Raw genomic sequence first — 72,089 nt, forward strand, 5'->3', positions numbered from 1 at the left:
TCTGAGACGCTTCGGCCATAAATTGCATGGTCCATGACAGGCCACAGGGTCCTAGCTTCTGTTCTATATTGTATTACAGCACATCCATTAGCACTGGGTTTTATCAGCAAAACTGTTAAGCCTACAAGATGAGACAGAACATCTGACCACTGGTACTACGGAAGAGAGAAAATGGGATCCGGTGTGGTTTCAGCAGACTATCTTACAAAAAGCAGACTCAGGGCTGTGCACATCAAATGCAGGCATTCAGACAGTAAATAATTAAGTATAACACATTGATTCAAACACAGAAGAAGGGAGAACCTAAGGACACGACAAATGTTTAACTCACATATCTCACGCACAGGCTTCTCAGTGCAGGCAAGGGGAGTTGTGAAGGCACGCAGCCTCCAAGTCCACTCATTGCTGCACAGAGCACATGTCTTGGGCACAAACTACAAGGACAGGCTCCTAGCTCACAGCCTCACCACCCTCACCTCTCCTCATCTATACGTTAGCCATGTCAAGGCCAGTCTCTATACATACAAGGCAGATTTACAGTACTGTTTAACCCTTCCTCTTCTCCTTTTTGTCCACAGATAAAATGCAAAATCCATCTCTGCTTCTCTTTTAGTGTAAGGAAAGGACTGCGCTTGACTATCTTTGACATATCACAACGACATGGAACTTTCATTAAAGATTTATAGCAACATCAAACATTCTGTTTTACTTTCAATTTTGTCACATAATTCCAATAAAACGGTGATTTAGCCATATCTGTTAAAGTTATTTGTCACTGCTGAGTCCTTCCTGTATCATTAATGACACGTACACGTAAGCCAAAGAATGAAGTCAGTCTCCACGGGGTCTGGCTCTTTTGGGAGAATTTTAAATGTTTTCTTCTGCAGAAATCCATAGCTGCCAGTCATTCTGTGTTGTATATTATTTAGGCTTTCCAGTAAAGGAATAAAAAGAACTTCTAAGTAATGCATTAGTGTGTTATTCTTATCTAGCGAAGGCTTGTGGGACTGAGTGAAAAGATAAAGGAAATAACAGGGACATGTGGCAGTGCTAATGTTAATATTTGATTAGAAATATTCCAAACGATGTCAAGACAAATTCAGTTCTTGTTATCCAAACACACCCCAGCTTGGTGAGGCTGAAGTTGTACATTCAGGAGTGCCATTTAGAAGACAAATAATCTGAAAATAGTTTGTGTTCATAAAATTAAGATACAAGTCTCAAACCGAACAAATAAACAAAACAACACCCTAAAACTTCTAATGCAATGTTTAGAATTAATTACCAAAACAAGAACTATTGGAATCAGCTTTGTACCTGTTCCTCCTTTATTACTTGAAGTTGTTTAATTTAGAATAACACTGCACAACACCTAACCACTTAGCTTAGCCTACCTAAAGTCTTAAATTAAATAATGAAAGTGTCTAAAGTCCTCATAGTTAACACATTTTCAATTTTTGTTTTTTTGTTTTTTACCTTAGTTGCTACAGGCATAATCTCCTTAAATTTAAAAGTGGTACAACAGCACTGTTTTCTTCTACATCATGTCAGCAGACTCACAGCTTTCAGATAGTTTTCTGTGTTTGTTAGTTGTAATTGTTTCTCTACAGGACTTGTCTGTTGCAGCACAGAAGAAAACAGAATCACCGAGAAAAAAACCTGCCTCAGGTTGCAAGTCACAGTGATGGTGTCAATATTGTCATTGTCGACAATGACATGCAAGGAGAAGATGGAGAAAGAAAGGCATACAATTAAGTTTAAGCTGATGGCATAATACCCAGGAGCAATTGTCAGAGAGAGAAACAAGAAGATGGGATTGGATGGAGACCAGTCAGAAGCAGAGGAACAGAACTGCATTTCAGCTATATAAAGACAGCAGGTAAAATTATATGACTGGACAAGACCATCCAGAGAGAAAGCAGACAAAATAAAATAGTGGCAAAATAATTCAAAAATAAGTGTGGGAAGGGGGAACTAAAGGAGGAATGTGTTGCTGAGTGCAGTCAGGAGCAGTCACTAACAATGAACGCTAAGTGCCAAGGAAAGCTGGGATGTTAAGACTGAAGAATGATGTGGAAAGATCAGGCAGGCTGGATGTGGAAGTCTGGACAGTTAAGATCTTGGTAAAAGCCCATCAGAACTCAGCCCTGAGCCTGGGTGCAATTGCAGATGAGAAATTTGCAACAAGAGTTCCTGGCTCTCTCGTGGCCTTATCAAAAGACACCTTGGTGGGAATTAGGTTACTGGGTACATCTGCCTTTTCCCTCTGCGTGAAACTCCCCAGTGATGCAGTTTAAATAATTCTTCACTGCATGGTAATTTTAGAAATTAGGGTTGGAAGCAGTCAGTAATGGAGCCATATAAAAACATACAACAAGCACAAGCAGTTCAAGAAAAGAAAATGGTAAAGGATGTCTTTCTTAACAATGAGTAAAGAAGTCAGCAGCAGCCAGAAATCAGAAAAACTGAAGGCAAGCCCAAGGCAGTAGGGCTAGAGAAAATTGCTAAGGGGCATATGGCATGGATAAGCAGTGTTCCTAGTTTAAGCAAGCCATGTTACCACGCACCTGTTAGGATCCCTTACCCTTTGAATACAGATTTCCTCTTCTCTTTGAGGTATCTCCATAAAAATTATTTTTACCATCATTTCAGGTGTCTGTCCTTATTTTAAGATGTCTGCATGTCAGCTTTAACTCATTCATCAAATGTGTTTCACAGAAGGTTCTTAAGGCAAAAGAAAGGAATCAGAAGAAGGAATCAAAATCCAACACTTAATTAGATAGTATCCAATTATTTTATGATCCATGAGGTTGCCTATAATAATTTGGTCGGTGAAACAAATACATGTTGGATGATTTCTTTCCATGATAAAGCAATTCTTTCATAATGTTTAAATAGCTTTCTGACACAACACTAATAAATGAATGCAACATTTTCAAAGACAGTTGTGAAATAATCCATAATGTAAACCACAGAAGAATTTGTGATACATTTGCTTCTGCTTACCTCCAAGCGGGACTAGCCTAAAATAAAAAAAGAAAATAAGACATAGCAAAAAAACTGATCTTGGTTTTGTTGAGGGAAATCACTGATAAGATTTGGTGAGAAAAAATACAGGCTGGTGAAAAACAAATCCTTTTTATGTTAAGAAATGTCAAGTTAACATCAGGAATAGTTTTAGACTTTGCAACAATATTCTTCTCAGGCATTTGTTAAACTTAACAGGCTGAAATAAAGAGGGAGGGGCTCGTTGTAAGCAAGATGATGATTTTTCCATGCTGAGAAACAGTGATAAGCCAGTAGTTTTAAATTTGAGTATTATTGAAAGATACTTGCAAATCATTCATCAGCTCTGGCAGTGCCAGGCATTATGCATTTCAGCACTTCCGTGGTTGTAACACCAGCATAAGTTTGTAGAATCTAGACTAATTCCTCATCAAACGTATCACAGATTTATTGAGAGAAGGACATTCATCCCTTCCATCACCCGATTAGCGAAGAAGAGACCATGGTAGCAGCTCTCTGAAATATTTCTGGCACAATGACAGGTTTTTTTGCAGTAATACTGCATCCTAATAAGCAAGACTCTAGCCCTCTGGAAGGGCTGTTTCTCTCTCTCACCAAGCAAGATTTTGTGCACGTATATGTGACTCTTCTGAGAATAAATTGTGAACGCTGCATTTCCATGTATAAATACTGTGTTTTTGAGGCACTGTGTCTTCTTCCTAAGGCAGCAGGCTACTGGTTGTCACATTGTGTTTCAATCTTAGATGACAGCATATTTTCAAGTGCCCCTGCTTTTACCTTAAAGTTTCCTCTCTTGACAAAACTGTTCCTAAACAAGCATGAAAGCGTCAGCTTCTTTCAAAAGCCCTCAACAGATTCTTGCTCTCTCCCCCCTCCTTCCTTTTTTTTTTTCTTCTTACTTTTCCTCCTTTTTTTTCCTTTTTCTGGGTAGAGAGGAAGCTCTTCCCAGCTTGCATTTCTTCACACTTCCTTTAATAAAGGAACAGAACTCCAACCCTACCAATCCCATTTATATTTGAACAATGAAAACTCAGAAGAAAAGGGACAGAAAACAAACTGAATAGAAGATGCTCTTATTGTGCCCTTAAACAAAATGGATTAAATCTCTTGTAAAGAGACCAAGAACATGACTTCAAAGCAGAAGCCCTCAAGTAACAAATCCTGCTTGATTCATGATGGCTTCATCTCACAGACCAACTGGTTGATCTTTACTATTACATAAGGAAAATGAGAGGCAACTACAAGATCCTTAAACACAGGCCTAGCCAGTAATTACAGTTGCATCCAGATACAAAACAGAATTATTACATTTTCAGATGTATAACAGCATTTTACATATTTCTAAAACAAAACACCTCATATGATTCAGCTGCAACTCTCTCCAGCTCAGTGCCTGTTTACTTTTAATTCGACTGCAGTCTTTGTGAGCTATCAGAGGTGTTAGTTATCTGAGGACTATGTTTCCAGTGTGGTTTTAAATAAGAAACAGGGTGCCTTTACTGCAAATATCAACCCAAACTAGTTGAAAGACCAGAAAAGGGAAGGCTGTCTTCAACATAATTTCCTGAAGTCTCCTATTTGGGAAAAGAGCTCAGGAGAAAAAGTACAAATGACATCTTCTGGGCTTACAGTTCATGTCTTTCTTCAAACTTGGGTAAACTTGCTAGCTTTCCAAAATTAAAGCCTTGAGTTTAGCCAACCAAAATATTTTAGAGTGTAGCTATCATAGTTTTGCCACATTATGTTTTCTTTATTTTTCCTCCAGCCGTATTAAATACTTGGATTATTTCTTTCTTATTGATAACCAATACAGATTACCATGTAACAGAAGAGGTGTAGGCATCATTTCTATATGGTAGCCTTAAAAATGATCTTTTAATATTGCTAGCAATACTCCTTATGGATACTGATACCTGAAAAAATATTGAAATGTGAAATAGAAAAGGAAATAGAAAAGGAATGTGAAAACTGTTTCATAAAATGTCATGCTGCTTGCCAATATCAACATTCAGAAAGCATTTAAGTTTTGTTTTTTTTTTTTTTATGCATCTATTTTGGTAGAATTACAACTACAATGTGAAGAAGCAGAAATATTTCTCATTCAGCTTTAAGTGCTGCAGTGAAGTCTGAGGACTCACTTATCTTAGCTGCAATGTATTCCATAAACATGATTGTGTCCTAATGATACCACTGTCCTTTAGCAAAGCCCTGGGGCCACGCAAAGTATTCAATGCCATGGACAGAAGCTAATGTTTTGCACACTGCCTAAGGCCTAAATAGGCCTTTCATATACAGGCCAGATGTTCACTCTTTCTTAGGCCAGCTTAAGGCTAGAACAAACCTTTTCAACCAGGGTTTATCAGAGTTTCTAAATTACATACTGGGAAGAAATTTAATTGGTTTAATTAAGAAAGTTTATTTCATGGTAATTCAGTTTTGTTATGCTGCAAGACTTAATGTGTCCTCTGGTAGGGGTGATTTGTTATAAATATTTGCAGCAACCCTCTTGCCACCCAAACTGAAAATAAAAAATATTTGAGTCTAAAGCTTCAAATAAAAAAAAAATGTCTTTAAATGATTAGAATATAACTGACCAAATCTTCGCACAGTAGCATCCATGATTACTGAAGTCATGATAATCATTGTCTCTGCATAGTTCACATAGTGCTCACACAGCGCTCACCAATTTAACTCTATTTCACTCTATTTTACACAGATAAGTTAAAAGCAACAATGTGAGCACTTGAGTATTTTCTCCACAAACTTTTAGCCATGAGTTTTCTCAGCCATGCTCAGATTGCTGAGTTTCTCTCTTTTTTTCCCCAAAAGTACTGTTAGAAACCAATCAATTTATTTATTGCAATTCACAATAAATATTTTAAAAACTGATTTAATGTGCTTGGAAGTGGTCCATGCTTAAGACACCAGCACCACATTTCTGTACCACACCTCCAAGGTTAAAAAAGCACTATAAAAGAGAGACCATTCTACCTGTTAAGGTCATGATTTAATCCTTCACACTCAACAGACACTGTGACTTAGCAAAAAATCCAAGTTCAGAGGCATCAATCACCACCGTAATAGACCTGTGCGTCAGGGGAGACAACAGGAAGAAAACTAATGTTGATTCAGTTAGATTCTTCTGAGACACGGACATCCTTCACACTGTTCTTTTTTTGCCCCTCATCGCTAATCATTACCAAAGTGAGGAAAGCGCAAGGAAAGTTCATACGCTGAACGTATAGCTCTCCAGTTGCAGCACAGATCCATATGGATCAATAGTGGGTTCATTCTTTTAGCAGCAAATTTAGCGCAGGCAAATGGTGCTCGCTGACAGCACTGATGGCCTCTGCTCATAACAGCACTGTGTAGCAGGACTGGAGCCATCGCTGTCTACGTGGTCTTGTCACTGTATCCCCAGTTCCAAAATGGAGGCATGAGGCAGACTTGACCTTATAAATCAAAATCAGGGGAGAAGTCTCTCAATCTTTGTTGTCAGTGTTTGTGCTAGTCTACCCCATATGTTCCTCGCTTTAACTCCAGTTTTGCTTGCTGCTGTTCAAGCACGGATGGAAATAGCATTTTCCAAAAGATCAGGTTCTAATGTTCTAAAAAGAATATAAGAAAGAGCAAAGAACAATCAGGCATGCTAGGATGTTGCACACAAAAGTGACTGTCACGTTACAGGGCAACTATTTTCAATCAGAGCAACTCAGAGTTCTCTGGGTTTATGTTTATTATGTTTAACTCCATTTAGCAACTTTTTCATAAAAAACAACTCAAGGCTTTCCAAAACCCTGTGCTAGACACAGCATGACTCTAAAAGTCATTTATTCCGTGTGTCTCAGTTTGGACTTGAGATAGAGGGATTTTAAAACTTATTGCTCAAATTTGCATGATTTCCTTAAGGCTTTTAAAAACTGCAGCTCTCAGATATGAGCAAACATACCGGCATTCTTTTCCAAATACTTTTAAATTTCTAGGAAGTTATAGAACGCAAATATATCAGGATTATTTATAAGGGTCTGCAGTGGCAACTGAGGTCAGGAGCTACACTGAACAAAAACAGTGAATACTTTGCTCTCAAAGTCTGTTTTCACTCGTATGATTTGCAGCAGCCCAAGCACAGCTCTTGATTCTATACCTGAGATGGGTGCTGCTGCAGACAACAGCAACAAAAGACATTTCCACTGTATTTTTTATTATCTTAATTACTTTTTCATGTTAAAAAAAAAAAAAAAAAAAAAAAAAAAACACACCTTTAGGAATTACAGAACCAGTATCTAGATAAGGGTTGGTTTTACATCAGTTAATTACATCAGCTTTACAGGAATGGACCTGGGATGGCTTCACTCATATATATGGCCAAAAGAGACTCAAAATGAAAGGTAGGAACAATTGTGTTTTAAAGGATGTGTGCTTTCCTTTTCTTTTCTCCTTTGCTATATTTATTACTATACTGTGCAGAACATTTCATCAGCCAGTCCCTAGAAAAGCTGCAGTGCTTTCTGGAATTCATGCCAAAAGGAAAAAAACACTTTTTAGCAGACAGGTCAACTTTTTCTTAGCTGTTTAAATTAGGAAAGTGATGAGTTGTCCCTAAGTTACTAAAATCCATAAATCAGATACCTTGACAACACCTCCACCATATCACAGGAAGAAAAACAAATCCACTTACAAAAACATTGGATTGATTCAAGCTTTCTTTTCACTTCCCATGGCTGTGTGGGTATTTTAAGCAACAAGATGGAATTAATAAACTTTAACATTGCTATGGACATATTTCAGAATAAGTAGTAGTATCCATCTATTCATTTTATATCAAAACAAAAGAGGATAAAATACAACAAAGCTGAGTCTTACTGCCAGAGTGTAGGAGGAATCCAGAATATGTAGCTGACACTACTGCTAGAAAGGAAACAATCTACCTTCATAGCTGGCCTATCAGCATTTTGAGGTTAGAGAGGTGCAGTGAAGGTTAGAGAAGTGTAGTTTTATTCCACAAAAAAAATGTGCCAGCCTGTCAGAGCACTGCAGACAATAGATGGTTGTGTGACTACTTACTCTCTACCAGTTCATGATGACAGCTCTCTCTCTCAAGTTTACCATATCTACATTCCCATAATGGCTTGTGACAATGCAGTAATCCATGACTACCTGCACAGATGCACATTTATTCCTTCTGTTGACAGAAATTGAATTCATTTTTCAGAATCACCAATATAGCTCCCTACAACCTGAGCTAGTGAAGAACTGTCACACAGCAGTGAACTGAGTAGTTCTGAGGACAAACCACTGGGAGCAGACATTATGTAACCAAAGCATTCCAATTTCAAACATCTTCTTTTCAAGGAAACAAATCTTGACTCAAAGGGTCAAGTTTTGTCTGACAAAAAGGTACCAAATACATGCTGTGCTCCAGAAATCCCATAGTTACTTTGTACATCTGAGTGTAGTTTAATCATTTGTTTACGTTTGCAAGATAGAAATGTAAGGAGAACCAATTGCTAGAAATCTCCTGTTTTTTGATGAGATGACTGATCTGCTGAAAGGAATGTAATAAGGAATGCGTGGGGTTGGAAAAGAGAAAAAAAAATGGACAAAGATATCAGATCTTCATATGAATTTTTAAGTGTTGTAACAGAGAGGCAGAGCTGGTAGAGGGTAACAGGAGAAATAAGGGGAATTAACTTCAGTACTGGGTGCAAAAGAAAAAAAGTCCATGAGGAGCAAAGCACTTCAGATGATGGAGGAGATCATTTCTGCCATGAATTTTGGAAAACATCAGAGAAACGAGCTACATGCACTGAGAACCAGAAGGAAACTTACAGGAGTCCAGCTAGAGGCACCTGTACACATCACCAGGAGCAACAGCTGGACTGCAAAAATCTTGTGGGTTTTCATCTTGGTTCAATTTCAGACAAACTTTGCTGTACTTAAATAATACCCATTTGGCACCTACCGTTTAATTTGCTTAATTCACCCTCTCCCAGCATGCATTAAGTCACTGTATTAAAAATTTACTGTTAATACTCCCTATTCTAGTGTGCGTAACTTGGTTATGAATCACCGCAAGCATTCTATACATTATCTCTAATTCACCTGCAGATTTGTCTGGGAATAAAAAGAGGTCCTTTTAACATTTTCCTACACTTCTACTACTGCTTTCAGTGGAATTTGGTATAATATATAGCTTTGGCTACGCATTCTGTCACTCCGAGTACAGACACACCATTCAACCACAAATTAACTCTGCTTCTCATTACTAATATTCATTCACTGCATGCATTCTGTGCAGGAACTACACCTTAAAGCAACATCAGCTCTCTGTGAAATTAGAAACTGAAGACTGTTTCATTAGCCACTTTTTTATTTGATGCAGACAGCGCATGGATTTTAGACTTAAGTTCATAACCTGTTCATAAGCAGTATTTTTTCAGTTCACTTGTTACTGTGGAAAAGAACCAAACCAATTAAGAATGCTAAAATTGCCATTTCATTTTCACTGAGGAAAGAGAGAGGTTCTGCTAATCTGCAATAAAGAAAAAATATCTCGCTACGAGAATTATCCAATTTGACTAGATAGGTCATTTCATTAACTAAAAAGTAACAACATCTCTAATCAGACTTTCTCACCTATAAATTACCATTTTTATCTTTTCAAATCTTCTTTAATTCACTGTTGCTTTTCTTCCTATTTGCTATCAACTACTGCCTTTGAAATACTACCATCAACCACACTAAAGGCAATTTTTAAATGGTAGAGCAGGTCATTTCAGAACGTGCTGCTCTTGGACCATTTTCTCACTACTGCTATATTTTATCACATATTTCCTAAAACCAGAGAGACAACGTCATTCAAAGCATACACAGTGCATCATAGGAGATTGTCTCTATGTTAAGTAGAACTTGTCCACCAGACTTCTCTCCAAGCACAAGCAACAGCAACACGAGCACAGTTCTGCCATTCTGAAAGCAAGGTGAACACAGTCCCAAAGGTGCAGGGAATGGGGCAAAGAAGTGAGGGGAAGAAAATAGACACATCAGCAATGGAAGTTCTATGTCCAGAAACACTAAGAAGGAATACGCATATGTATGTAAGCATATTTTGGTGAACATATGTAGGTAATATGTATATACAAGTATAAAAGACAAACATGCAAGTTAAAGCTGCCTCCAGAAAATTTGAATTTATAGGATGGATAACTTCATGCAGACATTGACCTTGATAGTACTGGACCCTGGCACCAAACACCACAGATCACTGCTGTCATTGCTTCAGATACATTTCTATCTTGCTAGCTGTCTCCGAGGAAATTAAGACTGGATAAGTTAGAGCTGCAAGCAGGGTCTTATCAGTTCAGGTCCCTGTCTGAAATTCTACGTGTTCAGCAGAGCCCCTTCTTTGTCTTCAAAGCTCAGTGAGACCTTACTATTGAAAGGTCTCCTGTTTGAGTGTTTTGCCTGCTCTCCCCTTTCCTCTCTTTTGGACTATCTTTCTCTCATTCCCCTTGCAATGAAATGCTGCTCTCACTGAAGCATTGAGTCCTCCTCTTTTCTGAGAATTCACTCATCTGCTCAGTGAACATCTCAGGTGAACACAATCAGCACTCTAGACAATAGCAGAATAGTTAAGAAGCTTCAAACTTTCACTAAGAAAACATCTCACAGAAGCTTCCAGCAGAATGTAGGCACAAGAAGCCCCAGTAATCCTTTAATGACATTTAGAAAATAATCCAGAAACAAGTCAGAGTCACACAATTACAGTATTGGTCGGTCAGCCTCATACCATCATCAGAGACATTAACCATCACTCTCAAATTACTGTCAAGGGCTCACTTCTGTTTATGCTCACTGAAGAAAGCGTGCAAGTCCACTGACACTCTTCTTTCTCATTCTGAACAACTTGCTCTGGTGAAACTGATATCAGAAGCCGCGGAATCCTCTTCTTTGGTACACGCAAAACTACTGAGCAATGAGGAAAAGTGCAAATCTCTCTATAAAAGTTGGAAAAGCCTTTTTTCCACCCCAGAAACTACTCAGAAAGAGTATCACTACAATTTCCTTCTTTGTTGCGACAAATTGCTTCTTAAGTATAGGTGAATATGACTATCAACTTTTCAATGTACTATAGGAAAAGCACGTCACTTACTTGCTTTATGCAGTACTTTTAAAAGACCAATAGTAGACCTATGAGCCAAGGAGATTTTGGGATGCAAATTTCCAGAGTTAACTGACGTATGCACAGGCTTTTTCTTTCAGTGAAAACAACTGATTCACTTCAGTCCCAGAATGGTTAGGTACTTATAAATAGGACCTGATTCTCATTGTACAGATCCTACCACTGTAGCTACTGAACTGACCTGAATATCCTAGTCTTGCTCCCAGGTACCAACCTCCTACTTCTTTCAGATGTGTTAGTATGATGATCAGTTTAATTACTAATACAATAGTTCACAAACAGGTATAAAAAATAGAACAATACATTTTTTCCTATTAGGAGTCAATTCCTAAGGCTAGAAAGCAAATGAAGCACTGTCTTGGCAGATCAAGAGTATTTATCCTTCAGCAAGGAATCATTTTTGTCTGTTCTCTAATCTCTTCAATATTATATGATATAACTGATAGCATGCAACTGTTTTTGTAGTTCTTGCCATTGACTCAGCTTTCCTGAAGATAGAATGAAATCTAGGAAAAAAGGTACAATAAATCTGTATTTTTTCCTGCCTTAGTCTTCATTTTCATTTGAATGGAAGATCATAGGTAGATTACATGAAATTCAAGGTTTCTGTAATGTTGTAATTTATATACTTATACATAAACATCCTAAGCTGTAATAGCTTAGAATAGTCGGCTACCACATCATTTTAGCAACGCACCTTTAATCTGTCAAATTGCAACAAACCTTTTCCCATTCGCTTTATTCTGTTAACAGAAGTGCATTTTTCTCTTAGCTTGAGAATATCCATGCAATAATTAAAATAAAAGCCTAACAATTAGTAATACCACCTGGCATTTGTTTCAGATTTTTTTCTAAGTAATTCAAACATGTCATGACACTGGGTAACCATTATTAACTGCAGCTTATAACAGATAGAAAAAAATGACTTCGATAGAAGTGAAGTGCTCTGTCACGTGACACACAGCCTGCCAAAGGCATAACGAGGACTAAAATATTGAACTTCAATCATTGAGATTCATGCTTATACCAAGGGCGAATCATAAATGGTCACATGCCTATCCAAACCATTACAAAGAGCTACAGGTACCAGTGGTTGGAGGAGGCACTGGGAGGCGCAACTTCTCTTCTGGTCTAACTCACTGAGATCTTCAGCAAACAATTCCAGCATGCCTTAGTTTCCCAGTCTGTAAAATGCAGGTATCTACACTCATGCCTATACAATAACATTTTTACCACAGGGCTGAAGAAAATCCTGTTTTCTCTTCGGTTTTTGTATAGTGCATTACGTTACTTTTACATTTCTTTTGGCTGCAGTGTGAAACTGTCTAATTCACATGGGATCTAACAGGATGTGAGATACTGAGCTGAGTTATCTCTCAAATATCATTCAATATTACAAACAGCATCACAGAGCTGCTGAAAATTATTGCATTTAAACAATGTCAATGAAAAATAAGGAGCCAGAATTTGTCTTCTTGCTTGGATGCAGCGTATGACTCAGTGCAATGATATCTGACATTACAGGTCAAATGGAAAACAAATTTGCTGTTGGAGTCACAATTTGCAGAAGATTTAAAACAAATTTTAAAACTTCAATTGCACAAACACTTTAAATCACATCGAGGAAGAAGCAAATTTTTAAGTCATTAATAAATATCACATGATGTCCCTGAAATCTGGTAGAAATGTATCTTCTCTACTTCTGTGTTTTAACAGAGCTTTGAAAAGGTACCTGCTGCACTGAATAAATGAATTTTCTTTCAGGCTCATGGCAGCTATAGGACAGATCATTCCCACCTTTACTTTCCCTCAGAGGAGAGAAACATGGATGAAATCAGAGAGAGAGCTTTCTAAATGAAACCTCTTCACACATGGAATAGGTAAAACACCAACTTTTTCTGTTGTTAGCAGAGTTGCACTCAGTGCCTATAACTTCTAGTAAGCCACTTCAGTAGCAGCCTCCTCCCCTGCCTGTAAGTGGAACAGTTTGTTCCAAGTGCAAAAGGACTGAGCATGCAGCTCCACTTGTTCTGTTCCCAGTTCTGTCACTGCCTGCACGACTTGTGTGACTTTGTCCTTAACACTCAGACTTCTTTGCCCTCATTTAGAGATCCATACCAGCTACGTACAGCTATGTATGTACCCTATAGAGATTATACCTAATTTCCAGGTATTATAAAAATTACATTCAGGTCTTAATAATTTTTATACAATTTTATATAAGCACAAAAGAAATTTGATGTAGTATTTAAAAAAAAAAAGAAAACAAAGGATTTTAGCTATCCCATGTAATTACAAAGTAGATAAGAATATGGCAGTGGGAAAGCATCAATTTGGGCTTTCTTTTCTGCTCTTGAGGCAATTAAAAAAGAATTTTTAAACTACAGTGTGGTCTATTATAGACCTGTGTTAGGTTTTGTTTTTAGATGATGCCTTGTTTGATATCAGAAGGCTTCACATCATTCTCTAATTTGGTTAGCTTCTTTTATTTTAGAGTATTTTATACACACTATTCATAGATAACTTCTTTCATTTCCTGCCTGTGGTCAATTTTTTGTTGGTACATTCGAAAAGAATGGCATCACTTTTAGGGGAAGGAAAAAAAAAAACCCTCCAGACTTCTTACCCTGTGGTTCTGTTGTTTGTCCATTTTGCTTAGATCTTAATCTCTTTGTTCAGAACTTCTATATAAGGATTTGAAATGTTATGTCTTCATTTTATAGATATCTACTTCTTCCACTTAATAGTCAAGAAGGAATTTTATCTAGACTATTTTAGTCTGTATTGCTACACTTTTCTCACTCAGATTGCTTATGAAAATTCAGTCTGCTCAGTCAGCATCCAGACCACCATCTTCTATACTCCTCATTTGTTGAAAAGTACTACAGTTTTGCATTTTACAGTGGAATAAATCTCTCTTTAGTTCTCTTGTATTTTCAAATTTTCTTAACCATTATAGAAAGAATGAAAACAACGCTCTGACATCCATCCTACTGAAAAATCTAGCCTTGTTTTTCAGTAGAACCACAGAGAGATTGCCTGCCAATCAAGAAGCAAAAGTGAATTACTCAGAGTGTATTTGTGTCCATTTCCAAAAAGCAGCTTGCAAATATGTCCAAGTGCAATAAATTTCTTGTGTTCCAATGTATTTATGGAAGTGAGTAATCAGCAGTCAATTTTAAACGAGCTCTTTTTAATTTCATGTCTTCCCCAATACCGTTCAGTCCTGTGCCAAAGAGAGAGCTACCCTAAACAGCATCATTTTGCCACACCACAGCTGCCAGCAACTCAGTGGTTTAACAATTTGCTGATGGGTATTGGGAAGGAGGGGGAACGTAAATGGTACAGTCCTCAAGTCCTCACCACTACCACTTTTTTTCTTTTTTCCCCTAACTCTGCATTTTAAATGCCATGGCAATGTATTAAAATTACACAAACTGAATAAAGAAAAGAATATATATGCCTATACTAGCCACAGTTGCTCCTTCACCTGCCACACTCCTTCACTCTGCTCTACAGTGAAAAAATAAAACCCTCTCCATCCTCACAGGTTCATTGGAAGCAGCTGGAGATTGGAAGAACTGGAGCCAGTTACGCACTTGCCACACACTCCTTCCACATTTTAGATCTGGACCAAATTTATAGCTGAAAAACACTGCCCTCCGCAGGCTGAGAGCTCCAGAAGCACAGCAGAGCAGCAATAGCTCTGCTACTTGGGGTAACCTGCAAACACACAGAGCAAAGCTCTGTGTTTACACCAGTGATTCTTCCTGTGGATTCAAGAAAGGGGTGTGTGGAAAGGCTACTGCAAAAGCCTCAAAAGAAAAAAAAAAAAAGAAATTAAATAAAAACACTGCAGCTTCTATAGCTCACACTATAGCAGAGTGTGAGCAGTGATACAGAAATGCACCAAGATGACAGTAGCAAGTGTTTTCTCCCCCTCCACCCAGGAATCCAAGGTCTCCATGAAAGCTGCTCACTAACCTGCACAGCTGACAAAGGCTTTCATCCTTAGCATCAGGCTCCAAATTCACTGCAAACAATGAGAACATTGTCGCAGAGTGTTGGCTCGTGCCTGTCATGATCAGGGAATGACTTACTTGAGGGAGATGACTGGGCCTGTAAAGGGAAATGTACATCAAATGTAGATGACTGTGAGGAAATAGGACTAGGAGCAGCTGACCCAAACAAGAAATCCATATTAAATGGCAGAATTATGCATCATGCTGTAGGAAAGTATTTAAGGACAATTTCTGAAAGTCCTAATCCTAGTTTAGGACTACAGATTCAGAATAAAAAATACAACAATAATAAATAACAACAATAACAACACAGAAATGTAGGTGGTGATAGAGGATCCAGAAATGCATTGAGAGTTGAGAAAAATGCAGAGCACTTCTAGCTGCTGTAGCCTAGCAAGGTACCAAAAGGACCATCAGAGGGACAGTCACCATTTGTCACTGACTCAGAGAGGACTTCGAAGTGGTGCAGCAGCATCTGCCAGAATATTGCTGAATGTGGAGGCTGAATGTGCTTGCTGTGTTCTCAGATATCGCTAGCACCAGCACAGCCAGCTACATATCTGCTTATATCACAGATGACGTTTGCTTTTTCCTCCTAATTCTTCCAGAAGCTAAAGTAATTGGGATTCCATCCAGGATAGAGAAGATAGGGATAGGACCTCTCAGGCTCTTTCTATGCCTAAGCGAGATAAAAATAAAAGGAACAAGAGTGTTGAGCTAAGTGGCTTTTCCATTCTAACATTCTAATCCTCATGGCCTTGAAATTTAGTTTGAAATGGAGCAGTCTGCTATTTCCACATCAAAAATCAATACAATCAACAAGTTAAAACATTCTCAGTTACAATGAAAAAGTATCTGGGGAAATAATACATGATACCTTAATGAACATCTGAAAACTTAAAGACCATCAGAAAATAGAAAATCTCTCTGCTTGCCCAAAGCACAGACATGGCATCACACAGAAACTGGAGGAGATAGGGTGTCTATGCCCAGCCCTGTTGTCTTACTGCTCCGTGACCTTGGGCAAGTCACTTCACTGTCCCCTGCTACCAATAATAATTATTATTTTTTTAGTTCGCTAAAATTTCTCATGATCTGGACATAAAATCATCTTTCTCTTACATACAATAATTCTACTCCTCTAAATATCAGGAGTATATGCATAATTTAATAAAGTGAGAGCATTTAGCACAAAGCTGCAGTAGGAAAGAACTTCCACAGACTCTCTGACTTGCACTAACATATCCAAATGATATTCTAGAAAATATTGTGAACATACAAAGTCTACTTTTTATTCACACAGCATAAAAATGAAGCAGCTTTGCACAAAGGCAGTCAGATGAATCAGACTGTGTCTTTTCCCAATAAATTTAAGAGAAAAAAATGTTACTCTTCTCGTGTTAAAGAACTGACAACAGCCTAGTTTTAACTCCTTTCTTAATGACTGCTGCCAAAGCATCCAGCTGCCTTAGAGATCCAGGCTCCCTCACAGCATTTCTTCAGCTGAGCATCAGCTCTGTAGAGCTGTAGGGAAACCTTCTTGCCCTCCACCCACCTTGAGATAATAAAAGAGAATCGTTTTATAGTTCTGTTTTTAAACATTCGTTCATCTGACCCTTCTTTTTAGTAAGAACTGGTATTTATGATGAGGATATGGTAAATATGGTAATGAGACTTTTTAAACAGTCTGCTAAGGTGTAGATTATAAGCTCTGCGAATTCCATATACATCGATACAAGGAGGTGTGTGGGTGGGTGTGCGTGCGTGTGTAAATAAAATGGCCTAGTTTAGAGCATCTTTAATAACCAATATTTGACTAATTGAACCAAATGGGTGTGAGCTCCCCCTGCTGACTCAGAAACGAAAAGAAATGAAATCGCTTCAGAAAGCTTTGCAAACCCTTTTGATATTGGCTCAAGGTCAAAGGAGTGGACCAGGATAAGGATGTTAATTTAAGCACAGCTAACAACACAGGCCAAAAGCTAGCAACAAGGGCATTATCTGCTTTATTTTTATCCCCCTGTGCTGCTTTTACAGTGGCTACCGATTTTGGAGAAACTGATCTTGATTTACAGAGGAACAGAAAAGAACCATTTAATAAAACCTCCACACTCCTAAAAAAAAAAAAAGAAATATCAAATTTTAAAATGTTGTCATTAAAAGACAACAACTCATATTCTTCTAAATTAGGTATGAACAAAATATATATCCAACTGCAGGCCAACACCTGCCACCTCATCCATCAGCTGTAACACACAGCAGGACTGCTGCACTTCTTGTGCTAAAAAATAACCACGTAAGAGACAGCCCTCACATTTAGAAAAAAATATGCCAGAGTTTTAACATTCATAGAAGTGTGTCATGCAATGGCCTCATCAAAGATTATCTTTATATATAATCATTAAAAGAGTATATTTAATATTTTATAGCTGCCAAGAATTTCTCTGCATTTCTTAATGCCACTTTCACAAGCAGCTAGGAGGAGGCTGTTCGTGCTCATTTGCTGGCTATATTTTATCCAGCTTCTGGTTTGGGGGGCAAATATTTTATATCATATAAGTTTGGATGCGAACAAGTCAGTTCACTTACTGCTGCATTCCCAGAGCTGTTTGAAAAGGAACTGCTGACATCTACTGGCTCGAATTTTAAAAGACTCAATTTATTGTTATTCTCATAAAAAGTAACGGCTAGATTTCATTCTCAGATGATGACAGAAGAGGGAATTCTGTAGAAATTAATAGAAATAAACCCATTCTCTGACATTTAGCAGTTCATCAATGTCTGCAAGAAAATGTAGAGCAGAGGAGTAAGGAAATGCATCTACCAGGCATCAACAATGTTGTGAACATAAAAGACACAACAGCTCTCAGCATCCGCACATTTTATGTTGAAGATTCCCAAAGGATTCCGCACACCTGGTGAGAAGCTCAATGAGCATCCTCATCCTCACCCTTTTCTCAGAAGTGACCCAGCTCTCACTCAGCAATGTATTTCTAACCCTTGAAGCTGCTGACCAGGAGCTTCCACGACAAGCTGGGCACTCAAGCTCCCCACAGAACACACATGATGCTGAGGAACCAAGGACTATGGGGAGGAGAGGAGTGAGGCTGAAGTGTTCCAGGAACCAAACTGAGATTTCAGACTGAGGAACCTTAAACAGATCTGGTCCCCCCATCCCTTGTGTGGATCATTCACCAAGCATCTGTTCTCTCACAGTTTTATGCTCAAGCAAAGCCAGCTGCTTCAGGTGACCACATCTTAGCAAATATAATAACCCTCTTACCCTCACTCTGTATTCATTCATACCTGCTCAAAGCAGTCATAATACTGTCCTTTAACTCAGCTCTCTCCTCTTATCCTTTTGGATGTAGGGAATGGAAATTGCATTCTATTCAAAAGACACGCATTTTCCTGTTGCATTTCAGAAACCTGGTTTAAGAGCTCTGGGCTCGAACAGGAACAGCAAAAAGCTTGGTAGCAGTAGAATGGCATTACCCAACAAGCAGCTTAGTGAATGCCAGCCTGGGGAAAAATAGGCACCCATAAGGCCAGGGGTCAATACTGCTTTTAGAATGTTTCTTAAACAGAGGACTGACTGTAGTATGTTAGAGAAACAGACAGTTACATTAGGATGTTTGCAGATATGGATAAAGTGAAGCCTATTTAGCATGCAGATATGAGACAAATTCCCACATAAAGTCCTGAGGTTTTATTTATACTGGGCATCTCCTACATGATTCTTTGTTCTTCACAAATCAAAACACACAGTTACTCTGCATAATGCAATTATCATTACAGTTTTATCGGATACTTTTCTTTCAGGTGGTCTTTCAAAGATGCCTTCAAGATAGAAAAATATTTTTCACTGCAGCAGTTTTCAACATTTTAAACACACTCTTAAGATAGTACATTTATACAGGAAAGTAGGAAAGTAAAAAAGGAAACTATAGGAATGCAGCTGAGTTTGGGATGATTGGAAAACACAAACAGAATAACCAAAAAAAACCACACAGAGGAAGATGTTAAAATAAATGCCAGAGAGGAAGAAAGCTCCAGCAAACAGAGATGCAGGGAAGTATCATCCCAGATCCATTTGTGTAGTGCCAACAACAGGAATGTAACATGTCTAGCAGTCCCAACACTTTTTTCCAAAGAAATCCCTTAAGAGAGGATCTGCAGGATAGAAGAGGTCACTATAAAAATCTAGTGTGAATAAGAAGCTAGCACAAAAGTCCATCTTTTTTTCCTTCATCCACAAACACATAAAGATGGAGATGTGGCCCTTAGAGTACCAGAACTGATTCAAAAGGGAAGTGTAATCATGCCTCTGTTCTACTGAATATTTTGTTGCAGAATTAAATTAGGAAGTTAGCCAGGTAAAGAGGAGAGTAAATTGATGGAAAATGAGAGTGTAATTTTGGGTCAAGGACAACTGAAGGAAAAAACAGTAAGAAAGGAGATAGGCAGATAGACAGACAATGCACTTTAATAACTATACAGAGACCCATTTCAAACAGTGCTTTATAACCTTCGTACTGCTCATCAGGTCTCAGCCAGCCAGTAGAGAACATGCTTGATGTGCTGCAGTGAATAGAAAGGTTCAAACATTAATTAATGCACACCAAGACGTGTCCTGCCCTAAGGGCACGCAGTTTAAATTGGACAAATCTAGAACATGAGGGAAGATAAAGAGAAACAATAGAGGATAGACAAAAGCTGAGCAGTATAAAGCAACTTATACATCTTTTGTGGGTTTCTGGGTGTTTTTTTTTTTTAATATAAATATCTGTGTCAGAGCAAGAATAAAGAGCCAGACAACACTGAACTGATAGCAGCAAAAAGGGACACCACAGCTGCTTTCACATTCTAGTTCAACAAGCTTTTGATCAGGAAAGCAAGTAAGCCACAGAAGGGCAAAAGATACACAAGTAGTCAGGTGGAAAAATGACTTTTTGTTTCCTGACAGTTATTAAATAGCATCGTGTTTGTTTGAGTCAGCTAATGCAGAGACATGCAGCCATTCTAAGAGATGTTCAGTCATTTGTGCTCAGTTCAAAGAAAATGAAGTCCAAGACAAAGTAGGCATCAACCTTTTCAAAGTCAAGAATAACTTGGAATTTATGGGTAAGAACACTATACAGATAAAAGACCAGCTGCTGCAGAAGGTAAGATCCAGATCTGTATTGTCCAAGACAGGCCCTTTCAAAGTTCCAGGGTATTTGCTGCATGTTTCTGTGATGGCAACAAGCAAATATGGCTTAAGATCAGCCCTCAATTTTATAGATTGTCCTCTGTTCAGAGGCCCATTAAACGCAAACAGTTTTGCCAAAGACTTGGTATCCAAACAGCAGAACTGCTTGAAATTTTGGAAAGAGATAAAGTGGGAGGCCTTAAAGAATAAGTCATATTTTGGAGAACTGTACTTGGATTTAGTTAAAACAGAATCATATCTCTTCAGATGCAGTGTACAAAATCTTGAGAGACTGTGGGCTATGCATGGCCAGTCTCTACAGATAATACAAGGCAGATGCTATTATTAATTGGCCATTTCAGCCTTTTATTCAGTTACTTTCGTAGACAAACGTTCTTATGCCATTTGGCTGCATCCACAGCAAAGATAGAAGACTGTCATCATTTCATCACACTAACAAGACAGTAATAAAAAAGAACTGGCAGTCTGGAAAGAAACTGTAGAAAATGTTAATGGTGGAGCCACAGCACTGATGCCAAATGTTTCCAGTAAAGGGGTATAATTATTTTCAGGTACTTACTCCATGACAGGAAAGAAATGAATGAGACCTTTTCTTTTTGGATCTTTGCTCCTAAAGCAACAGTGGTAAGGTGTACAGAGTGCTCACAACAATGAGCCCATCTTGAGCTTCTGCTTCTGGCATCAGTAACTGGACTGACTGTAGAGGCCAGGAGATTATAAAGCTGCTGAGCTTTTCAATTTGAATCATCTGATACTTAACACATCCGTTAAGGCCAAGCATATGGTTAGGAAATTCTGAGCAACTCAAAGTTTTCTCTCTTAATCTGTTGGGTGACTTGTGACAAGTGTCTCAGGCTGCATATCACAGGACACAGAGGGAGGATCTACTGAATACAAATCACCTAAAGAGAGGCTACATAGCATTCCTCCCAACTTTCAAACAAAAGGCTCAGTATTGTGTGGGAAAGAGAAATGGTATGTGAGGAAAAGCCCTGAACAGCAAAATAAATGACAAATAGGGGGGAAAATAATCTATTGTAAGAAAGTAATCCTTAATCAGATACTAAATGTTCTTTCTGGAGCATGCACTACACAGACAAGGAGCTCTTTTTCTAGCATTAAGAGCTTTCCCTATGAGTTTGCAACAAGGTCTGTGTTATTTTGCCTCAGTGAGAAAAGTAGTACATTTTTGGAAGACAGGAGCAGACAGCCGAGTGAGACTGCAAATCACTACAGCAGACCTAACAAACCTTAGTCAGATGGCCTCAGGCTTAAAAAAGGAATAATGCAGACCTCACCCCAAAAGCACTCCCTGGCAGTTTCTTGTTAATGGCAAGGCTGAATTTATCCTTAGCTTAGTCACAGAGTTTCTGAAATGCTGGGCAAAGCACTCAAATGCCCCCCCTCTCTGTTTCACACCTGTAAAACGAGCACACTTCCCCTTTGCACACACTACCTCAAGGCCTGAGACACACACACAGTTAAAGGTACATGCAACTCCATCCTTTCAGAATACTGTTAAGTCTTAAAGCTTAAGTCTTAAAGTTTCCGTTTCTTTCCAGGCCATCTGCAAAATGTACATGGGTGTAAAATTTACTCCTGAACAGCATGAGAATGGTTGTGTTCAGAAATTCATCTGGAGTCCTTTACTTGTTCCCCTTCCTCTACAACTTCCAGAAATAAGTATAGACTATGCCTCGGGAAAACAAAGCTATTTGAAAAGCGAACAGCTGCCATGGTGCTGAGTCAATACAGACAGACAAAATAAAATAAAATAAAAAACCATGCTGCATCTGTGGCAGTGTGTTTTTCCCCTCCATAACAATATCCCCAATGCATAACGCCTTGGCAACACTTTAGTAAACAACAGTTCAAGCGTGCGTTTCAAAGAAATGCATCCAAGCCCTGGCATCATTAAAACAATACACTAATTCCTGCAATGGGGCATCCAAGCAGCTGGTATTGCAGCACTTTGCTTTGGAACTCTCTCCTCTGACTCACTCACATTCCTCTTAATCATCTGCTTCAAAGCACCTACAGAAATGAACTGTGAGATTGTGCAACAGTTATTTATTGCTGTTAGCAACAGTAAGGGCAAAACTCTCCACCATCTTTCCCTAGGCATTAGTAGTGGCACTGCTCATCCTCTCCTGTTTAAAGAGAATATTTAACCAAGGTTTTCACGAGAGAATTCTCCCTCCATTGCAGCTATTTGCACAGCATGGTACAGGGTTATGTACACTTGAAATTCCTGTTGGTAAATCATAATCAATGAAAGAAAGAAAAGCAGGACTTAACTCTTGGTCCATGCAAAGACCATCACACTCATTTTATCCAGTGGTCAAGTAATTAGAGAAGACATTAGAAATGCTTTTTCATGACCAGGATATTAACAGTAGCATCCCTCACTCACCCTACTAAGCTTATTAGAACAAGCACTAACAAAAAAGATATAAAGTCAAGTAAATGCATCCTTGTGGATGTCCAGAAACACTGAATTTAGAAAAGAGTGGCATTCTGTCCAGGGGCTCAGGCTTTTGGATCATTCCTTCAAATTTTTGCTAGATTTGAGTGTTCTGTTTGTGTAAAAAGACACCTTGGTGGAAAAAAAAAAAAAAAAAAACTGCATTAAAAGTGGGAAAAATCATGCTATGTATTCAGAAGTTTAAAAATGGCAGCTTTGTGAATGTTCTGAACCGTAAACTGGTTTTGTGAATATTATGAAAAGCAAAACGTACATTAGCAAATTGCAGCATTCATGCTCTGTGAAAGAGAATTTGTACAGCTGTAGACCGGTACATTTGATCTGCAAAACTTCAGTAGAACAGTTTTTCACAGGAACAAGCCAAATTCTTTAAAAATCTTTAATTGCGTGGGAATAAGGCCTCTTAGAAACTAATAGGCTCATTTTTATTGTTCTGCCCTTGTTCTGAAAAGCATTCTCATGGATGTAAAGGACTTTTCACTGGGGCATAAAGCAGAGCACCAGACACGGTTGAACTAGCACCTAATAACACTAACACTTAAACAAAATTCCTTATGACTTTGTACAGTACATCTTATCCTCCACACCACCAAAACAAGGACAGGGCACTGTTTCAGTCTGCTCCCCTTAAATCTTTTGGAGGCTGAGTCATTTCTTAAGCTTTCCACTGTATTGTCACCTCCTGCAGAAGGAAGGCTGGACGGGATGCCCCACACTGCAATCTGATGTCTGACTACTTGAATGAATATTACACAAAAATGAAAGTGAGGGGAAAAAAAAAAAACAAGAAAATGTATTTTATGGATACAGATTAGGAATCTTTACACTACCAATCATTACTTTATGGGGCAGGATATAATTAACATGTCAAAAAGTAATAAATTTGCACCAAAATAGAGTGATTTTTATTATTAAAGCTTTCATGTCCATAAAGAACTTTTCTATTGCACAGAAAGCTTCCTTGATATAAGGGAACAAAATACATTAGACTTGTATTATCATTTATATCAGCTTTTTTGTACTTTTCTAGCAGCATAAAGGAATCTATATTGCAAACTAGTAACCTACATTTAGCCTTGGCTGGTGATATTATAGGACTAGTATAAAAAAGCCTTGTGATGAAGATCATACTATACATGTTTGCAATAGTTTTATTCAGGGATGCCCTTGTTAATGGCAAGAAACTGCATTGTCTGTGTTATAATTAGAGAGACTCATAGCAAAGGTATTTTAATATTCCTTTACACATAGCTAGATCAAGCATCTCTGAGGTTTTATTATTATTCTTATGGTACGTGTTTGTCTACCATCCCCTAGCAGGTATTCAGTGATGAACAATATGGGGTCTCCACTGACAGTTCTAATCATAAAAGGAATCTTGAGAACAGTGCAGTAAAAGCGCAAATTTCTGGAGCTTCTTTGACAGCAAACTCTAAGGTATTTAGGCAAGTGTATTTTAGTCCTTATGCAAAGGCTTGTTGCAACTATGCAAAACTTGGGGCTGCAACTCATATTTATTTATTCTCTCATTTAAACATCAACAGTTAACAGCTCAGCTATTTCTAGTGGCAGGATTATATCAAAATATTTGCTTTAAAGTTTGTTCATTGATTATCTATAGTTGGGAAACACCCTTGCTCCCGTCGGCTCTATTTTTTAGAGAAATAACTTCTTTCCATTAACCAGGAATCTCCACACTGACCTTGTTATAAATAAACCACACTTCTGTTTTTTTCTTAGCCTGCAAGTAGGCAAGCACAAGTAACTTTACTCATACAAGCAGTACCAATTGCCAGACATGGCTACTCATCAAATACATATGGCGTGCATCTAATGCTTGCAAGACTGATGAGCCGATCTAAAACATTAACTAAGAAACTGCATTTCTTCTGTCTTGGAACACAAAAAAAGAATAACTGATGACAAATTATTGAACTATTATATATAGTTTGGGGAGGCTTTTTTGTCTTAAAAGAAAAGATTTTAATAGTATATCCATTATTTCCATTTCTATAATTCTGTGTAAACATATTTCTAAAATGTGTAGGAAGAATAAATAGAATCCCTCACAGAGTACCTGAACACATGGCTCTCTTAATTAACCTTGCCCTTGAAAAGCTGTAAGGAAAATACACCACCAAGTGTGAAACCACTTCATCATCACAAGAGAATTGGATTTGGTATTTTACGTACCTACTCAAATGACCAAATCAAAGTGTTCTTTATGCAATCTTCATAATCATTGAAAAATATTCTTACCTCTACCAAGAGCTCATTTAAACCAAAAAGGTTGATGCACATCTATTTTGAAGGACAGGGACACGGAGACATTATAACCATTCTCTTTGCATTAGCTCAATGCCATCTGCTGGATACCAGAGTTTAAAAGAAAAGGGTGTGACTAAAAAGAAAGGTTAACAATAATGTATATTATCTGCAGTGCTTCCACTGCCAAAGTCAATCTAATAAACTGGACCGATAACCACGTTGTTAATTTGAAGTATTCCAGTACATTTAAACTCATTATTAAGAACAGAACAGAATTGTACCTACCGGCTCCGGGCCAGCACTAAGGGTAGTCTCAGTTTAGTGTCACTTCAAACTAATACCTTCCATGAGCTGAGTTTGCTGTCCCCATTGTTGGGGTATCTGTACAAGGAGGTGCTTAAATTTAACTCACATTGATTGAACATCTACAATCCCATGTATGTAAATTCTATCCACTCCTATACTCTCTTTCATAGTATAAGGTTGCACAAGGATGGGATGGGTTTTTGTTTTTAGCTACACTTCTGTCCTGCTTACAGGGAAGTTAAATATGAGGCTTCAATCTCAGAAGTGTTGGCCACCTCAAAAACCTCCATGTTTGCCCATCCTCACATTTTAAGAAAAAAACAGCTTTGCTTCCTTCGTTCTTTTTTTTTTTCCTCAATTGTTTCACAATCTCAAGAGCACAAACTCTTGCTAGCAGATGCCTGGGTTAATGCAGAAGCAAAGCTTTTAGTCATTCTCTCTTTAAAATTAAAATAGTGAAGCAAGAGATATCATTAGCATAAGTGGAAGAGTCAACAACTTAAAGTGGTTTAAAAACCTTATCAGTTTACCAAAAAATATTTCACAGCGAAATGAAAAAGGCACATAAAATACAGAAAGCCATAACAATGTCTGCCAAAATCTAGATGCAAATATATTTAGGATTGGTTCCACTTCATGTTTGTTTTAGTTCCGCTGTAATGTTCAGATTTGCCTGGAGCTGACTCATACAGCTTCTGAAAAGAAACAAACTTTAACGTCTCAATTGAAGAGTGCAATCTGCCCAGAGACTGCATCTCCATGGCTTTTACTGACCAAGGAAAATTATCTGATTTATAAAATGCTTGACATCTTCTAAGAGCTTATCCACAGGCCCAAATGCCTTGCCTAGGCTGAATTAGCTGTAGCAGATAATTCTGCAGAAATGTTTAGCAAGCTTATTAGGCCCTTGCATATTAACACAAAGGAAAAAAAAATTATTGCCATGGCTATTGGATCCTTCATGTAAAATATTCTTCAGTACAAAGATGACAGCAGAGCACTTTATTGCTTTTAGCTTCTGTCACCAGCCTCAGTTTAATTCAAAGTTTATTAAAGTAAATTGGAGTCAGAAATTCAATAAACTTATAAAATGCAACTATTTTGTAGTTTCCCCTGGTGGGGTGCTTCAGGACAAGGTACATCTTGAGAAAAGACACAGGCAGGTTGTACTCCTCCACTGTAAAATCTGGTTCATTCCAAAGATTTCCAAGTTGAAGGAAAAAAAATTAGAAAGAAACCATATGAAATAAACAGTATTGGCAGTATTCTATTTAATTATACATATGTAAGTTGTAAAGAGAAATACACACAAACACACGTACACACACACACGCACACATATATATAAACCATATATATATAGTTTAAAGCCTAAAGTAAAGTCCAACCAGATCAGTATTCTCCTGGAGCTCACTTACAGCGATTTCTGCAAGTATTTGCTCAGAGCTGCACTGAGCTGGGCTCAGCTGCGTGTCATGTCCCATCAGAAATGCTCCTGGTCTCTGTCACTTCTTTTCAAGCTCATAAAAGCCAACACCCTCCCCAGTGTTCCAGCCTTAGCTGTGGGCACCCAAACCCATACCCACATTACAGCAGGCAGAGGTTATATCCCAAACCACCACATTATCAGGCCAGGTGGGACAGCGCATCCTAGAGAAAGGCTTTGAAAGTAATGTGAAGTTCATTTGCAGGCACTCTGCCCAATCACATGTTTATTCATTTATATTTTTGTCCTAGAAAAGCACGAGACTGTTTGGACTTATGTGATAACATCTGAAGGTGCAGATAGGTGCATCTATTTTTCTGCCATCACCACTCTAAGGTGCTGAGGATCCCATTAACATATAAATCTTCCCCATCTTTGCCTGACACTTGAATTTTTCAAAATAATTTAGCATCCCGTTTGTCACCTGCAGGGCAATTCTCTCCCTTTTAAATGGAAATTAGGAGTTCTGTGGTTTAGCCTGAAGTGTTAAATTCAGAACCATTTATCAGTTTCTCTCACCTTCCCATTCATCTCTCAATCATCATGTTAGAGAAGATCAAACTGTCCTCCATCAAGAATTCTAATCAATAACCAAGGAAATTAAGCAATATAAAATACTCCATGTCTGGGCGACAGAAAGGTTTTGTTGGAGCTCTTTGTGATGGGCTACACAATTTCAGTTCTGGGCTTACCATTCATAGTCATCATGAGAAGTCTGGAAATCCACACTGTTGTTGTATAACAGCAGCAGCCATGGAGCTCCACATCCTTGCACGTACCCCTTTGGAACACCAGGTTATCAGATATTCCTTGCACGCTCCCAGTGGTATTTTGGTCCCGCTGCTTGGCAAACACTTATCAACACTGGCTGGGTCAGGATTTATCCTGCATAGTTTGTACACCGCCTAGAATATGACAGTGACCCATGCTGCTCCAGAGTTTGCATATTTCCTATTAACACATATGTATATAATATTTGCCATGTTTCTACTTTAAAGCATAAGATATGGATACGCCAGGAGCTGTTTCAACACCATGAAGCTGACAGAAATATAAATATCAGCTTCACTTATTTAAATAAATCAAAGCTTACAGTTTGAATTTAATGACCAGCTAATGGTTAACTTGGCTGAAAAGCCTTCAGAAAGGCTCCCTCTGACTTCAGAAGTTCTAGCACCACAAGAAGAGCCAGACAGCACAGCAACAGCAAACCAAAGGCAGTTCCATCCTGCTGCTGCTGCCTCACATAGGGCTCAACAGCAGAAAACAGTGTAAAATGAACAGGAAAACATGTTTGTTCTGTCAGCTGTACCTGCCTATCAAGTCATGTTGCCCATTAGAAGTTATTTTCCAAAATCTCTTAACCTAATAATTGTAATATACACAAAGGTATTTATGCTCCTATGAAATACTGCAGCCTGTCAGTGCTGGAAAACTTGACTACCAAATCCAGTAGTTTGCTCTCACCGCCAGAGGATTTTAACTCATGGCAGAAGTGAGCTAGAAAAGCAGATGTTTTTGCAATGTTTTTTGGAGAGAAACAGATCCCGCATCAGAGCAAAGGGGTTGAAAATTGCATTTCCCTTCCTCCCTCTCTGTTACATAAGAGTTAAATGTCTCCATTAAGTGTTTACAAACCACGTTATCCAGCAGCAGGCACAGAGCAATAGGTTTAAATAAACAAAACCAAAAGTTTACACAATTTGATGTCAGCGTACACACACACACAAAACAGTTTGTTTCAGTCTGTTACACTAAATAACTGCCTCAGATGCTGTTATGGGCACTCATCTCTGACATGGGACATTTAATTCCCCATCAGAATCAATTAACTCATGGTTGAGATTACAACTGCAGGGAATACTAATTAATAACTATTAATTAGTCAATTAAAGGTTGGGACGGCCTGTCAGGCTCTGTCTCAGGTGAGTGTTATACAATACAAGGCTCACTAGAACAACCAGTTTGAAACTAAGTACATTTTCCTTTTGGGAAAGTAATTAATCTGCTGCTTGTAATTCTGCTCAGTTTCTTCATTAAAAGCAGCATTCGTCCTCCTTTGCTGCAGACTCTGCCTAGCAGATAATCTTCCTTGCTGTGCTCACCTGCATCACAACACCAAGACGCACAACTCCGGTCATGGTCCATTACATCATCATCATTAGATCCTGCAGCAAGGGGAACTGCTGCCTAACCAGCCATCACAGCTAAACACCAGCTGTAATGCTCCAACATACCGGAAGCCCGGTCTACACGCTGAGAGGAGGGTATTGCTGTGTGAGGAGATGCTGGTCTATGCATTTGCCAGCTTGGAAGAGGAATTTGCTTCACCTCCAAACAGCTGACATTGAGAATCCCAGATGCAAAGAATGAGGTCAAAAGCTCCAAGAACACCACAAAGCCACCAGCCTTCAGCAGAGCCACCTTCTAAAAACAAAATGCTGAAAGAGGAGTTCTGCACAGCCTTGTTTGCTGAGCAGCTGCACACCTGTGGAGCAACAAGAACGGCTCTATGCAAGAATATTAAAATAGCTTGTTAGCATCTCAATGTGAAGGACGGGGGAAATTGATGAAAGCGCAGGAGCACAGAGATAAGCAAGACTTACAAATAACTTTGGGGAAAAAAATTTAAAAAGTGCAAAACACAACCCAAGAATGTTCTCCACATTTTCCTATTTGAGATTTCATTAAATGCAGCCTTGAAAATAATCAGTAAAAAACGTATTTGGAAAATTAGTGCAGCCATTGTACACTGCTCTTTTAGAAAATGTGTGTGCCTTATGTGAAAAGTTAAAGAACAGAATCTAATGCGCTCTTCCAATTTCTAAACAGGACATCTTCCTAATAAATTCACTAATGAAAGCCATGCTGAAAGCAGGCAAAGTGGCTGAAACCCCTGACCCTGTATCATTCCATGTAAATATACATTGCACCACTGCACAGTTGTGCAATTACAATTCATAGGGAAAAGCACATACCAAATACATTCCAACTATAGCAGCATTTATGAAATCTTTCTCCTTTACAAAGGAACCTGTGTGGTTCTTGCCAAGAAAAATGAGCAAGTAAAAGACAACCTCTACTCAATTTCTCGCAGCGTAAAGGAGATGCCTAAAGACATTTTTCACTGTATTTGCCTGCCCTATGTCATTAGCAATACAAAAAAGGATGTCCGAGCCACCAATGCTTCGTCATTCCCTAGGGCCTTTCCATGTACTTTCTCTCTAATTTTGATCAACTCAGATATTTAAGTGAAAAGGAAATATTCCTGGTCCTTCCTTACTCAGTTTTGAGACCTTCCATCCAAACCATATGAGAGGTTTCTCCCCAGAAGCACGCAGCCTGCAACTATTCTCTCTGCAAGCCTCAAAACATTCACTCTCCTTCCCCAAACCTAACAGTTCTGAGAAACTCAAACATATCTAAGAATGGGACCCACCAAACTGGGAGGTCTGCAATTATCTATCACATAGAAATGGGCCATGGTTATTTAGATATAAAATAGCTGTGACTACTCAAGATTTCTAAAGGTAATAAAAGTCTCTATTTAAAGCACAGAGTCAAAAAAAAAAAAAACCAAAAGGAAGAGGAAATTAAAGTAAATCTTGCACCGCTGAGCTGGCACAGACAACTAGATCAATGCCAGCACGCAGCTCTGCTGTATGGGAGCTCTGCATTCTGATCACTAGCAGTCTGCATGTAAATGAATTGCTAAAGGAAGAACAAAGAACAAAGAGAAAGCAAATACAAATGCATATGCCCAATCATTCAATTTGGGTTTATTCATAAAAAGAATTTAATTCCTTGCTTCCGCTTCTGAAGCAGAAAGAGCCATCACGTTGCATTTGCAATATAGCAAATTTCAATGCTTCGCAATTACACATTTGTGTACGTGTGCTATGAAAGCTACACCCACCCATTCTAAAAGTAAAAATGAGTTTGCCTTTTCTGTAAACACACACTCCAGAGAAGTGATGTCCAAGGGGAATCTTTTCTCTTGTCAGCACCCCAGCATGCACAGGTACCTGGACTGAGGAGGAGGAGGAGGAGTTCAGATTTTTGTCAAATTTCTGCATTACTGAAGGGTTCCTACCTCCAATAGGACAAACAGTTGGGCTTTCTGATATTCAGAATTTGATTTCTGAACAAGTTTCCTGCTTTCCATAGTGTCTCTCTAATAGCAATAACTTTTAAATGATTAATAATAGTAAGCAGGTTTTTAAAGGCTCTCCAGCACCAAAAAGAGCAGATAAGCATCTAGAGATTTTTGCAATGCATCAGGGAATCCATTTTCCATTGCACCCAGACATTGTTTTGTGTTTGTAAAGATATGTAAATGGTACTCCCAAACTTAGGGCTAGGAATGAACAGGATCCTAGACAAAATCAGTGACTTATTCACCTCAAAACACTGATATTCAAGTGAAAGCATATTCTTCCACATAGCTGAAAGTAACACAGGTCACTCAGTAAAGCACATCCCAGGCTATGCAGTGTCTGTGCTCAATTCCAGCTCTGACATCAATAGACAGCACAGGCAGGGAAAACAATTTGGGGTATCTAAACCATAGGGTCCCAGCTTTATTTATCTTCCACTTCTACTCACTGAAATACCTTGGCATCAAAACACTTCCTTGCTGCATAGACACAGCATACGCTATGCACAGCATTGGCCCCTGGCACAGAGAAATTTGTACGCAGGGGCAGCAAAGCAAGGACCCATCATGCACACACTTGGACACCTGGATAGCACAAGGCAACCTCCTTACACAGGCCCAGAAAGGAAGCCTACTGAAAACAAATGCTTACTGAGGAGTCAAAGTTATCCTTCCACTATTAAAGCTAACTAAATAATCAGACACATTTTGTTCTCTCTAATCATCAAGCTACTGTCCAAATTACCTTGACATGTGAAAAGAAAAGATTGAATTTACTTTTTATTTACTTCTTTAATAACTGACTGTGTGATGCCCCATTTGTTATGTATTTCTTGCTCACACTGTTCCAAAAGCAAATACAAATTTTAATATTGTTTATGTTACTATCATTTGAAAATTAATAGCTTTTCATATATCTTTTGACTTCCTACTGGCTAAAAGGAAAAAAAACCTCAAATATATTCAAGGCTAAGTGTCATTTAAACTGCCTCTGATATACACGTATTATAGTAAATTACCATAAACATGCTATGCAGTGATGGAGACAAATGCCCAAAGAGAAAACCCATGTAAACAAGATAAGTAAAACTGTCTTATACATATTTAAGGGAGCCATAAATGAGAGCTACTCATAAACTTGATAAAGGTAATAGAAGATGCATGTGAAACTTCATTGCTATAAAATTCAGGTTAAAAAGGTGATATAAATATTTTAGTCTTTTATCCAAGAGTATCTTTAAAAATTTAGTCTCTTTTCATCTGCTTTGAAGGTGGGCAGAGGAAGGGTAGAGGATTGTCTTTTTTCCTTTTTCTCTCTTTTCTCCCTTCACCTTCTGTTAGTTATTTCAAGTCCTATTTCTTACCAAATTTCTTAGAGAGCTTGTTAAATGTTGATGCAATACATACAGGAATATATGCACACACCCACAGAGTTACTAAATGCTGGTACTCTGATGAAAGGGCTTCTAAATATTGGTATCAATTTGTGGTTAGGATTTCTATAACCTGTTCCCTGGTACAGCTGCTGCGTACACAGTAACATGCATCTTTATCCTCTAGAGTCCTCGCTCATCATCTCCAAAAACCAAATATTCAGGTTTTATGAAACACATAGTCTATTCTACTGATGCAACAGTCTTGCACATCAGTCAGTAAAATGAACTTGAGGTTGATTTACTGCATCTAAAATTTGGGATGGATCTTTATGTTCTACACATTATTGTTCAGAGAAAATTCCCCTGGAACACCATGAAAGCACGTTGGTATTTAGAGTCCTGCTTTCTTGCTCCATCTCCCAGAGATTTCCTCCTCAAGTCAGTTCAATTTTCACATGTTCCCCACCTCCGTCCCAGCAGCCACTCAAGAAGATCACCTAGGTCTAAAAGCCAAGCAAGGTCTTTTCTGGCTTATGTACTAGCAGCAGCAGATTTTGTGAAATCAGATTGGTTAATAAGATACCAGGAGAGTCTGGACTGTCACTACAGTTCCAGCAGGAATAGTAACACTGATTTAGCCACTTAAGAAACAGAGGATAACTCTAAACATACTCAAGTAGCAGAAAACTATAGGATTTTTTAAAAAAATAGCAGTCATTCATAAGCAATTGCTTTGGAAACAGAAACCATGGAAAATACACTAAAGTACTCTGACATTTTGCCAATAGAGTTTAAATTTCTAGTGGTATTCATTTCAGATCCTATGCTTAAGGGGAAGAGAAGATTTTTTTCACCTTTCTTGCTGTTTTGAACTTCTCTTATATGAGCAAAGTTGGGCCAGAACCAAAGCTTGTGATCCAAGTATTCCCACAGTTTCTGCTCTTCCAAATCAAAATCTATACATTATGCCTGTGATCCATTTCTCACCTTAATGACTGTCTTGTTTCTCTTATTCGCTCTCTGAGCCTGCTTGCCAGTCTGTTTATTTTCTCTTCATCAACTTTTTTGGGAAGAGGCCATTTCATTTTCCATCAAGTCTCTCCTCTCTTCCATCGATTCTTATTCTGTATTTCTCCCTTTCGCCCTCACACAGCACTACACATTTTCCTCTCCATTAAGTTAACTCACAATTCATCAAGATTGTGCACTCCAGAGCCAAACAGATATGGAGCTGTTTTAGAAGAAAAGGCAGAGATTGCTCCAGCTCGCTAATAAAGGGTATCAATCTTGCTCCCTTTTAAATGAAACATGTTGTAAGCTTCTCTTAGTCACACTAATGAAAGTATTTTGCCAAGTTTATCCTTAGCATGAGTCCCAGACCAAGGAGCGGGGGAGGAAAGGGGCACAGCATTGAGAATAATGAACGTATCTTTTTAGTTAATGGATATTACATATTAGAAGAACTGAGAACCTTTTTTTTTTTGCACTAGAAATAGGACAATAATGTGCACTTTGTATTTGAAGCAAAGGGCCAGGACCCTCACTCTAAGAGGCATATATAACGGCTCTGCAGACTCCACAATATTCCATGAGGTCAGTTAGAAGGCAATTCTTTTCTGACCACTTCTATAAAAGCCTTGGGAAGTTTTAGGGACTTTGTTTCATAATTCAAAGTGTTTTATACCTTCGAAGCCAGGAGAACTGAACACAGCTAGCTCAGACATCCCTCCTCATAATTTCTCTCTCATTCCTCTTGCTGATACTCATCACTAAACACTTGCCTAACTTGATGGTACTCTGTTCTCATGTGGCAGCTCAGGAACTGCAGCTCCCACTAACAAACACATATGCTCCCCATATACAAGAGGGGAAGTGTCTCTGAAGTTCTTCAGGAGAGAAGGAGTTACTCTCCAAGGATGGGCAAGTCCCTCACAGCAAAAGACAAGAACTATGTCTGGAGAACCAAGAAGCTCTACTTCCTTTTTAGTTACATTCTAGTCTGGAGATAGTGGGGGAGTGAGAAGGGCTGAGTAAATAGCACCTTATCAAGATCATCAAACACTGCAGATCTTAAGCTTTATCCAAAAAAAGAGAAAAAAAAGCTAAAATACAATGAAAACAAGGACACAGCATTGAGCTCTTGAGGTACCAATAGCATCTGGGAATCAGCTGAAAGGATGACTTCTCATTACAAAGACCAGTGAAATCTACCTCTGTATCACTTAGCAGAGCTGGTGTGGCAAATGTGCATGCATAACCTGGTATTGAGAGTTTGTAAGCATAAATATTAATAAAGAAACTATGGCACAGAATGACAAGATGATGGGCAAAATGGAAAAAACAACAGAGCATCTTCTGCATAAGAGTTTTACTTGTGACTGTTAGCCTGTCTTTCTGCTTTTCCCTCAACAGGCACTTAACGTACTGGAGAGGTCTGGAATGGATCTCTTCTCAGCTGCCTCAATTCCTCTGCTGCAAAGAGCTTAATAGATTCCAAGCACAATAGCAGAAACAGGTAAATAATATTTGCCCAAATATCTTGTATTTCTTCTGCAAAGAATCAGTTTGAATTTAACAGAAACAACTTCCATAGTTCATGCTTTTGAAAGGATAAAAATCTCTTGGCTTTGTCTTAACCTACAGGTTTTCATCAGATTCTGCTGTTTTTCAAAACTTTAAAAAAAAAAAAAAAGATGATTTTTTAAGTACCCTTCCAAAATATGGCTATATAATTATTTTAGAAAAATGTTAAAACTGCAATACTTTGGCATTAGTGAAAAAGCATCCTTCATTATTTATCAGAATGTTTTGACATCATTTAAGTTTTCCCTACCATGTCCTTTTTTTTTTTTTTCAGAATAAAGTATTTTCCAATTTTCAAATATTTTCTCATCTCTCCAAAGATCGATTTTTTGATTCATCAGTTAATGTTTCAAATAGGAAAAGTCAACTTCATTCAACTCAGAAGTCAGCACAGCTCCAAGAACATGGTCTAGCACCCTCATTTCAATACACTGCACATCTTATGGCCAGATGCTACGCTAAAGAAAAAAAGTTAAATAATAAAGTGATAGAGTCTAACTCCATCCTATAATCCTAATTTAATACGAGCTCTGTGCGCACAGCTGAGGACTGCATTTTTAAAGTCACTTCGCTTTCCTGCTAACATCACTTTAGAGACTTAAAATCCATTTCCCCTTCCCAAATCAAATTCTGCTTTCCTTGTTTCTGTTCTATCTGCTCCCCACACCAGCTCTTAGTGAGCATTGATACAGTCTAACGCCAACTGCGCAGCCCATGACTTGCTCTGTATTCTCTATGTATTCCTTCCCCTATGTTTCTTAAGACAGGAACAGCAAAAGAGATTTTCCAGCTCTAAGAGTTACTCAGCAAGGGTCTACTGAACCATTATACATCCTTTCCTCCTCCTCCATCTTGCTCCCACCAGCATGATTCTTCCCAATGGCATAGCTATTGCCCACTGCCTCAAATGCTCCCCCTATGCCCAGCCACACCAATGTCTGTCAAAGGGCTCAAGAGCAAAGAGAGCAGAGCTTCCCACACACCTCACTGTTCTACTGTACCCATCAGGTGCTCAGTGCCAGCCTAGCAGATGCATTATTGCAAGCGAGAAAGATAAAATCACCTCAGCCTCACCTGACATATCTTCCCATTTCCAGCTAAACTTCTATATCATTATAATAGTCTTCATTATTGCTCTTAATTCCTTATTCCTTTGAGAAACATTGTCTTCCTTCATCCTGAAATAATATGACATACCATCACCAGTTATTGCAAATGACAATATCTGTCTCTCCTGGGGAGCATATTTTATACCTGCTTCCTTTTCTGCAGCACATCAATGTGACAGAACTTACGGAAACAACTGAAAATAGAGAAAAGCCAGTCTACATGAGTTTTTAAACTATACCTTGAAGAAAAAAAAATGCACAATAGGAGAAAAAGCTCAGGAAACAGAATCTTAGCATCCACAAATTGACAACTATCAAAAAGACCAACTCAGCTGGATGGGACAATGTAGACAGCCATTCTAATTTTGGTAAGCACAAAACTTGAGATGCCACGATGCTATAAGTTGTTAGATTTAGGTGTTTTTTGTTTTGTTTTTGTTTCTTAATGACAAATGAACTCCTCAGTTGTTCTCTTTCTTCTGATTGCTTTGAAAGGAGAGACTGTACAATGGCATGGAGCAATTGAATTGTAAAGACAGAGGCACAGATGGATAACAACTCTCTGTCATTTGTTCCTGAAACTTCCTAAATGAAATTCACATCAAAATGTGAAAATCTGTAAAGCATCATTAATTTCAAGGGATCCAAGCAAGATTTTAAGCAGGAACTATGAAATAGTTTCTGTGTGTACTCTTCTGATGTCTTTCCTATTTCATCTAATTAACAATAAAACAGATGTCCCGTGACAAAATCAGCTTTTTCATCCAATAATACTCTGATGATCTAAAAATGACAATCCCTTCACATATGTAAGTTAAATGTCACTGGAGACAGTTGATGCAATTTAGAGATAAAAGCAAAGAGAATATTAACACTGGGTAACTACCAACAGGGGTGCAAAATCTTATTGCTGCCCTCCAAAGTTAGAGATCTCCAGCGCAGCCATTTTTGGACTAAGCACTTACACTTCTTAACATACATTCTTATAACAGCAAGAATTAAGTTGGTAATCTTAACACAAAGGATGCTCCAAAAACACTGCCTCCATTAAGCTGGCCAATGACATTGCAGGTGCACATTGGTGGTATGGCAGTAGGGGTTGAACCTTCCTGCCAGCATTCCGTTACATTTTATTGCTGTGCAACAGATGCAGCAGAGGGGCAGTGTGACAAAATGGTGTCCAACAAGGGTGGATGAAGCAAAGGTGTGTCACTGAATTCCTCCATGCACCCACAGAAATTCATTGATACTTGCTGAATGTTTATGGAGATCAAACAGTGGTTGTGAGCAGAGTGAGGGATGGTGGTATGTTTCAGCAGTGGCAATAGCAAGATGAAAAACAAGCCACACTCCAGACAGCCATGACTTTTTTTTTTTTTTTTTTTTTTTACCAGGGAAGCTTGAGAGCTCTTGTTCATCACTGGTGAAAATGTATAGCTAATAGTGATGACTAGTTGAAAGTTAGTGTTTTGTAGCTGAGAATTTGCTCTATCAGTGTTAATGCGCTTGTTGTATCTTTTGTAGTTTCCATCAAAATAAATAGGAGGCATTATTTTCAGAGCAAATTACTCAAAGCTCTTATAAAGGCTCATGATCTACAGTAAAAGCAGTCTATATTCTCTGTTGCTAAGTTGTTTAATCTTCTTTTGTTCCTGGCTCTTACTTCAGCTCAGCAAGATGAACCAGTAAGATAAGAGAAGAAAAGCTAGTTTCCTTTACCAAACTGCATAAACACAGGAAAACTCACTGCATTGGTATACACCTCAAATGCATGGCTGAAATTCACCAGCATCATAAAGGTTCATTCTTAATGACTCACTGACAGCTTCTATCTACTGCTAATTTACCACCTGCCCACCTCGAGATGCTGCAAAGCTAGCTCACATGTAAGCTGCTCTCAGGGAGGAAATTCACTGCTGGTTTAACTACTGTTAACGTGGTAGAGGAAGGTGATCAAGACTACTTCAGATGGAGTTGCCTCCTTTTAAGGGCGGTTCTGTGAAGAACTGCACCCTCAAGTGGCAGCTCTGAGTTAGGCTGATTTGCTCACAGAAGTTGATTTATCGTTAAAACACTCATCCCCCTTATGCTCACCATATTTTTTTTTTAATTAAGACCAAAGTGTGTCTTCCTCTCTTAGTCTCTTTAATTTTGTCGTCTCTGATGCTGTTCCAACCAGTTTAGAAACAAATGCAGAACTTCTGTTGCTGAGTCCATGGAGCACAATGGAAAAAAAGAAAAAAACACTCAACTTGATTTTCCAAATATTAAATAAAGATTTCTGAATTTTGTTATGAATTCCCATGAACTCACTATGCCATCTTCACTCTCGTTTAGTGCAGGTGTCACAACCAATCCCTCCAACAATCCTTCCTGCCCTCAAGCAAAGCATTAATCTCTGAAAATTTGCCCCACTTGGCCATAAGTTATTTCCTGCTGTCAGATATGCTCTTCATTAATTTCCTCTTAATTGTTTACATGTGTCAAATGAATATTATTTTAGCTGACCCTATTTCAGAAATCTTTACAACTTCCAGTTTAAGAATGTCTCTTCATCTCATTCCTCTTACGTCCCCTCAAAGAAAATGGAGTTATTTTGACATTCAAAAGATACCCTTCAGAAGAATACAATTATTCTGAAGACACTACAACTCCTTATGAAATGTGATATACAGTACTCAGAGCGACTCTGAAGAAGTTAATCATAGTTGCAATCATGTGTCTTACCCAATTCACACAGTTGTGTGATTGACAGAAACTCCCAAAGCAGAATTCAATTAAGTATAATTTTGATTCTCATAAGACAAGCCTGCCTTTGTTGTAACACTAAAATCAGTTCTGAAACACAGATAAAACAGATATTAAATAATGTAATCTGCAGCTGCTCATACAGAATAAATGCCACCAATAATAATTCTGCCACAGTTACTTTCTGCAGACTTCAGAGCTGGTTTTCTTCAAAATTGAAATATGTCAACTTATAGTATACTGTGAGGTGTACTTTCAAAGGTTTTAAATTATCTAAAAGTGAAAAAATATATACATAGGGATTTTCAGAACCATCAAGACTCTTACCTCCACCACCAAATCAACAGAATTTGCAAATTCTCAGTTATCAGACATATGCACATATATAGAGGTGGCATCACCTTCAGCAAGTGACAAGGTCTGTGACACATCCTCTGTCTAAAGGAATGCTTTGGGAATTCTGGGTAAAGAGATGGTGGTACAGCAATGCAGTCTGTGGGGGTAATAACCATGATTTGTCATTCAAAATGCCCAATAACTTCTACATAATCATAGAACCATATAATTGCTCAGGTTGGGAAAGACCTTAAAGATCATCGAGTCCAACCACAACCTATCCATGCTACCCCAACTCTTAACAACCCTCCACTAAATCACGTCCCTGAGCACCACAGCCAAATGGTTTTTAAACACACCAAGGGATGGTGACTCAACCACCTCCCTGGGGAGCCTATTCCAGTGCTTAACAACCCTTTCTGTAAAGAAGTTTTTCCTGATGTCCAACTTAACTTACCCTGGTGCAACTGAAGGCCATTTCCCATCACCGTCACCAGTGAGAAGAGACCAGCCCCGCTCTCGCTGTAAGCACCTTTCAGATATTGGAAGGGAGCAATAATGTCTCCCCTCAGCCTCCTTTTCCCCAGACTAATCATAATAGTACTTTAACAAGTTAAACAGTGGACAAGTCTCGGTCGCTTCACCCACTCTCTCTTGCTACATCAGACAAAAACTTAATATACCAACAAAGATGAGTTCTGTTGGCACTTTTCACTCATGTTGAGGAATAAGATAAAAAAGCCCCTGAGTTTTCCCCCTAAGACAAAGTCTGAAGCAGTCTGTGGAAGGCTGGGGTCAGGAATTGATGGCACTTGCCCTTTCAGTACCCATGTTTCTCATTACCTGTTTGTTGTATCCACCTGCTGTCTCTTTGGCTGGTGCCACGAACCCTGGCAGCCACATTAATTGCACTGCAGTAATTGTGTTTTAGAAATACAGATAGTTCTGCTCCATTCAAGCACCTTCATTCTCTTTTTTGCTGAGAACATACTCAACTGAAGGGATAAAATCCCTCAGATATCACTTCAGACAGACTCACTAGAAGAGTATACCAGCCATTATTTAAAAAAACATTTCCAGTTAAGGGGGAGAGGTAGGGGGGTGGAATCAGAAATCCATTTTGGGTCATGAGTGCCCAAAGCATATTTAGATTAGCATCTTCCCTAACTTGCTACTTGCAGCTAAAACAAATCACAGCAAAAAAACAACAACAACAACAACAAAAAAAAAAGTACACATTCCACTGGACTGAGGGCATGTAAAGTTGATTCTTAAACAAAACAATGGGGGAAAAAAAAGGGGGGGGGGGCGGGGGTGCATACTAAAAAAGAGACATCGTGCCGCTATCATCTAACCTTCAGCTGCCAGCGCTGTCTCCTCTTCAAAGTCGTTTAAGACAAGGGACAACCGACGGCTTTAACACAGTCTCTGCTGCTCTCTAGTGGTCTCTCCAGCAATCGCTCAACCGTAGGAACAGTGATCCATTCCAGCCGCAATTAGAAACTTACATTATTACGTATTATTAACCGTAGAGGTTTATAGGTTTACTTTCATTCTATTTCCAGGGCTCCTTTGAGTTAGAAAAGCAAATCCCGAGATCCTCTATTCTGTACTATCATCTATGAATTAACACAATGCTACTGTAATAATTATCTTCTTGTTGTATAAATAGAAACTCCTTGATTGCAGCATACTGTAGCCTGCATCTCCAGGGGACAACACCACAACGCTGTTCCTTAGTGTAAACACCCAGGAAATTGAAAATATTACATAAGATGTGACCAAGGCTTTCCTTAAACAACAAGAAAAAAAGTACTTTTAAAGCAGTCACATTATAAACTCACCTTTATGTTCATTCACCCATTTATATTCCTCATCTCGTGCTTAATAAAAGCATTTCACAAAATCCCATGAAAGTATAACCAAGATGACAAACACGTTGGCACAGAAGAAGGGTGGGTATCTCAATCCACCCATGAATGGGCAAAAAGCCTCTACTAGTTACAAGAGACGAGCTTGGCACTGGAAAGGGCTTCTATTTTTAACCCAGTTTCCAAGGGAAATGTGTTTTATGCAACCATCCTACATGCAAATGTTGTGTGCCGGTCACCCTCACTGCTATCACTACTCTGTCTAAACAACAAGCTGCAGCTGAAGCCTCATAAATTACAGAAATTCAAAAGAACTGGTACGTGCAGCTTTATAGAAGAGAGTCCTTGTGAGTGCCTTCCCTGCAAAGCTGCCAACCAACATCACACTTACACATAAGGCTGGAGGCTTTGGTGCTAACTCCTATTTATTTTATAATAAAAATAATCAAATGCTAAATAATAAGCCAGTAAAAAAAAAAAAAAAGAAAAGAAACTTACCCATTTGTGTTGGGATGCCATTATGTTGCAAATGCAAAGTAATTCACACGCTTTACCTCAGAGCAGATGGAGAGAAAAAGTAAACAGGTCAGCATGAGAATGAAATGGGTTATGGCAAGGGACAGAGGGCCAGGAACAGCCAGTGGTGTCCCAGTGATGGGCAGAAATCCCACTCCAGCCAAGTCTCTGTTAGCTGAGATATTGCATAGCCCTGCAAAAAACAGTCCCTTCCCAAAAGCACTGTGGATTCCACAACTCAAAGTGGGAAGCTGAAGAGAACATGGTAACTATGACGCCAAGATTGGACCTGAGGTCATTGGATGACTGCAAGTCAGTTTTACGTTTGTGGTGTATTTGTTTTCATCTGAATTGAAGGACTTTTTAAAACTGCAGATATAGTTCTTTGATTTATTTACATTGCCTTTCACATTGCATTAATAAAAGTATTGCATGTCATTCTCAGCCTGCTTTTCCCTTAGCAGCTGGAATTCTTTCCCTCTGTCAATTTCTAGAGCTGACATTTTATTCTTTTTAATCTTTGGGCTCAAGGCACATTTTTTCAACCTGATTTCCTTACAAATATTTGGGGCTTGCTCCTGCATTCCTTGAAGTCAATGAAAATCCTGAATGAACAAGGAATGCAGAACAAAACCACAGAGTAATTTACATTTTCTATTTTACTTGCTTTGAAAGACCCTGAAGACATATTGCTGTTTATTACTACAATAAAACATTTCTAATTCACTCAAGTGAATTAATGACTGAGAAACCTCCTGGATACTACTAAACTGGCAAAACAAAGTGATTACTATATTATTTTCTGAAGCAAAACTAATATAAGCCTTTTTTTTCCTTGTTAAGTACACCTGTATTTGATTATTTCTTACAGTCATTTACTGCTCAGTATGACAGGTTCTGCTGCATGCTTTGTTGAAACCTCAAAAACACGCAAGGCTATGAAAGTTCTACTAAATTTCAACCCTACAAACACAGGAGAAGCCAGCATTTTTCTGGGGGGTGGGAAGGAGTTGTGGCATTAATGAAATCCCTTCCTTTTTGCTTATATTTCAAACAGCTCAGTCAAGAACAGCTGTTCATCATGGTCCTGATTTCAAGCATATGTCTATGAGAAGGTTTTTTCCTTGCCATGTCCATTTTAGATGTTTGTTATATATGGTCATAGTATCAAATTATGAGCCGAGGAAAGGATGGTTTGTCAGTTTTTTCTGGCCTAATACCTACTCAGCACAACAGTCCCTTATTTCTCTAAGTGCATCTGGATGCTCCAGTAATATGTATAAAGAGTCCATTAAGTCAGTGCATTTACTCTCCATCTTCAGTGCTGTCGAGGAGAATCACTCATTGGATCACAACTGATGGCTCTACACAAATCCTGGTGGAAAACAGCAATACCTGAAGCAGCAGCCCAGTTTTGACCACACAGTGGCAGCAGAATCAAGACTCTGCTCAAAAGAGTCCTTTTAACAAATGGGATCTGCTGTTGGTGCCACAGCAGCAAACTTTCTAAGGCTCCGGCCCAGTTATTGCACTGGATCCTTGCAGAATAGTGGGAGTTCTGCTGAATAGACAAAAGTAAAATCCAAGCTTTCTAAAGAGCAGAACTGATAAATGCGCTGTAACAAGAAACACAAGCAGAGAGCCTGATCCCACTCACATGATTAAGTCAGGAGCGACCAACTCAGTGACTATTTATGCCTCCCACAGAAAATGGGACTTGAAGAAGCTTGGAACTGCAAAGGTGCAGGGTGAGCCCAGCTTATTCCTGGTGGTCATCAGAAAAAGATAGCACACAGGATCTACTCCCTACCACCAAATACATGGATAGTATTCTACAACAGAGCAACGTCCCAGGACAGTCTGAGGTCTCTTTGAGTAAATATCATAACCCGCAAGATAGTGCATCTCAGCTGTCATGTAACAGTGAAAGTTAATGTAGCTTAGAGCCTGCAGATCTACATGGCCTTTGCTACACAGCATCTGCTTGTCAAAACAGCCAGGGAAAGGCTCCTACAGTATTCAAATGGGGCAAACAAGAGGCAGTGCAGCAAAACAAACACCAGATGGAATGGTAAGAGGAATAGTGTGTGGAAGAAGAAGAAAAAAAAAAAAAAAAGTGCTCTGTAGACTCTACAAAGCCTCATTGAGGAAGTGAGCAGAATGGCAGAGATGGTAAGGAAGGGTGAGATAAGAGATGGAGTATTTTCCCTCTTCTTGAAGAGCCCTGTAGGGACCCTGCCCAAAGCCGGCACTGCCCTTCTCTGCACACCCCTGCTGAGCTGTGCCAGCTCCAACCAGGACAGACAGTGGGGCTGACAACTTGGATGGGAAAGGAGAGCATCTAGGACACTGAGCCTGTCCCAGAAATCTGTCACAGGGCAGGAAACGGGCATAAGCCAGTGTGGGGTGGCACATCAGCTTCCATAGCTCTTAGGAAGAAAAACTCTGGCTTCTGGATCCCCACTGCACAGAAAAGCAAAATGCTGTACACTGATGAGCTGTCTTCCTCTGAACCAAGCATGCTGTTGCAGCCAGGTGTGTGGCAAGAAATGGTGAAGCACTTTAAGAAAAAAGTGAAATATCCACAGCATTAAATGGGATTGTCAAGGAATCAATGCACACAAACTTCAGAAGGGCAGAGCAGCGTGTATGCACCACACACATTTTCCAGTTTTCTGTGACCATTTTAACTGGAGAGGGAGTCATCTGCCTTAATCATTACTATTAAATTTATTATTCATTAACCACATAAATAATTTAAATTTAAGACTAAGGATCCTGGAAGTCAGTGTGAGACACCTGCTGTCAGTTTCTGATAGCTGGCAAAAGCCTGTCTTCTGGTGCTTCCAACCTGGATTCCTTAACAACTGGTCAGATCTGGTCTTGGACTTCCAGGAAGAATGTGATGTTTAAAGCAATGTCATTCCCTCAATTTTGCCAAGCCTTTATGATTTTCTCTCCTTCAACCAGATGGTTAAAAGTTCACTTGAAAACAAACATTCTCATGGACTACCAGAACTTCAAGAGTCAGATTTTACAGAAATCCTTTCAGTAGTAGAAGATACTCAGCAAGTCACCTTGACCAGTACTCACAGGTGCGGTAATTGTTCTTGTTTCTATCTTTCAAACTCCAGCTAGTTACTGCATGTGATAATTTGGGCTGAGGATGCAGGAATTATCCCAGTCCTCTGGTGACTCCTCTCTCGTGCACATGGGAACTGTTTAACAGAGCAGGAAGCTTAACCAAAGCCTTCTGAGTTTCAGCCAGATGCCCAAACCACGGCACCACTGTCTGAATTTACTTGTAAGAGAGACACCTCTTAACCTCTGCACTTCCACTACAGACATTTGAACAAGAGCTCAGCATGCACGGATGGCACCTTTAAGGTTTTAGCCGTGATTGTTAAAACAAAGAGGATTAGGGTAAACTACCACTACTACAAACTGATCTCCTGCATTCTCCTAATCACTCTTTTAGCCTTTCTCAGGACAGAGGCAGCTTCCTGAGCCCTTTCAAGCATCCTACACCACTGCTCTGTGACTAAATCTCAGCAAGGAAGAAACGGGCTGAAGACACACGGTGCCTGGTGAGATTTTCAAAAGGATTGTAATGGCAATTAGGTAGAAGACACTTTGAAAACTGTATCACGTGCAATCACAGGAATCTGCTACCTAACCTGGAGAGGAGGGCTGAAGTTTTAGGAGGCAGAACAAGAGTTGCTGAAGAGATTCTGTTAAAGACAGACGTGCCAATTAAAGTACAAAGCACATGGAGGAGAAAACGGTATTGCTGCAGAAGAACAAAGAAGAAATGCTTTCTTTTAGCTAGATTATGAGCTGTTAATAAAAAACTTTCAGTGCAAAACTTAGCATGTAGTTTTATGGCTAGAGACCTTTCACAGCAATGGTATTAAAAAAATTTAAAAAAGACAGCACTGGATTACAACTACCATGTTAAAAAAAATTAAGAAAGATCTAAACTAATATCCAGACTCCTCAAAAAGGTCTGAGGTTTTGGATTGCCTTCCTATAGAATTGTGATATATCTGAAGGAAATCTTTTCTTTATTTTTCCCTATTCTTTCTTAATATTTTTCTAGGAAGTTCCTACTTCTGAAATAGAGGGAAAAAAAAAGAAAAATATTTATAAATAAGTAATATAGAAAATGAATTCTTTAAACAGAGATGTAATAAGAGACAGGGGAAAAAAAAAAAAAAAAAAAAAAAGATACATCTTAAGATGACTTAATTTTTACTTATCCCAAGATAGATCACTAATAGAAACCAGATATGCTTGTAACTTCATTTTATACTCTTATGGACCACATGCTTTTTTCTAGTTATTAGTAGATAACCCTGAGACACATATTAAGAGGTCTGCCAAAATTGTTCTTTTTTCCCTTTGTAAGAAATAATTTCTCTTAAATACATCAGATTTCATTTTGACAGAGCTCCAGTTAATAAGATGAAATTCAATATGCATGTTGCACATCCCTTCTGCAATTCCTTGTTTATATTCTGTGGTGCATTTCTGGAAGGGTAAGGAGCCCATTGGGTTATATTCATATAAATCTGCTTAGTCATCAAGAAAGAACTACATGAAGGATGCAAGAAAAATGAGACTAGTGACTTTTTTGTTTGATTCTTAGTTTTCACTATCAATAAAGTAACATAACATATCCCAAGAGATTTTTGAAGGAAAAAGAAGAAAGAAAGAAAGAAAAAAAGCCTTTCCTTTTCCTCAGTTGTGTTTTTCTTGACTATAAATTACTTTGCTCTTCACTAGCAGTTCTACTGCACTGATAACTAAAACATTAGTCTTTCTGCATACATGAAGAAACAACATATTCACAAGGTTAGCACCCAACCTGCTTTTCCTCACCAATGTTTACAAAAAAAAAAAAAAAATTCTAACTTGTTATTACTGAGTTTTGGTGAATTCCTAAAGACACACAGAAGAAGCGTTCCTGCATTGTCTAGACTGTGAAATCTTCAAAGACACAGGAAAGAAGTCAGTATGAAAGTCACTTAGACCACTTTTCTTTTTTTTCCCACATGCAAAAAAAAAAAAAAAAAAAGGAGAGATTTGTTAGGAATTTACATGCTCATGTCTAACACACTGCCTTTGGTATTTCAAGTTTAAAATTGGCTATCAGGTCTACTACCTTACTTTTTATCTTACCTTTGAAGTATAGATTTCATAGAGCTGGTTCAGGTATAGATTTTGGTCTCAATGTTACATTCCAATTTCTTATACATATTATAGAATTGCAGGGGTTGAAAGGGACCTCAAGAAATCATCAAGTCCAACACCCCTACTAAAGCAGGTACCCTACAATAGGTTACACAGATAGGTGTTCACATAGGTCTTGAATATCTCCACAGAAGGAGACTCCACCACCTCTCTGAGCAGCCTGTTCCAATACTCCATCGCCATAAAAATGATCTTCCACATGTTAGTACATTCAAGTTTTAGGTCATTACTTCTTGTCCTATTGCTATGCACCACTGAGAAGAATCCGGCCTCATCCATTTGCCTCCCACGCCCCTTTAGACATTTATAAACATTTGTCAGATCCCTTCCCAGTATTCTTTTCCCCAGGCTGAACAGATCCAGGTCACTCAGCCTTTCCTCATAAGGAGATTCTCCAGTCCCCTTATCATCTTTGTGGCCCTCTGCTCGACTCACTCTAGGAGATCCCTGTCCTTTTTTAACTGGACACAGTAGTCTAACTGTAACCTCACCGCAACAAAGTAGAAGTGGAGGATCACCTCCCTGTTATTATCTTCCCAACATACACAACACAACCTTCACGTAACACCACTTTCTCACTGATCTCTTGAGAACACATTTGCTGGATCCCTGGGTGCCACTGAGCCCAGCCAGGGCAGCTTGCACCTGACTGCAAAGCTCTGTGCAACCTGCTGCTTGCTTACAAAGTCAGAAACACACTGCAAAAAGACACAGGTAATATCCCACGCTGATTTCAACACTTTTCTCAAAAGACCACGACAATGAAAACAGAAAACAGTAATGTAATTTCACATGGCAAGAGTCAGTGCCACCTACCAGACCTGTCTTATCTCAGATACAGCAGGTGTGCCTGCTGATGCTTTAAAATATTTTTAAGCCAACAGTAACCCAAAATCTCAAATAAAAAAACTGCCGTAACTTGTTTCCACCACCCCTCCGTGTTTGATGAGTTGCCGTGTGCTTCTACAACGCTGAGAAAAACAAATTAACACCCATGCTTAACAAAAGTTGCTTAATAGAAGATAAAACTCAAGATATACACAAGAAAATAAATCAAATACTCACAAAATGAAGAATTGGGTCCTCCAGGCTGCAAAGGCTGCAGGAGGCTTCCCAGCTGGAAGCTCCTCTCTGGGGCAGGAGCTGCTGAGGGATCTGAAGCACAGGGCGCCCTGCCGCCATTTTGTTGCAATCAGGAAATGGCGGGAAGCCAAACGAACCCCCTGCCTCACCCACAGCCACCAAGAGCTGCCAAGAGCTTGGGCAGGGGGTGCAGAGGCAGCTTTAGGACCCGGGGCTGAATCACTGGGTGGAGAAAGAGGCAGTGGAGTGTTGCTGGGTCACTCACAGCTGCCCTCATCAACAGGTGCACCCGGCAGGTGCAGTCATCAGGGCGGCACTGAGGGGGGTCTCCCCGCCCAAAGCTGCTGCACCTTACCTCATGCAGCAGCAAAATGCTGGCTTTGGCTCCAGCAAGATTACAGAAGGATGATAATTTTACAAAATTATAAAAGCTGAAATGCTTGTTAATCGTATAGGATGTGACTAAAACTGTTGGACATTGTGTTGTCATCTTACAGTTGGCATTCACATCACCACTGTGTTTTTTTCATGCTTCATCACAGGGGTTGTTCATCGCTGGTTTTGTTTTTCTCCTTAGTGGGGTTTTCCTCTCACTGTCATCCTCTTACAAAACACTGAGTCATCACAGCGGTATTTGTCTCCTCAGCTATCACACACACGACTGTTTGGATGAGACAGTGATTTTCCTACGTTCTCTCTCAGCAGACTAAATCTCACCTTCAATTTTTGAGTCTTATTCCATAAGAAAAAACCTCCTTAAGCCATAGTCCCATATCCTTATTTTCTTGTCTTTTAAAGAGTTCTACAACATTGCCAGCACTGGAACGATGTTTTAATAGTAGGTCTCACGTTCCCACTTTCTTTGAGTACTTTCTCATTCCTTCAGACCTCAGAATCAAAACAGATAGGTTTGTTGAAGAGCCAACTGGATTTCCCCCACTTCCTTCAGCATGGATGTCTTTATTGTTCATCAAATGCCTTTCTGCAAAATGGTATTTCTGTAGCATTAATGTTAGAAGCCTTTAGGATTGTTTAAAACAAAGTTGTATTATTTTTGTTCTTCACTCCATACTCCATCCTGTTAAGTCTACTGACTTAATAAAACAAGCCACCTACAATTATTATCATTTTTAATCTCAGTAAGGTAATGCCAGTAGGAATAGCCATTTTCAATGCAAGTTCTCTAAGTGAAGAACTCATAAATCATTGTCTGCCTAAGGAGCTCTCTAAGGAGAAAGTTTGCTCTTCTTCATCTTGTTTGCTCTGTTGGTTGATTGGCACATATCTCTGTATATAACTATATCTATGGCACAATGTTATAATAGCAAGGAAAACAAAATTATTACCCCTGCCTGACATTTCATCAGCAGTACTTGGGAAATATTGTCCCTGAAAAACGTGGAACAAAGGGTTACAATTAACACTAAGAAGTGTTAATTAGACAGAGCTGGAATTACTTATTATAAAGCAGAACGTATTTTACTTCTCCATGTCTCACAACAGTATAGCTTCCTGAACCAAGTCGGGGCTCTGCTCATGTAGTGGGAAGTGAGGAAATATGTAACCCCTTGTTGCTATACTTTCTCACTGAACAAGTACTTATTAACAAGCTTATTCTTTGGCACATGTTAGTATATAGTCAGGACATAGGGTCTCTTTTGCCATTGTTAGAGCTCTGCTCTAAACTCTGAGGAATTTGACACATTTTAATGAATGAAGACAGAGTCCAGGAGAGCTTTCCTGTAATAGAGATTGCACGATTAATTAGGACCCTTATTAAAAATAAATACTCAAGTAACATAGAAGTCTGCAATTCAAGCCCCATACATCTCATGTTAAAACTGAAAATTGACATTTATTTTTAATAGAAATTGTTTTGAGTAGCTCGAGGTCACACAGTGTTGATAAATAAGCAGCAGAATTTAGTACACAAACCAAATCTTCTGAGACTCCTGTGCAGTTTTCACTACAAAACCTCACAGCTTCCTTCATTTACAAGGTCCCAGTGCTCCTCTGCAACAGCAATATCTCATTCTTATTCCATGAGAATAAGCCAGAGAAAGTTAAACAAACCAACCTGTAAAGAGAAGGGATAAATGTACCTTTCTAAAGACTTGGTATAAGAAATAAACATGATTTACTTTAAATGTACCACACTCAGATGAAATGTCAGTCCTGCCTATTTCAAGAATCACTTCATTTAATTAATCTCTGAACAGATCAGGAGCCCACACCCATTGAGCACCAGCAGCACATTGCTACCACAGGAAGCACTTCTGTGCTTTGCATCCTGCTTCAAGGCAATATTCAGTGCTTGGTTTTTTGAAGAAACAAAGGCGAGTCCAGAATCTGTAAACATGATATGTGACAACCCCACCTGCACCTAAAATTAAACTGAAGGAAAAGCAACTGAATCACAGCCACTTGCATCAAAATAAAACTCAATTATTGCCAATCAGGGCATTACACTAATACAATATTGTAATAAATTGTAATTGTATTGTAATAAAACAACAATAAAAATGTTTTTATTTATTGCTAACAAGGCCTTCCAAATATTTAATATAAATAATCACAACATATTATTATTTAAAAAAAAAAAAAAAAAACAGTGCTCAGAAAACAAAGAGAAAACATTGGAAGTTTTCATCTGTTCAAATATTTTTTATGAAATTTAACAAAAATAGTAGTTGGAAAGCAAAAAAAAAAATATTTGAGACAAAATGATCTGAAGATCTGTCTAAAAAATTGTCCTCTTTGAGATAAAAAGCGATTTTTGCTGTGATGAAGTTAATTCTTGGATTGGTAAAGCATGAATTTCAGTTAAGGCTGGAAAAAGATTCATGATGCCATAAACATCTGCAAAGCAATAGACACAGTCAACAAAGATGGCTCTGTGCAAAATATTTACTGAAATCACCAACAGGATCCCTTTCTGTGTTGCATTTTGGATGCCAGATGGCTGGAGAGAGTTCCAGCAGGCAGTTTCTTAATGAGAGCGCCTCTGCCCAATATCTTCCATATCCATCAGATGCAGCATCTACCCTGCTGAGGCACCCAAGAGAAATAGAGGCTTTACCAGTGACTCTACCACATCAGTCTTAGCTTTTTACAGTTTATGGCGTATCATGTCATCTTGTGCAATTCTGCCCACCTAACCACAACTAACTCAGTGAAGAGTAATACTCATAAAATAACGTGGGAGATAAGGATTACAGGTCAGCCATGATTTTAGTACATGTGAGTATTGCTCATTGTCCTCATCACCACAGACTTGGAACTAAACAGAACCATCTCCTATTTGATAGCTGAATACCTCATTTTGCCAGCTCTGTTCTCCAGTTAGGAACAACCCTGCTCTCCAAACATGCTGGTGAACACACATTGCACAGGATTTGAGCTCATTGTAAATCAAAGATATACATATCCTCCCACATTAAGATAAAACAAGCTTTTCTTTTGGTGACCAGAGCACCAGGCACTAAAAAAAAACAGCTGGGCACTGTCCCAAGACTAGATATTAATAAGCTAAAATGGATAATCTCCCACTGGGACAGTTCAGAATCCTTAGACGCTTGAATGTAACACTTGAGAAACAACTCAGAATGGTGAAGCACAGCATAACGCCTTCACCATCTTCTCCAGGGTCTGCCAAAGGTGTGGATACTTCAATACCTGTTACTCTGGTGTACAAGAGATGACACTTGGAAGCTTTACAATGGGTGAATCCAGCAAGCCTTATATTTCCCTCCTTCATTCTCAAAAGTATGTTCCAGTGAATCCAGGGGAGGAGGGAGAGAGCAGAAAGATAATCTTCAAAAAAGCTGCAGTTTTTAGATCCTTTTCGTCCATTGCACAAGGAGGTGTAACTTGTAAAGAGGCCTTGTTAACTCTGAGCTGCACTGGTTAAGGCAAAGTTTTCATGAAGAAGGCTGTGGATTTTAGAGAGGGAGTAGACGGACTGTCCCAAGTTTGCCTGCCAGATGTACTAGAGTATTTTCTTACTCTTTGTTCCACTGTGTTAGGATTATCTTTTCTATGAAGGAGCAAGGAATCATGAGCAAAATTAACTATAATTCATCCCTGTAGGCATGAAAGGGCCAGACATACCTTGCAATATCTCGCAGCTTCATTCTAGTGCACTAGACTGAGCACTGCAGTTTTATTCCATCTTCTGTGTGCATGAACACCTGTCATTTATTCCTATTGAACAGGTCTTTAATTAAATTCTCATAACCAGTGTGAGATATCCAAGTCTTCCCTTGCAAAGCAAAAGCTCTTTAAATTATAATCTCCAGCGTTAGCCCCTTTCATTTGGCTGTAAATAGCTGTGGCTAACCTTTCAAGAGGGAGATTTAGAAAACTGGGGAAATCCATCGGTTCTACCCAAGAAAACCAGGGGCTTCCCCAAGCCATAAGAGGAAATCAATACCCTATATCCCACTTACAAGAAAGTAAGGTAACATTTTTATACCTTTGTTCCCCGTAAAGCCGTTTCATCAGCAAGTCAGTCCCTGCTGCACAAATCCAAGCTTGTTCTGACAGTGCCTTCTCCTGCTGCCCTAGATGCTCTTGGTTGGTAGCTCATGGTCCCAAGGTGCAGCTCCCTTCAGTAGGGGTCACACCCTCCTCCCTTCCCTGACTCCGCAACCCGCTGACCTCTAAGCCCTTTTCAGAATCTGCCAAATGGTTTACAGGGGCGCTGCCTCACCAGCCTTGCTCATGTCTTGTTGAATCTCTGTGAACCTCTTCTATATTCTGGGTCAGAGTGAGCAACCCACTGCACTTCCAAACATCTGATTTTAGTAGACCTCTGCATTTTAAGGCCAGCCAGTCTTGTTAAATCTCTCTGTAAACATAAACCCCAAACAGATCTTTTTAAAAGCCTTTGTAATTCATGCTTTCCATCTGCCTGTCAGACCTCACCAAAAGATTTACTCTGTTGCTGGTTTCCTTTCCATTTCCTTCTTCCCTCCAAGCATCTGCCCTGATGTCACAACTCCACAGATCCCACCTGTCACATATGCCAGCTTCAACAGTCAGCTACTTTCTAAAGACACACATAGCAGAGATGCAACTATTGAGGGACAGTGAGACTCTAGGTGACTGTTTTCTGGGAATTTCTACATCATTTCCTGCAACTAATCAAGATGTGTCTTCCCCAGTCATTTCTCATCCATTCTTGTACTAAGAAATAATAATAATCACCATAGAGAGCCCTTAACATAATTCTTACTAGCTTTACAGTACATTGACAAAGTCCAAAACAACAGTTATGAAAGAAAGGAGGGAACATAAGACAGAAAAAACATCTCCAAACTGACTTGCTGACAAACGGGAGCTCACTGTCACATTAAGATGGAGCAAGCCTCCAATTTTGCCGTGGTTAGAAACGCTCAGCAGAGAATCCACTGTAGTCGGGGCTGTTAGTAATGCCTTCCTGTCTCTAAGCATTTCCACCTCTCCCATTCACTTGCTTCCACGTGAGCTCTCTGTGAGTCACTGTGAAAACACCCATCACCATTTTACACTGGTGACCACTTGCTCAGCCTGCCCTGTGAGTGCACATGTAACTGAATCTCCCGATCTGCCATTATAACTGAAATTAAGAACTCCTAAATTTCCTTGAAAAGGAAAATCCTGCACAGAGCATCTTCGTCCTCTTGCTTAGCACAGCGCGCAATCAAATTCTGAAGGCTCCTCCAGCAGGGCTCTTTCTGGCAGCCTCACCCTTGCCTTTCCCAGCCCCCACCCGCTGCACTGAGCTCTCCCTTAGCGCCTATAAACCCAACTCCCTGCTGGCCCTGAGCTGCCATTCTGCTCTGGGACTCGGCACAGGAGCTGTGCAAAGAAAGGCCTTTTGCTACTTTCTACTTCCTACCTTCCTCCTCCTTCCACCAGCACAGCAACTCCTCCACGCAGCTCCACCTCCCCCCGCTAAACCCCTCGCACCTTCCCTGGGGCGGACCTGCATCCTGCCCCGCCCCGCACTCATCCCGGCCGGGTCCCAGCACTGACACTGCCCTCAGTAATTCCCATCAAATCCCGAGACTTCGAGGAGAGGGCAGAGCCGCGGCGGGATCGGCCGCGGTTGTCGGTACGGGCTGCTCCTGCCTGTAAGCGTTGTGTGCCGCGCCGAGCCATGCGGTACCATGCAGAGCCATGCAGTGCCATGCAGTGCCCATGTAGTGCCGTGCCGAGCCGAACTGTGCCATGCAGGGCAGTGCCCTGGTATGCAGTGCCGAGCCATGCAGTGCCGAGCCGTGCCTTGTAGTTCAGTGCCCGGCAGCACGTTTGGCCCTCGGGTCAAGAGAGTTCCTTCAGTTTGGCTTTCCTACTTATGCAGAAATGCAGGCAGCTGGTTGACGGGACAGCTTTTAGATGAAAACGACTGCCAGCATTCATTTTCTCTTTTTTTTTTTCCTTTTTTTTTTTTTTTTTTTTCCGAGAATGAGAAGCTCGATTTAGAAATGAAAAAAGCAAAGCATTGTGTACATTTATTTTGAGTTTTGTGTCTCTTTTCTTCTCACTCAGACCCAGCAGCGGGTATTCGTTCTTCCTCTATTAGAAAGGTGGATGGGAGGGGGGGAGGAAGGATGCAGGAAAAGAACAGTAACGAGACAAGAATATTTTTTGCAAAAGAAGAGCTAGCATTTCTGGTGGAACCCAGCTGAAACGAGATGGACATCGCGATGGACCTTCACGTGTCTTCATGGACCCTAAAAGCGGCAGCGAGCTGTGGAGCGGCCGCCGGGCTCCAGCAGCGCCGCTGCCCCCCGGGATGCAAGGAGCCCCGGGGCCGCCCTCGGGCCGCCGAGCTGCTCCTCCTCGGGGTCCTCACCTGCTATTCACACTGAGACATAGGAAATGCTTTCTGGTCGTCGTTCTGGCACGGGGGTGATTGCTGCTCTGGGGATGTTATGGCAGCACGGGTGGTGCCTTCTACTTAAGGATAGACAGTGGTGTCCCTTCTCCTGGGGAACGTAACGAGTCGGTGTGCGGCACGGGTCCGAGCTACGGGCTCCCACCTCGGGACCAGCCCGGGACAGGGACGCGCCGCTGGGGGAAACGAAGGGGACGCGTCCCGCGGAGGCAGCGGGGAGAGCTGGGCGCTGCGCAGAGCCTCGGACGGAGCGCCGGGCAAAACGCGGAGCCGGAGGGAAGCGATCCCCGGCCCTCTTTACCCTCGTCTGGGGACGCGGCTTTGGCGCAGGGTGGAACAGGAACGGCCCCAACGGGCTCAGAGCTGCTGCGGGCGGCCTCCCGCAAACGGGCACCGAGCGGTTCATTTTAGGTGAAGGAATGTCATTTCGCTACTAAATGGTTAGTCTAATTTGATCTTTATTATGCTGTGGATTAGGGCTGAGTCATATTAAACACTGCAGCAGTTCATGTAACTGCGGAACGTGTCCCGCTGTATGTACAGCCGCCTCCGTCCCAGAGACCGCTGGATTAAGATTTAATTAACAGCGAAGTTTACGAGCAGTCGCCGGCTCACAAATAATTGATAGGCGATTCCGCGGATTTTTATTCAAGTGACGGCATTTTATTTCACTCTGAAAGAGCGCTGAATATTTGATGGGTGCCAGAGGCTTCCTTATGCGGATCTCCAAACTCAAGGTTTGGGGATTTTTCCGATGCCCACAGGAATGACACCCGTAGGGACTCACCCCCTCCTCCTGCTCCTCCCAGATGAGAATTAATGGTTGTGATCCCATGTTGCCGGATCTACGAACCCGAGCCCAAGGCAAGGCAGTTCTGGTAACGCCCCACTCTGCCACCGCCGCGGCCCTTTCTAACTAAGAGAGCCGGGTTAAACCAGCAGCCCCCGAGTCCTTCCCAGCATGGCTCGAACGTGGCTCTTTGCGGCCCATTCACGGCTGGGCAAGGAAACCCATCCTGCACTAAGTCAGCCGACCTACACCAAAAAAAAAGTTTATTCAGATGCTCAAAGTCCATCTTTTTTTTTTTCTTTTTTTTTTTTTTTTTTTTTTTCCAGTCTAACTTAACCCTGGTGCTTTATAGCCAAACAGACAACTCCTTTTCCAATTAAAGTGGAATTAGGAAACTCAATCAAATTAGCTCACTATTAAAGCCCTTCTTTATTAAACCGTTTTATTGTAGTGATATTAAGTTTCCCCCGCCCTTGGAACACGACACTCCGCAAAGTTTCCCTCTCGATATTGATTTGGCCGCTCCGAGACGGACCGGGGTCAGCAGTGTTTACCGAGGAGCGATCCGCACTATTGGCTGCCCGGAGGAACGCGAACACCGCACCCAGCGCACGGGGCCGGCCGGGTTCCTTCCCATTCCCCCCCGGCTCTCCCCGGGGCTCTCCGCAATAAGCGGGGCCGCCCCCCGCGCCCCTCCGTGTCATCGCGCAGCGGTAATTGCGGAGCTCTTTGCGAAGGGAGAGCGCCAACAGCGCGGCCGGGATGGGGCTTCCGTACCGATCGGCTTGAGGAGCTTTGACAGCCTGAATTCCGCCGGCTCCGGACTCCTCCTGCGGGAGGGATCGTTCTCCCGGGCCCGGCGCTCCCTGCCGTGGGGGGCCGCTCCTGGAGAGCAACCCGCTCGCTATTGCAAGAAAAAATGGAATATTGTTAATAAATAATAGTAAACAAATCGCGCACAGCCGGGAGGCGGAGGAGTGCTGCACATCCACACGTCTGTTGTAACCGCGCTTCGGCAATTGTCTGAAAATGACAAAAAATAAAAATAGAATATCGGCAAAATAGTTCAGGTATTCAGGGAAATGTCCCGGAAGGACGTGCACTGCTGGTTTTATTGCTGTGGGTGTGAATAAGAGCAGAACTGGAAACAAACGCCTTTGACAATGCCAGGTGATAGGAAGTCACTCTCACCTGCACGCCGAGCTTTTATTTGTACATTTTCCGACAGCTTTCTGCTTTAACGATGAAAAATGTAATTAAACGCGTTTGTATAAATGCATAAACTCCTTTAAATACTGCGCTCGCCACATGCATTCCCCAAAGCACACCCTCACCGTCTGACAAAGCACTTCCACTTATACTTTTGGTTTTTTAATAGAAAATAACATTTATTTCTATGAAATGGAAACACAGAGTTACCTGTTAGAACAGCAAGAATCGCTACAGCGGAACAAGAAAGCAATGTCCTTGGGATCACACATGGAGGAGGCAATCACCCACCGGCCCCTACAGACAGCCACCCTCACTCCGTGTGTGCGCACGGCTCCGGGGCAGGACGGAGGGTGGTGCGGCGGCGTATTTTGGTCCGGAGACAGATTTCGCCTCCACGCCGGGAAGCGCGACGACGCGCTGCCTAACCCTTAGCTTAACGTTAATACCGAGTTCACCTACGAGTTACATTAATAACTTAGATTTCCATTTTATAACATTATACACTTGCTAGTATACATATATATACGTACGTGCGGGGGGAGCGCGCGCCCCACACCGCAGATATCCGTGCCTATGGCCATAAGCACGCGGCGGGACCCACGGCCCGACGCTCCCGCGCACACCTCGCGCCGCGCTATTGCTTCTCGGGGTTGTTGTTGACCATGGGCCCGTACAGCCCCCCGGAGTACACCTGCTCCTTGTGCACGGCGGAGCGCTCCCGCATGAGGTCGCTGAAGGCGTAGTCCACGGGCGGGCGGAAGCCGAGCGCGGGCACGAGGCCGGCGGTGGAGTACGGGGCCATGAAGGCGAGGCCGCGGCCGTGCGCCGAGTAGGCGAGGCGCAGCGGGTTGAGTCCCAGCGGCGCGCCCAGCGGGTAGGCGCCGGCTTCGGCCCCGAAGTGCGTGGCGTTGGGCTGCAGCGGGGAGAAGGCGGAGCGGCTGCCCAGCGCGCCGATGGCGGGGGCCATGGCGCCGGCGATCAGCGGGCGGTGGTGGGCGGCGGGAGCGGGCGGGAGGCCCTGCAGGGCGCCGTCCCGAGCCCAGCTCTCCTCGGGGCCCTTCTCCGGGCCGCGGTTGTTGAGGATCTGCTCGATGGCCTGCACCACGTCCCCGCCGCAGCCCTGCAGCACCAGCTCCAGCACGCCGCGCCGGTGCGCCGGGAAGACGCGCGTCAGGATGTCGATGGGAGTCCGCTGCCGGCCGCCGGCCGAGGGCGACGGGTCCCGCTCGTCCTTGTCCGCCTCCGAGCCCGAGTCCGAGCCCAGCGGGCTGATGGAGCCCGGGCTCTCCTCGCCCTCCTTCGGCCCTTTGGAGACGGGCGAGCTGAGGAAGGACTCTCCGTCGCCGTTCTCCGAGCCCGAGCCGTGGCGGCCGTCCGGGGAAGAAGTGCCGGGCGCGGACTCCCCGTCGGGGGACGGCGGCTTCCCGCCCGCCTGCTGCGGGGTTGCGGCGCGGCCGGGCAGCAGCGTCTTGGGGAACAACTCGAACTTCTGCACCTTGGGCTCTGCGGGGCGCGGGGGGAGAAGGGAGGGAGAGAGCGCGTCAGCGCGGCCGCCCGGGGGACGGAGCCCGGCCCGCAGCCCCCCGGCCCGCGGCCCCGTCCCCCCGCGGCGCAGCCTCACCTGAGGCGCCGGCGCCTCCCTCGCCGCCGGCCCCGGCGCAGACGGAACCGAAGACCTCGTAGGCGGGCCGGGGAGGGATGATGCCGTTGGCGGCGGCCAGGGCCAAGCCCTCGGCGGTGCCGTAGAGCAGCTGCAGCTCGCGGGCCTCGTTCTCCTCCTGCGCCTGCTGCCGGCGCAGCGCCACCTGGGCGGCCATGACGCGCTGCCGCTCGGCGATCAGCGTGCACTTGGCGCACATGCAGTCCTTCCAGCGGCAGTACCGCTTGTGGCCCTTCAGCGCCGACACCACCCCGTGGTTGCGGCACCGCGCGCACTTCGGCGTCCGCGGGTACTTCTCGGCCGCCCGCAGCAGCAGCGGCGGGGCCCGCAGCAGGCTCCCGGCCACGCTCACCGGCAGGGTCGCCGCCGCCGCGGCCGCCGCGGCCGCCACTGAACTGGGGGGCACCGGGGGGGGCGCGGCGGGGACGCTGGGCAGCTCCGAGCGCAGCTCCATCCCGGCACCTGCCGGCTGCGGCTCCCGCCGCGCGCCCGCCCGATACGGCCTCGGCGCGCCGACCCCGGCCGCTCAGCGCTGCTCCCCGCTCACCCGGCGGGGCGGCCCCGAGCGCATCCCGCCGCGGTCCCGCCCGGCTCCCCGCTCCCCGCTCTAGCTGCGGACACCCTCACGGCACGGCGGCACCTCCAACGACGCGATCTCGCCGACTAAAATCCAGCAGGAATTTAAAAAATGATAAAAAATAAAAGATGCCCCACGAGCCGCAGCACCATGCCGGGCTCGGCCCGGCTCAGGCAGCGGACGGCGGAGCCGGGACCCCCTTCCCGCGGCGGGCCGGGCCGGCTCCGCTCTGTTCGGCCCCGCTCTGTTCGGCCCCGCTCGGGACGCGCCCCGCACCGCTCGGCGCGTGCGGCCCTGGCGGCCGGATCTGCCGGGAGAGCGGGAGAGCGCGTTCGCCGCCCGCCGCCACTCGCGCTATTGTTGCGCCCCGCGTTGCCATTAGGCAACATTTGACAACAATGTGGCGCCTGCTATTGGCCAGGGGCGGGAGGCGCCGCTCTGATTGGCCGCCCGACGGGCCCGCCGCGTCCGCCCGGCGGCTGCCAGAGCGCGCCGCGCCCGCGGAGAGTCGGGAGGGTCCGGGGGGAGCGCGGAGCGGGCGTGGGTGTGCGTGCGTGCGTGTAAAAGTGTGCTCGATCGCTCGCTACCTGAGTTCGATTTTTTTTTTTTTTCCTTTAATCCGGTTGAAATTGTAATCGCCTCGCCTACTACTTGGGTTTCTTACATTTTTTCCGAGTGTCATTTGTCATAAGGCTGGGGGGGAAATACAGTGACAAGTCAGGCCGAGGTCTCCCTTCCACCTGGAGATCCTGTTTTGTAATAGAGTCTAACGACAGCTCTCTCCGGCTGTGGGGTATCTACCGACGCCCTTCTTTCTTTCTCACTTTCACTCTTCTCTCCCTTTTGCTCTTTCTCTATTTTTCTTCTCTCTCTCCCTTTCGTTCTTTCGTTCTGTTTCTCTCTCCCCTTCATCCCGACCCCCCGCCCCGCAGGTGAATGCCGCGGCGCCCGCAGACCCGCAGTGCCCGCATCCCGCACTGCCCCGCCGTCCCCCTGCCGTTCCGCGGGGCCCGGTGCCGAACTCGGGCTGGGAGCGGTGCGCCTTTACCATTAACCACCATTAACCACCCGTAACCACCATTAACCACCATTAACCACTATTAACCACCATTAACCACTATCGACCACTCCGCTTTGACGTCACCCTCGCCGCACAGGGAGGAGGTAACAGCACGGGAGGTTCGGCGGGTAACGTCGGCTCCCGCTGCCCGAGGGCTCGCACCTCCGCTTCCCACGGGACGCCTCCGGGCTCCGCGGCATTTTTTGCCCCTCGTTCCCAGCCCCGCAGTTCCTTCCCTAGAATGGGAACCGGCTGGGAGCCGCTTGAGCCGCCCGGGACCGCGGTGTCCGCACGGAGCGAGCACGGGCAAAGCGCCTGGCCTCGCCTTGCCTTGCCTTACTTGCTCTGCTCTGCTCTGCTTTGCTTTGCTTTGCTTGCCTTACCGTGCCCTGCTTCTCTTTGCTTCCCTTTCCCTTGCTTTCCCCCACACCTTACTCCGCTGCCCCCGGCCCGCAGCTGCGCACTTTCCGCGGAGAGCTGCGGAGGGCCGCTGCAGGGATAGCAGCGCTCGGTGCCGCTCCGCTGCCCTTTCCCTTCTGTCACTGCCCGTGCTTACGAGAAGTACCTCTGCAAGGCAGAGCATCCCTCCAACTTTTGATATTTTTATTACACTTTCATCGTTCTCTTGCTTTTATTTTTCTTTCTTTTTGCGAAATGAGCACTTTCCCGCTGACTTTCCGTGTGTGCAGCTGCCGCCCGCACCCGTGATGTAGGTGTTACAACACCTTTATTTAACACAGCCGTGAAAATACCCGATGTAATTTTATTTGCAAACACTATTTTACCCTCGTGGGAAAATTTCTCCGCTCAACCGATTTCAGTGGGATTTCGTAGAACTCCATCAGGCAGATGAGGAACATTTAAAATATTGACTTGTGTCGGCTCAGTGCGGAGAGAGAGCAGGAAAAAGTCCCCGCTTCCTCCCGGCACTTTGCTGTGGTTTTGCTGTTATTTTCCCGCTGATCCCGTTCTCCCCCGCTCTGCCGCAGCGGTCGGTGGCACCGGACGCGGTCCGTTCTCTTCCCACTTCTCTTTTCTTTCAACTCCGCTATAAACGAAAGAGCTGAGGTATTCGTAGCGTTCACGGCGGTTATAAGTGATCTATTTTGGAAATGGCTACGGGGGAAAAAAAAAAAAACGAAATAAAAGAAAGTCACGAAGCTGCTCAGCAGCTTGTGAGACGCCGCGATTGCTGCTGGAGCCTCACTCTTAGGTCAGATTGCAAACGGCGATGGGCTTTCAGCACCGTGAGCGCTGCGCGGCTCCTCCATCCCGGCAGCGCGCACCGCTCCGGGGCTGATGCAGCGCGGCGGTGCCCGTGTGGGCTCGGCACGGCGGAACGCAGCGCTCTGCGTTCGGACACCGCTGCGTCCTCCTCGCCTCTGTCCCAGGGCAGCCCTGCAGACACTCCCATCCCCAACGCTTCCCCGGGCGCGGGTTGGTTTGTGTTTGTTTGTTTTCAAATATTACTCTTAGTACGAGTGCAACACCGAAATATTCAATTGTTATTTAGAAAATATATATATATTCATCGCGAGAATACAGACTGCAGCTCCGGGTCTCAGCAACGCCGCAGACGTCTGTCAGAGCTCCCCGGCTCCACCACGACATTTTAACGGGTTCCCACGCCCTGCTCTCACCGCAGCCCCAGGAAGGCTCCCTTACCGGCCCGGCCCGCTCCCCGTCCCAGCGCGGCCCCAGCCGAACCCCGAATCCCGCTGCCGCCTCCTCCCAGCCCCGGCCGCCCAAAGCGACGCTTCCAAACGGGTTCCAGTGATTCTCGCCGCTTTCGCACAAAGTGTCCCGAATAAACATGAGCCCGGACCCTGACTGTCACTTTTCAGCGGTATTTTAACAGTAACCATTCCTTCCAATGCCTCGGGAGCTCTCACAGTCTCCAAACCTGTGAAGCAGGACGAGCGCCGCGCACCTTGGTTTTATTCGCACAAAACCCGCGTTGGCTGCGGGTCAGCCCGGACACAAAGCCGCGCTTTGGGGCGGTCGGGATTCCCTCAGCCGCGTCCCGGCCCGCAGCGCCGCGTGCGCGTGCGGAAGGGGCCGCTGCCCCGCATTCTCTGACGAGGCACGGGGTGACGTCGGGGCACCCCTGGGGTCTGTCTCGGGGGCTGCTCGCTTCGGGGTCCCGCAGCGCGGGGACGAGGCGGGGAGGATGCGCCTCCGCGCCCACCGAAGCGCGGCCCCAAAACCCCACAGCGCGGTTCGGCCGCGGCCCGTTCGCGGGACGGCCGAAGGGCGAGCGGTCCCGGCAGCGGCTGCGGAGCCTCGTGTGCCCTTCGTGATTCGCTGTGCCGGGCTCTGGCAGCCTCCAGAACAGCGCTGCACAGCCTGACACTTGGACACAACTCAACACGAGCTTTTTCATTCTTTTCTTTTCTTTCTTTCTTTCTTTTTTTTTTTTTTTCTTCTTTTTTTTTCCCTTTCCTCATTCGGTAATTTAGTACATATTTTTTTGTTTTCCCGCTGTTTATCCCTCTCCTCGCTCCCGCTCGGTTTCCCCACAAACCCTCCCTGTGCACCGCAGCTCCGTGCAAAACTTGGAAAGGGCCGCACGCAGCGGTGCCGCCGCATCTTCCCCCAATTACAGCCGTAAAATCTTAATTAAAAAGAGCGCGGCCATTGGCTGCCGGGCCGGGAAGGCAGACACGCACGGCCGGAAGCAGCCCAGAGAAATATAGTTCTCGATTCGTGTATTTTCATCTCGTTCTTAGCGGAAGACGGTTTGTAAGTACCCGCTAATGTTGGTGCTCTCGAAGGTTTCAATTGTTCTAGGGGGTTTGCCATTGACTTTTTCATTATTTACCTACTGAATCAAAGTAAGCAAATGCCATCTGTTTCCCTGCTGCTATCATCTTCACTTTTAATTATCCGCCCAGCAGCCTAATAGAGATGATATTAAACTAAATCTTTTTGACATTAAAAGTAATTATCCCCAAACCAATATTACACGGATGGAAATTACCCTCCCCCAGCAGGAAGGACGCACATTCCTCCCGGCCCCGCCGAGTCCCGGTCCCGGGCGGGGCGCGCCGGAGGGGGTCCCGTCGGCCCGGACTTCTCCTCTATCCGAAACATTATTAACTCCATTTCCCCGCTCCCAGTGGGGGAGGAAAAAGAGACGAGGGAGGGAGACTCGTGGAAGGGAATAAGCGGTAAATCGGGGCTCCGCGTCGCCCCGCTTGGGCTGCTGACCCCAGCACGGGGCTTTCGGGCTTTACCAACACCCCGCCCTGCGCTCGCAGCCCGGAGGGAGCCGCTTCCGTCTCCCGACGGCGCAATTGGGGTCGGGGTGCCGTTGCCCAGGCCGGCTGTTACGGAACCGCGAGCGGCCCCCGCTCGGCAGTCCGAGCACCGCCGCTTCCACGCGAACTGCGCCATTTCGCCTCCACTTGGCTTTAACACGAGCCGGAGCCGTGTCCCCCATTTCCTTTAATATGTGCTAAACTGAGCTAATTTTAATTGCATGTTTCAACTTTGCTAATTAAATAGAGTGGTCTAATTAAAAGTGACTAGGGAACAGTTTTAATTCAACTCTCTACTTTTTTTTTTCCCTTTTTTTTTTTTTTTTTAAACAATCCATTATGCAACAAATCCAGGGTAAGCCCTCCCTTTAAAAAAGCTACAGCCGATGGAGTTTTTACACCTTTTTACGCGCTGACAATGGGCAGACCTGACCCAACATATGTAGCGGCGGGGCCGACCCCGGCTCCCGGCGGGGCACTGCGCGGGGGCCGCTGGCTGCCGCCCGAACTCCGAGGCCGGGGGTTGCGGGGCCGAGCCGGCGGCGGAGGTTGGAGCGGCGGAGCCCCGAGACGGCAGGCCGGGATTTGGGAAAATCGGGCTCTTTACACGCTTCATCTCTTCACCAAGTGCTCATTAGGTTGTTAACCTCTGGTTCACATGAAAGGGGCATGTGATGAATCCCCTCTCGAACAAATGGGCGCATCCCCCTTCAGGCACTGAACAAAGCCCTTAAAATAACTGCACAAGAAAGCCTTTAGTTGTTACTCTAAAATTTCTTTTCTCTCGGCGCTTGTGCCCATCCACACGCACACATACGGACAGGAGAACGGCGCACGCAGCGAAGTTGTTCTCACCCCCCCAGCATCTCCACCCCGTGCGCCGGAGCAAAAACCCACAACCCGGGGTTGGGTCCCTCGGGGCTGCGGCTTCCCGGGGGAGAGGAAGGAACGGCAATGGGGTGCTGTGCGGGGTGGGATCCTTCTGTCTCCCCGCCGGCCCTGGCAGGGCGTTTGTCGCCGACTCGGTGCCAGCCGGCGGGGCGAACGGGAACAGAGCTGCGCCCCTGCATTCCCCCAGCGGTTGCGTGGATTTTCGTCTCTTTGAGTCCATTCCTTTCCCCCCCCCCCCCTTCTCTTTATTTCCCAGCCCCTCGGGCACGGATTAAAGCGACAGACGATTCTCCCTTCGCACCTTATCGCCGGCTAAACGCGCTGTGCCGGGGGGGCTCCGCGCTCCCTGCACGGCCCGGAGCCCGCGGGGCTCTGCGGGGCTCCGCCGGGACACGCGCGGGTGCCGCAGCCCCACGGGCACGGCGCGCAGGTAGCGGGCAGCGGCGGCGCGGGGCTGAGCCGGGAGCGCTCCGCTCCGGCACTTCGCCACGGGGCACTCCGCGAGCTTCATTAACGAGGCTCTTGTCAGCTCTCTAACGATCCGAGGGCTTTTTAATGATATTTTATATTCCCCCTGCCCGTCCCCTTACTTCAAACACATGGTAAAAAGGACCGGCCGTTTTGTTTCAGGTAAAACGGAATGATTAAAATTCAGAGCCCGTCCCACGCATCTGCTTCGCCTTTGCCAAATGAATTGAAGGCAGAGAGAAAAGCGATTTCATTGAGATCACAGATGGGGTGCAGGTTTTTGGAAGAAATTTGAGAAACACCATTGTCCCGAATCAAAACTCTATGTCTCGCCCCACAAAGGGGGCTGCTTTAAGCCCCTCCGCTTCTATGGGGCTTGTTTTTTAAACTTTAAGTGCTCCGCACAATGAGCCGCCACCGAAATGTCACAACGCTCTGATTCCGAGCGTGTCGAGCCGCGAAGGGTTGCGGGGAGCGAAGGGGCGAGGCAGGGCGTAGCGAAGGGCCGCGCTGGCTGCTGGCTGCTGGCTGCTGCCCGGCCCGGCCGTTCCGCTCCCCGAGCGGCGCGTTTAGCCTTCCGTTTTTATTCACCGTGCCGGCGGTTCCCCTCGGATTTGCCGGAGGATCCTCCCTCCCTCCCCTCCCCGCCCCGCCGCGCCCGTTGCCCCGGCAGCCCCGCAATGCCGCCGGAACGCGGAGGATGGATACGAGCCGTCCCGCGAGGGAGCGGCTTCCCTCCCCGCCTCCTCACGAGGCAGCCCGAGGCGCGAGGCCGCGGTTTGCCCGCGGCTTTCCCTCATCCCGCCACGTGCCGACGGCCCCCCGTCCGCCGCTCCCCGCCCGAGGAGCGGTTTTCCCGCCCGGCGCTCCGTGAGGGCTCTGAGGGCGGAACCGTTGGCGCCCCTCGCGCCGGCAGGAGGCGGGAAGGCCGATCCCGGTAGTAACGCGCGAGAGGCGCCTGCGAGGAGCGAGTTACTCAAAAGGGCTGAATTCAGGAGGCGCTGAACGACATCATCACCGCAGAAAGTAAAATCAAACCAAACCACAGCAGGCAAACTTGGAAAAGTTTTGTTTTCCTTTTTTTTTTTTTTTTTCCCCTTCCGGGTGAAGAAAGGCACAGCTCACCCTGCGAGGTCTGCCCCGACCGCAGCCAGCACAAAGTGCAAAGAAATCCCCAGTGAGAGCCGGGCTGCGCTTGGGCTTTGCTCCCCTTCCTGGTGAGCAGTGCTGCAGCACAGCCTTCCATCCCCACATCACGCGCTACGAGCCTAAGGCTGACGCTGAGAAGTAGATCCACGTTGAAATGTGAATTACAGGTTTGGATAATGCCATTATATAAGAACAGCGCCTCTTCTTCGTTATTAAGAACAACATATTCTCAAAAAAAAAAAAATCATTTATTTCCCCGTCAGTTGAGAACATTTTTTTCCTGCAGTGCTTAAGCAATGATGTATACAAACACCACGTTGTACAGAGTGCACGAAACCTTCGGTCTTATTCTCTTAAATTAATAGGAATCCTACCACCTTTGTTAGGTCTTTTCCTTGGTGATATTTACATACCCTGACAATCTTTTGTGTTGTTATTTTCCCTCACCCATTTGAAATAAGTGCACTGGTTGCAATTAAAAATAGCCGTGATTGTGATAACAGAAAGATTTTAAAAGAAAAGTCCAAATTACTCTTTGAGGCAATCAGTTCCACTTCCTGCTTGCTCTAAAATTCTCACGAGCCAGCAATTAAAAAAAAATAACCTTCATTTGTATAAAGTTTTTAATCATCTCTTCAAAGAAGAAACCCAACAGAAACTGGAATTCTAAAGGGAAAGATCAAACAACAATATTTCTGTAACAATGCTTTACTCTTCAGTAGCATTTTGACAGTACAATTTCCTTCCGTATTACTCTGTGTTGACTGCTCTTCATTTGTGAGCTTGATTCTTGTCCTGCTGTGCCCAGCCCCTTTCACAAACCCAGGAGTGCGTAGATGCGGCAAAGTTCGTCTAATTGGTCTCCTAAGGAGAGAGCTCTGCTGATGGGAAATTATTTTACTACATCGTTGCAGTATTTGATAAATTTGACCTCAATGAGTCAGGCACCAAATGGCCACTAGACTGGAATTAAATAGTGGTAACTTCACTTCTTCTTTGCTCAACAATTATTGCTGTTATTTAGTAGCACTTTTGTTTCAACTAAAAAAAAAAATAGCAATATTGGATTTAGCTATGGTAATCATACAGAAGGAAATCAGTTTGATTCCAGAAGCAAACAGCGATGAGAGCTGAATAAACACTAATAAAAACAGGAAGGTGTTTCTTAAGCAAAATTGGGAGTTCTGAAGAGAAGAGGTTTAAGAGGTTAGAATGTATCCTCTTCTGAGTACAGTCCTTTTTGATTGATATGAAATCTATCTCCTGACAGTGATTACCTCATGAAAGGGAGGCAAATGTGATAATAAACTTTATCTGAAGGAAAAAAAATTCCTTTGAAAACATCTAAAATACTGGTAGCAATGAAGGAATTCTGTATCTGCCATGTATTTTGTCTGAGGAGTAAACAGCACATTTGCCTTGAAATTGCTCATACCAAGAAAGGGAAGTTTTGCGTCCACTAAGACTTTCCAGTTGAGAATACTTCGATGCTTTCAATTCATGTGCATAAAACATTCTTACATGTGATCAGTGAACAACAGTAAACTGAAAGTTAAAATGGATTGAACAAATTTTACAAGGAATTGCAATCTCCTAAGTGTCAGTTCATTTCATTTTCCTGCTGCATTGCACGATTCAGCAACAGCCACACAACGCCTTGCTATTCTCCTTTGTCTAAATCACAAAGATGTAGATGTATTTTTCAGTAACTAAGAGCTCTCTGCAACTCTCTGATTATTCTTACAGTAAAAACAAAACAAAAAAGCCAAAGTAACACCTAAACACAAGCTGAAAAGATCCCTGGGTGTTTGGAAATAGATCCCCAAATCATTTCAGTTCCTCTGTAGATGTCAGTTTATGACCGTGGTCCAAAAATCTTTTCTCTGTTACCACTGCTTCTAGGAAATGCTTCCTTTTCCTTACACAAACAAAAGTATGAATTAATCAGGGCATATGAAAAGGGCAATTGGATCTGACTAAATGAGAAATGTTTCTATGAGCACATTAGAATAATAGTGAAACATTTAAAATGGCTTAAACAGAACTTGAAGTTTCAAACAAGTTTTCAATCTCAGTACATTTTGGGAGGGCAAGATCAGGAATAGGATGTAGTTATGAATGCTACCAAGTCATGCTAATGGAAACTGCAAGAACAGCTTAAATAAAGTGCAGAAGCAATAAAAATGATATCAAACACTTTTTTATGGTAAATGAAAATATATTCAAATTCAGTATTTTACTTAAAAAACAAAACAAAACAAAAAACAACTAGAATTAATTTTTAAACCAAAGAAAACTACATGGAGAGGAAGATACTAAAGGGAAATTGAATCATCACAGTTAAAAGAATAAGTATTTGAAGATACTGTCCTAGATCTCCAGAATACGTATATATTTAATTTTAAAAAGACTCTAGAATCTCACCCCTTCTCTTTCCCAACCCCCAAGCCCAGTGATTGAGTCACATAAGCCAGCACAGTGAAGGATGCAACTGCAAGACAGACTCATGTGAGGAGAAGGAAGAGAACATGACCATTAACTTTTGGAAGACACCAAAGCAAAAACTAAACAACCTACAGACCTTGAGGAACTACTGCCAAAGGTGTAAAAGACAATTAAAAATATCAGAAATAGGAAGCCTGCCAGAAAGATAATTGGACTCACATATTTTCAGGGTGTAAAAGGAGCATTTAATGAAAGTAGGGCAATTGCAGGAAAGCTAAGCTAGTTGTCTGCAGTAACATTTATTACAATGGAAACATTTTTTCTTGAGAGAAATAAGAGAGTGATAGCTGGAAGCAGTAAGCAAGATTTAACAGCAGGAAGGGTTACCAGCAGCGTCCCCAAGGATCTCTGTGGGGACCTGTGTTATTTAAGGTGCTCGTACAGTATCTGGGAAACGCTATTGGCAGTGAGGTGAGGGTATTGATGAATGATACAGACTCACTCAAAATGACTGGACCAAAAATGAATAGCACTGAACTGTGGAAGGCTGTCACAGCACGGAGTTGGAAAAACAACACAAAATTCGTTGCTATTAAGTACAAAACACTGATTTTGCTAACCAATAGTTTTCTTTTTAGTACAAAAACTAATGAAGCCTACTTTTATAACTAGCTGTTGAGTAACATTTTAACTGAATTGTATTAAGGCTGCAGCATGACTTCAGTCCTTATTACACATAAAAAGAATCCACAGAGAAAAGCCCTAAGGTACAAATTCTCTAGTATCTAATGAAACATCAAATCCCATCAACACTTTTTCTGCAGGGAGGGACTCGGGCTGCTCTCCCAGGTCTGTGATGACTGGTTAGAGTCAGATACAGCAAGCCTTGCCCTCACTGGAGACACACTGTATCTCGCTTCCTATTTCTCAACATTTGGGCTGCCTACTTTCACAAAACTTCAGCTAGCAAAATCTGTATACTATTTGCTTTATTTGCTTGAAATTCAAAAGTGAATGCTAAATTTAAGGTAATGACAAGGCATTCTAAAAGTATTTTGATGTGCAGCAATCATGTAACGTGCTTGAGTAAAGCTCGTGTATTTGGGAAAGTCTGAATAACCTTGACTCTATCGATGGGTGTCTCTCTCAAAACAGGTTCACCATCTAAGACAGACATTGTAGGCTTTTTGTGGATATTTATGTGAGAAAGTGTAGTAGTAATCATGGACTAATAGAAAAAAGAATTATTGGAGAAGGAATTGAGAATAAAAAGATGTCACCAGTGTCACCAGGACAGCACGTAAGCTCCTGATACAACGCCTGTCTTTCCTGGAAGATGGCATGAAATTTACTCACTCAGCATAGGATATATTAGAAATGAAAGGCTATGGGGAAGGCAAAAACATACAAATAGGGAATCACAGAATCATTTGAGTTGGAAGGGACTTTAAAGGTCACCTAGTCCAACTCCCCTGCAATGAAAAGGGACATCTACTGCCTGATCAGGTTGCTCAGAGCCCCACCCAGCCTGACCTTGTACATGAAGCAGACCCATTAATCCAGACCTCCTCAAATTTAGAGGCGAGAGAACTACAAAGGTATAACAGAGGTCTTCAAAATTATGAACAGTGTTGAACCAAACCCCAATTCTGCAAGGGTATCCATGAGCTTTTACTCATGCCCACAATCCGTGTAATCCAACATAAATGAGTAGTGCAATCAGGAGCAGCAACATTCCTGTGCTCCTCTCATCTTCACTCTCTGCTTCATCTTCTGCTTTCTGTTGGTACTGCTATGCACACACCAAGCAGTGGACTGCAATGAACAGTCTCTGGAAAAGGACTGCAGAGCCCATCCCAGGCAAGCACCTCAGCCACTCACCTGAAAAATCGTACTCTTGTTTGCATGTTCCCTCTAAACAAGCTTAAATAATTACACTGTTCAGTAGTCAAACAGCCTTGACAGCAGGAAGTGAGTACACACATTAGAAGTAGCTTGTGCTATAGTGGTCTTACAGCAGTCTTCTGAAACACTGAAGATTCAGGCTTGTTTCTACCCAGGCCCATGCTGGCCACAATTTGGGAAAACTTCAGTGTCAAGTACTATTCAGTTAAAAACTTCAGGGGGGACTGATGGAAAGACCACCACTACTGAAATAAAGACATACCTTGTGCTGCCAGATGTTGGAATAAAGGACTCGATGCTTATCTTGATAGAAGGCCTCTGAGCTGTGGACCCCCAGTGGCACGAGGCACCCTGGGCTGGCACAGAGCAGGAACCCTCAGCTCTGCTGAGTAACAGTGTCCATCAGACATCTCCTTTAGCATTTCTGTCAGCCCATGTAACCATTTTCTGGTTCTGCCTGGCAACGATTCTTCACATGTATTCTGTAGGGTTTTTGGTTTGATTTCTTTGGAGACCTATTTATTTTTTGCTGTGGATCTCATTCTAGGGAACCTGAGTCTTCCTCTGAATCATTTAAGGAGTCTGACCACAAGGCTCCATAAGGAAATGCTTCAGTCCTTCTGTGAATCTGGGTCACAATGATTTCGTTTTTCTCCACACATGGAAGAGTGAAATCATATAGCTTTTTAGTAGAAATAGTACTGTAATTGAAAATTTATTTTAGATTTCTAATGTCACCGAGTACGTACAGTTTATGAAAGCCAAAGTCCTTTTCTGCTACATTAAAAAGAATAAACAAACCCCCAACGTAGCTCCATTAGAAACTCCCTTGGCACTCTCACTAAATTGAAGAGTGCTTATGCAGAGAATACACAACAAACACCTGTGCTCTGCACATTTTCTAATGGAGATTTAGAACAGCAATGTCTACAGGCAGGAAGTTTCTTCAAAAGCCAAAGACAGCCCCAACTTCACCATCATGCGCTGAAGGCCAATACCGAAAGCCAACACATCATACAGGATTCCATTCATTAACAGTAATTCCTTAAGACTTAAGACTAATGCATTAATCACATTAATGATAATCCACTAATGTGAGGAACCTGGAGATAAAAAATGTAGAATCAGGGATAACTTCTGCAATAAAAGTGTTACAGTTTTAGGTTAATACTGAATTAGAAAATTAGTCTGTAGAACGACGAGAGCATTAACCATGTCAGCAGAGCACATGAAGTGAATACCATGGTTTAAGAGAGCAGAAAATGATGGCAGAGAATATTAACGTTTCTACACAGAAAATGACTTGCATTGAGGATGTAATTTAGAAAGATGACTAGATGTCTGCTTTTTGAAATCAGTATTTAAGGACCAAAATCATAAATGCTTTATTTAAATTGAGTGATACACTTGTTTTGGCAGAATGCACCTTCTATACTGCTCCTGATCTATGTACCAGAGGGCAGTAACACCACCACTTTCAACACTTCCAGTTAATTCTCACCACAATGTTTTGATAACAACAGTGTATTTTTCAATGTGAACAAAGTAGGGGAAAAAAGCCCTAAAACTTGTCCTAGAACAAAAAAGGCCTAACAAAACCTGGGAGCACTGACTTCAACATGTTCAACAAATATTCAAGTCACATTGGATAACTTTACAAAACTAGTATCAAAGTAAAGAATATAAAGTCAAAATACAGAAATAAAGTTGAACGAGAGAAAACAGCCCGATGAGATCAAACAAAAGTTAAACAGAACAGGTTAACAGAAA

General features: G+C 42.5%; 2 protein-coding genes and 1 long non-coding RNA gene across 4 annotated transcripts in view; all 3 read right to left on the reverse strand.

The window, feature by feature from the left end:
• Positions 1 to 5,869: 5,869 nt before the first annotated feature.
• On the reverse strand, positions 5,870 to 48,402 carry LOC149916885 (uncharacterized). The gene is made up of 3 exons (XR_016468975.1): positions 48,002 to 48,402; positions 15,194 to 15,328; positions 5,870 to 6,635 (listed from the first exon to the last, which is right to left on the reverse strand). It is a non-coding gene; the product is annotated as an uncharacterized LOC149916885 (long non-coding RNA).
• An 8,991-nt stretch (positions 48,403 to 57,393) lies between these two features.
• On the reverse strand, positions 57,394 to 59,018 carry DMRTA2 (DMRT like family A2). The gene is made up of 2 exons (XM_090145741.1): positions 58,526 to 59,018; positions 57,394 to 58,407 (listed from the first exon to the last, which is right to left on the reverse strand). The coding sequence occupies exons 1-2, from the start codon at positions 59,016 to 59,018 to the stop codon at positions 57,539 to 57,541; spliced, it is 1,362 nt and encodes a 453-aa protein (XP_090001867.1). The 3' UTR covers positions 57,394 to 57,538.
• A 9,190-nt stretch (positions 59,019 to 68,208) lies between these two features.
• The window catches only part of FAF1 (Fas associated factor 1), a 144,600-nt gene continuing 140,719 nt past the window's right edge, over positions 68,209 to 72,089 (reverse strand). The window contains exon 20 of one of the 2 annotated variants that reach the window (XM_090146655.1): positions 68,209 to 72,089. This exon is cut by the window's right edge and continues 2,072 nt beyond it. The gene's annotated coding sequence lies outside the window, so the exon portion shown is untranslated. The other variant, XM_031602222.2, reaches the window with a different exon arrangement.

Source organism: Phasianus colchicus, chromosome 9, assembly GCF_987193195.1.
Source record: "Phasianus colchicus chromosome 9, bPhaCol1.hap1.1, whole genome shotgun sequence".
NCBI lineage: Eukaryota > Metazoa > Chordata > Aves > Galliformes > Phasianidae > Phasianus > Phasianus colchicus.

Bases quoted from the DNA above. Each gene is read 5' to 3' on its own strand.
- DMRTA2 (XM_090145741.1), bottom strand. From the start codon at position 59,018: ATGGAGCTGCGCTCGGAGCTGCCCAGCGTCCCCGCCGCGCCCCCCCCG. The intron at 58,408-58,525 runs GTGAGGCTGCGC...CGCGCCCCGCAG, and splicing joins GGGAGGCGCCGGCGCCTCAG to AGCCCAAGGTGCAGAAGTTC.